General features: G+C 40.2%; 2 protein-coding genes and 1 pseudogene across 2 annotated transcripts; 2 read left to right on the forward strand and 1 right to left on the reverse strand.

Annotated features, from left to right (window-relative positions):
- The first annotated feature begins 7006 nt into the window (after positions 1–7006).
- Positions 7007–7404, forward strand: LOC131004573 (60S ribosomal protein L34-like; annotated as a pseudogene).
- Positions 7405–10113: 2709 nt separating this feature from the next.
- Positions 10114–39870, reverse strand: LOC131004571 (acyl-acyl carrier protein thioesterase ATL3, chloroplastic-like). The gene is made up of 5 exons (XM_057931279.1): positions 39631–39870; positions 39201–39301; positions 28592–28686; positions 13714–13809; positions 10114–10384 (listed from the first exon to the last, which is right to left on the reverse strand). The coding sequence occupies exons 1-5, from the start codon at positions 39843–39845 to the stop codon at positions 10286–10288; spliced, it is 606 nt and encodes a 201-aa protein (XP_057787262.1). The 5' UTR covers positions 39846–39870; the 3' UTR covers positions 10114–10285.
- A 5387-nt stretch (positions 39871–45257) lies between these two features.
- Positions 45258–46526, forward strand: LOC131004574 (uncharacterized). The gene has a single exon (XM_057931281.1). The coding sequence runs from the start codon at positions 45258–45260 to the stop codon at positions 46524–46526; it is 1269 nt and encodes a 422-aa protein (XP_057787264.1).
- Positions 46527–72089: the final 25563 nt, after the last annotated feature.

Genomic DNA, 72089 nt, shown 5'->3' on the forward strand with positions numbered 1-72089 from the left:
ACACTCCCAAACTGGAGCAGCGGTACAAAAAGACCCACAAACCTAGCGAGCAATTCTAACATGTCTATGAGACGACATATCGCGCGCAACCGCAAGCTTGATCTCATCAATGGCAAACGGCCACCATCCCTCCTGCCTATTGCCATTTGCCATAACATCCGCAGGTTGATTACCCTCCCTGTAAATATGAGTAACCATCAGCTGAAAATCATTCAAGATTTTTAGAACATTTTTCCAGGAAGCAATAAAACGCCAAGGAACGTCCGTGGACTGCGACTCCAGAAGGTGGACAACATACATCGAATCTGCTTCAATCCACAAGTAATGCCAACCACGATCATGAGCAATGTTGATAGCGGTAATGACCGCTAGAAGCTCCGCTTCAAAAGCATAGCCAGTCCCTCCCTTAATATGAAAACAACCACGAACACTAGCCCAATTGTCTCGAAAAACCCCACCCGCGGCAATGTTACCAGGCGCCCCATCAGCCGAGCCATCAGTATTTACTTTAATCCAATGATCCACAGGAGGCCACCAATGAACCTCAATCATACGAGGAGGAGGTGCGACCCGACCTCTGACCCCAAGCTCTCTAGTGATTAAGTAATCACTCCAAGTATTATCCATCGTACCAAGCTTTTGGAAATTGACATCTAATTCTTTCAAGAAGGCTTTAACAAAAGCAAGAATAGATTGGTTGCTAAACTGGAGGTCTTCGAAACTCATAGCATTTCTGGCATCCCAAATCTTCCACATGAGAGTGAGAATGGCAGCTTTCCAGATCGCAAGAACCTGCGCACTAAAGTGAGTATTCCAAGCAATAACCAAAAACGAATGAATATCCAACGAATTCAGAAAATCTTCTTTGCCGAACCAAGAGAGCAAAGCAATCCACAAAGGCCTGACTTTGGAGCAACTCCACATGATATGTGAAATGGATTCCGCCTCCAAGTAGCAAATAGGACAGCCATTAGGAGCTGTCAAACCTTGCCGAATAAGAATGTCCATGGTGGGGAGTCTCTCATGAAGAACACGCCAGCATAATATAGAACGGCGGACCGGAATGTAGCTCTCCCAAATCCACTTTCCCCATTTCACTTTGGGAAAACGGTGGCATTTGCTAGAAAAAGCAAGAGCCGCCGAGACCTCTCCCTTAAGCGAGTGTTTCCAGAATCGTGCGTCTTGTTCCTCTCCCATAGGGACAAGCAAGATGTCCGCCACAATATCAGGGAACTTGTTGACAAAAGAAGCAGAAAAGTGCCAGAGACCATCATAGTAATAATCCTGCACCGAAAACTGGAGATAATCATGCATAAAATGAGGAATAGATAGCCTGTCCACAAGTTTGTAACCGAGCCAGTCATCCAGCCAAAAATACGTGCTATCTCCACGGTTAACATAAATGTAAGAGTCCTCCACCAAATTGTTTATCTCGTGCTTGACACCAAGCCAAATAGAAGAATTAGCAATTTGTTCTTTGGCATAACCGAACAGAGTAAGATAACGAGACCTCATGATCTTGTGAGCCCAATCAACACCTTTAATCATCTTCCAAGCCAACTTCATCAAGAAGGATTGATTCATTAAGGTAAACGATTTAATTCCAAGCCCTCCCTCCTCCTTAGGCGCACACACACGCCCCCAACTAACCGAGCATTTAGGTCGCTCATCAATGTTCCCGGTCCAGACGAAGTTCCTGCACTTCTTATCCAAGGAATGCAGCAGAGATTTAGGCCACCGATAAACCATCATTGAATGCACAATCGAACTCTGGATCACCGAGCGAACAAGACAAAGACGACCAGCAATGGAGAGCTGAAGACCTTTCCACCTGGCAAATTTCTGCACAATACGATCGAAGATGGGCATAAAATAAGAGGCACGGGGACGTCCTATGAAAATAGGAACGCCCAAATAGATCACCGGCAGATTCCCAATAGCAAATCCCATGGCACGCTGAATAGCCCGTCTTCTCTCAGTGGGAACTTTGGAGCCAAAATAAATGTTCGACTTTTCCTGGCTGCAAATCTGCCCAGAGATGGAGCCATAATAGGTCAAAATATCCTGAATCTTACGTGCATTCCGAACAGTGGCAGTGCAGAAAAGAATGATATCATCCGCATAAAACAGGTGCGTAGGGAAGTGGGCATTCCTACTGAATCCCATAGGAACGAGATGTCTAGAGTCCACACAGCTGCTTATGAGACGGCTTAAAACATCTTCAGCAATTCCAAAAAGAATAGGCGAAAGATGATCTCCTTGCCTGACGCCACGAGAGCAAGCAAAATAACCACTGATCTTGCCATTGAACAAAATCGAAAGCCTGGCAGATTGAAAGATGATAGAAATCCACCTGATGAAAGTCTCATGATATCCGTTCGCCCTCAGAACTTGAACAATGAACTCCCAACGAATAGTGTCAAAGGCTTTTTTGATATCAATTTTGCAGGCCATATTGTATCCCCGATTTGTCCTTTGCATACAGTTGAACCCCTCAGAGCTGAGCATAACGCAGTTATGAATATTCCGACCGCTAATAAAGCCAAATTGGTTAGCAGCAACATGAGTGGCAGCCACCACACTAAGCCTCGAAGCCAGAATCTTCGAAATGATTTTGAATAAGAAATTCGAGAGCACAATGGGACGAAGGTCAGCCACAGAAGCAACAGCTTCCTTTTTAGGAATAAGAATCATAGTGCTCGAATTGCAACCAGCGGGAAGATAGGATCTAGAGAAGAAAGTCTGGACCGCCTTAACCACATCCGTCTTAAGAGTCTCCCAACAACTATGAAAGAACTTTCCCGAAAAGCCATCCGAACCAGGAGCACTGTTGGAATCCATACCAAAAACCGCCGCCGCGATCTCACTTTCATCAGGAATACAGACTAAAGTATGATTCTGCTCCTCAGAAACAGAATGCTCAATGAGCGCCTCCACCTCCATAGGGTCAGCGTGCGGGCTGCCATCATCAGAAAACAGAGCAAAAAAATGCTCGACAACATGCTGCTCAATGGTATGCTGATCATAAGTGTCCACACCATTAACAATAAGCCGAGTGATCGACGTTCCGTTTTTTAAACTTCGTCAATCTGTGGAAAAAAGAAGTGTTTCTGTCCCCATCATGTAACCAGGTAGCCCTGCTCTTCTGCTGTAAGAGATTATTTTTCTGCGTAAGCGCAATATTCAGCTCAGCCTGTAAACTTACCTCCTCATCAAATAAAGTATCAGTATAACCAGTATCCGAGATCTTTCCCTGAGTTATAGCTAACTGTCGCTGAAACTCCGCAATCCTCAGATCAACGTTTCCAAAGACCTCCTTATTCCAGTTCTTAATAACAGAGCGAAGCCGCTTCAGCTTCAGCATCACAAGAAGAATCGGGCAGCTAGTGCTAACGGCATTCTGCCACGAAGTACGGACCGTCTCCTGGAACGTAGGATGCAGAACCCACATGTTCAAGAAACGGAACTGACGTTTGCCAGAATAGCAAAAACGATTGCATCTTAAAACGAGAGGAGAGTGGTCAGAAGTAACCCGGGGAAGGATCGAAGTGGTGACCGAGTCCCAAAGATCAGCAAAACTTTGAGAGAACAGAGCTCTGTCAAGAATGGATTCCACATGACGAGGAAGAAAGCGACGACCCGACCAAGTAAAACGCAACCCGTCAGTAGGGGACTCGATAAAGCAAGTATCATCAATAAAGGAACAAAACTCCATACACGAGCTCCTGGCCGGAGAAGCAGTGCTGATTCTTTCATTGGCACCTTTCACGGCATTAAAATCCCCAATAAAAACGGTGTTACCAGAAGTAAAGTGAAGCAAATCTCTCCAAAGATCACGTCTAAGAGTTTGTTCATTATCCCCATGAATAATGGCAACACGAAAGCAAAGATTCTGCCAGATACAATCAACGATAACCGCCTGAGACGATGAAAAGATGACAGTGGTAACAACAGAAGGCTGAGCAAGGATCCAAATGTTCGGGCAACTAGGATCTCTACAGTTCTGGTGCACCGGGACTAAATTCACCGAAGTCCAGAAGTTTTGGCGAATTTTACGAAGAGCTTTCTTAGGTTCAATAACACCCAAGATAACAGGAGAAAACAATGCTCTTTGAGCAAACGCTTGGACTCGTCCGTCATCCCACGGGCATTCCAGGCCATAATATTCATAAAATCAATTCGGATTAGCAGGAGAAGCCCCGCTTCTCTCCACTTGATCAGCCCAGCTCTCTTTAACAACATTATCCATCGCTTGGAAACACGCTTTGCCACTATTGTCAATCACATACTCCCGAGGCTTAGTTCCATTATCTCCTGATTTTCTCAAACGACTTTTAATCGTTTCATCCGCCTGCTGTGAAAAAACTTGACCAACAGATCTTGCCGCTTGCTCCTTTTTCGTGGGACGGCCACGCCCCCTTTTAACCTCCGGAATGGGCGCCTTGGCGAGAGCGAGAATCTGCTCCAATCGCTCAGCTTTCATGGCATTTTCCATAGCTTTAACAGACTTCTCTCCAGTCGCAGCTGTCTCAACATCAGCAATAATAGTCTCAATTTCCTCCTCCGAGCTGTAATCTGTAAGATTGTTATCAACAACCGACCTCTGAACCGGTTTGGAGATGGCTTCCAAAAGGTCCGAACCTGAACAGATTTGTTCTTGATTTCCCAGCTGAACCATCTGATCTTCAATAACAATCGCTCCTCGCGAATCATCTTCTGTCCAGGGTGCCTGCTCCTGAGGTTGCACGCTCCACTTGATTGGAGCGTTCGGATTCTCCTTAACAACTTCCTTTGACTTCTTCTGAGTAGATTTTTCCTCATGTGGAACCCCCTGCTGCTCAACCAAACCCTCCTCGGTTTCTATCATAATCCCCACGTCATCATTCAAGATGTGAAATCTATTTTCATTCGTAGTCACCGAGTTCTGCTTTTTCAAAGAAGTAGGACTCCCAGCCGTTTGTCTACGTTCACCATCACGGTTCAAATCTTGCCCACCCGGACCCAACTCTCCCCGGGAATCCGAAATTTCCTGCCATTGCTTCCCCAAAACTGAGCTTTTTGGAGGCTGTTTTGATTCAGCATTAGCACCTCCCCCGGCCTTAGATTGAGCTTTGCGGCATTTATCCGGGGAGTGTCCCGTGATTTTACACCTAGAACAATAGAAAGGCAAATATTCATAAGAAAATTCTACGTGAAAAGAAAAATCATCCGCATCAAAGAGTAAGGTATTAGGGAGAGGTTGTGACATATCTAGTTCCACCAGGATTCGCGCAAACTGCCCAAAATCGCGAGTAATAGAAGCCCCGTCAATCTTGAGAGGATGCCCTATGTATCTAGCAATGCCAGAAATCACCTCAGCATGCCAATATTCAATGGGAAGATAGTGAATACGAACCCAAACATTGGCTAAAGAGGAGTGTTCCTTAAAAGGATCAAAGTTTTTGACCCATTCCCGCATTCTAATATAGCCCTCAAAAATTTCCCAAATCGGCTTAGTCTTGGCACGTAGTTTATCTTCCGCATTTTTGAAAACCATCGTATAGTATCCTTTTCCCAAAGGACTGATCTGCCAGTTCTCATTGATGTTCCAAAGTTTAGAAAGCTCCTTCTTGATAATCATCGCAGGCTTGGGTTTCTCTCCTTTACGTAGAAAAAGCCGTCCCGTCATGGCATGTTCAAACAGAGACAATTGTTTTGAAAGCAGATCCTTAGGCATCTTGAAACAGACATGATCTCCCTCTTTAGTAGGCCTAAGGGCGTGGAAGTGATGAGCAGCCATATCAGGTCGACGAGGAACCCTATTCGTAGTAATATCAGCATAAGATTTCATCGGAGGAATTTCAACAGCAGGAACTGTCGTCTCAGTCAAGCCCAACGTGTTTTCACCATGACTGGGTGAGTCTGTGGTATGCTGTCGATCCATCGAATATCCCGAGACTTTTCCGTGTGAAGCAGTCTTGGAGTTATGTGGAGGATTAGGGTTTCGCCCAGTGACCTTAAAACCAGCGGAAGGTAAGTAATTCTTGGCGCCTCCAACGTTCACCGAGTTGGCGCGGTCACCTAAGTCCATCGAAGAGCCAGAAGCTTTCCCTTGTGTAGCAGTTTGAGAGTTATGGGGTGGGCTAGGGTTTCGCCCAGTGCGATTAAAACCAGCGGAATTCAGAGAAAAGTTATTGGAAACAGTCATGGTGCCTCCAACGTTCACCATGTTAGCGCGGCCGCCGGAGTCCGACGAAGGCTGCATCAGAAATCGGCAAGGAAGGCGGCAAGGCTAGGGTTTGGACAAAGTTTCGAAGGTTTCATTGCGCTCTAAAATTTATCTCCATTTTCCTAAAAAAAAATTATGTATCGGAAAATTTAAACATGTATGACCTTTAGAAATAAATAAAAAATAAAAATATTTATTTGGTTAATATAATTCTAATTTATTTTTTTATTTCATATTCATTATAAACCAAATTAAATGGGTTTCCATATTATCCATGATGAAACCAAACAAAAACAATAAAATTATGTTTTGCAAAAGAAATAAATAAAACAGAAATAAAAATATTACACACTCCTGGTCTTTTCTAAAAATACATCATCTCATATTACATTTGTATATGTTTTTAAAAATGTTATATATTAGTAAATATTTTATCATATGATTCATATTTTAAAAAATAAATTATTCACTTTTCTATTTTTAATGTAGAGTTAGATTTATTAATCAATTATTCAGATGAGATTACTGAAAATGCGTGTATGCACACCTTTTGATATATAATTTTAAGAAAGATTTATGATAATCAATTAATCAAATGAGAGTTTGAGAAAATTATATGTGTACATATTTAAGAAATAATAAACATTAAAAAGTATATTAAAATTACATTTGCATTTTATATGAAAAAATGACTAAAAATAAAAAAACAATTTAATATTTAAAATTTTTAATTTGTCATGACTTTTGATTTCGCATCCATTTTCTATATATATTATCCATGATGTGGCGCAGCAAAAACCCGAAGCCGGAACCATGGTGCAGCGGCTGACATACAGGAAGCGACATAGCTACGCAACGAAATCCAATCAGCATGGAGTCGTCAAAACTCCCGGAGGGAAGCTAGTGTATAAGAAGCGTGCAAGTGGTCCCAAGTGCCCTGTTACTGGAAAGAGGATCCTTGTGCCTATGGTGGAGTGCTATCTGTGAGGGAGAGGATCATTAGAGCTTTCTTGGTGGAAGAGCAGAAGAAGGTGTTGAAGATACAGAAGACCAAGGAAAAGCTTGCCTCTAACATGCTGAGATACTTAGTTTTGAGCAAGTTTGGGGTTTTACTCAGATTTTTTAAACCTTGTCGTTTCTCTCGATTTTTGGAAATGGCATCTATTGTGATCTTCAGTTTGTCAAAATATCTCTAGCATTTTGATGGCGATTAACTTTTTGGAATGCCATGACTTAATTTTAATTCCAATTAATTAGTAAAAATAAAAAATATATATTATCCATGATGAAAATCACACAAAAATAGTAAAAGAAATATATATTGTGTAAATAATAAAAGGGTATAAATAAAAAAGTTTACACATTAAACGCCTTTCAAAAATCCATTTTGCCCATAAATTTCCTCTTATTATTGTTTAATGAAAATGAACAAAAATAAATAATTGAATACAATATTAGATTAGAAAAAAAGAAGAAGAAAAATTGAAATACGGATTCTAGTTTCTTTTTCTTTAAAAAACATTACTAAAAATATAAATAATTTAATATAACAAATTTAGTTCAACAAAAGATTTCAATTATTTAATGTTTATATTTATTTAGTTAATTATAATCATCCGTTGTTATTAGCAAACTCATGGTCAACGGATTTTCAGGAGTGTGGTTACAACTTTTTCCATAAATTTCAATTAATATATCCTTAAAATTGAATTAAATTACATTTACTTTGCTTTTTATATATACTAGTGTACCTCCCGCGCTATGCGCGATGAATATGATTTTAGACTCGCGCAAAATGTGCATATATATGTTTTATAATATTAATATAAATTAAACTTTGATATCAAATTTATTTTTTGCAAAGTGATCTAATATTTTAATATAACCAATGTAATTTAAATAAAAAAAAATAACATATATATATATATATATATATATATATATATATATTATCTAAGATGAAACCACACAAAAAAATAAGACATGTTTTGTGTAAAAAATAAAGAAAACAAATTAAAATTACACAATCCAGTTATTTTTCAAAAAAAAATACTCCCTCCGTCCCAATAATGAAGACACACTTTCCTTAATGGGCTGTCCCAATAATGAAGACACATTTCTATATATGGAAATAATTAGGGCTTACCAATCATTAATTAATTTATCACTAATTAGAGTATAAAAGTCTAATAAAACCCTAAATCATTTCTCCCTCTTTCAATATTCTCACTCATCCTCTCTCTCTCTGCTCTCTTGGCGCCGCCGCCGCTGCCGCCGCCGCCCTGTCGGCGGTTTTCACCCTCATCGCGCCCTCTCTCCCTCATCACCGCCGCTGCCCTAGCCCCTCCCTCTTTCTCTCCGATTCTCCCTCAAACGGCGCCCCTTCCCACGCCCTTCCTCTGCCAGATCCGCCACCACCGCCCTTCCTCTCATTCTCCCAAAAACCCAGATCCGCCAAACCACCACCCTCAATTTCTAGGTTCGATTTGAGAGAGGAAGATAGTGGTGGATCTGGTTCTGGGGAGGCGGAGGCATCGCTCGAGATACGTCGGGTCTGAAACCGCGCTCATCTCTCTCTCTTCTCCTTCTTCGGCCGCCGCCTGCTTCTCCTTCTCCGTCCGACGGCGGCTCTGGGGCCGCGCCGCGACCGCCTTCCTTCTTCCCCTCGCATCTCTCTCTGTTCGATTTTTGGGTTCGATTTTGCACGTTCGATTTTGGGTTTGATTTGGGGGTTGAATTTCTGAGGTGGTGGTGGTTGTCGTAGGCGGCGGTAGTGTCGATTTTGGGTATGAATTGGGGGTTGAATTTCTGAGGTGGCGGTGGTGTCGGAGGTGGCGGCGGTGGTTGTCGGAGGCGGCGGTTGGCGGTAATGAATTCTGGACAAATTTTTTAGTTAATTCATTTAAATTAATTAAAATTTTCGAAACTAATGAAATTACAAAAATTTAAAATTCAACTAAAACATTAAATAGAAATAAATAAATACACTAAATTAAAACTAATCAACTACACTAATAGAGGTGGTTCCCAACACTTTAATACCTAATATACCTCTCCTTAATCTCCGTGCCCAAATGAAGTGTGTCTTCATTATTGGGACGGAGGGAGTATATGAATACACAATTTAAAAAATTAAAATATTATAATTAAAAAAATGAATTTTAAGAAGCACAAAACTTAAATAACATCCAAAAAATGGATAGAAATAAATTTTTCTTTCAAAGAAATTTTAAAAATAAGTTTCTTTTTTAACATTTTCGGTAGTTGGTATTAGACAATTAGAGTAGTGGTATTTTTTCAAAATTTTCATTTATATCTTCGAAATTGAAATTTATTCAGATTGAATTAGTTCAGTAAAAATTTATTTACTATTAATTAGTTCAATTTGTTTTGAGAGGTAGTAATCGACAACACTTTAAAAGTTCAATTATTTAATATTATTGTTTAAAAGAGTCAATTATATTAATATTGGTAATATTAAATTTGTTGAGTTTGTTTAAAGATATACTAATCAATTTTGTTATTAAAAAAATGTAACAGGCGGCCCTAAAAATACAAGTTGATTAATTAACAAACTTATATTTTAATTAAATAAAAACAATAAGTTATGCTTATACTCCCTCCGTCCCATTTCAATTGGCACACTTGCCTTTTTTGTTTATCCCACTTCAATTGGTACTTTCCAAAAATAGCATGTGGTCCCTACCTTCTCTACACACATTAAACAAATGGTCCCCACTCACTTTACACACTCAACCATTTATTCTTAATCTTCGTGCCCAAAGTAAAAATGTCAATTGAAGTGGGACGGAGGGAGAATCATTTAGAAAGCAAAAGATAAATAGTGATGCGGTTTTATTGGGAAATGGAATCAGCGGTTAAAATTGGTTTTAATTTTTGTCACTCAATTTCAATTATATCCTTGCAATTGAAATTATTTACATTTACTTTGCTTTTTATATATATAAAGATAAAGATAGTATATGATTCCATTGACTGTTCAACTTTATATATAGAAAATCATAAACAAGAATCTACAACAAGTTTAGAATAATTATCTCTTTTGTTTCCCTTGAGTCAGAACTGATCGATTCTAGATGCGATTAGTGGAGGAATACGAACTGGACGCAAATTCTTATCAAGCACAACCCCAGTGGCTTTACTCTCGAGAATGGGCTACACACACAATCAGAGGGGAAAAATGTAATGTAATTTAACAGATCACTTAATATATATCACAATTTTCAAATGCTAATCATGCATGACAACCTACATATAATTTTCTTGGGATATTTTTCAAATAAAAATATGTTGAGGAAATTTTTTATAAAAACAATACTAAGGTTCGAGACATGAATTATGTACATTTGCTTTGATGTTTATATGAATATATATATACACACACATATAGTCATATATATAGGGTTAGGTTCCATTGGAAAATTAAATATTTTGTGAAATTGCGAAACGTTAAATAGATCAATGATTTTGATGAACATGTCAATAATTTTATTGAACAAGTATTTTGATTTGGGGTTTGAATCCTGGAGTGCGAGATTTCAACAAATACTTATGTTTATCAAAATTATTGATATGTTCAATGTTTCGTAATTTCGCAAACTATTTAATTTCTTAATTGAACATTTCTCTTTCTGTGTGTGTGTATATATATAGGGGAGGGCTAGAATAAAAACACTCTTAAGTGTATAAAATATAAATGATTTTCAGCCCTTAGATCATCAAGATCTACGGTTGATTTGTAACCCTGTTGGATGAATTCGTGGTCCTGAGTTCGAATCCCAAAGGTAACAAAAATTTATTTTTCGCAATTCGTAACTCTGTTGGATAAATTCATACGTGTTCTACATAAAATTCGTACATTAAGAAACGTTTATATTTTATACACTTAAGAGTATTTTTATTCTAGGCATCTGTCGAAGAAAGATCGTATATAACATGATTGGACATGAATAAGGTTAGTATGTTTATCTAGTGATATTTTATTGGGATGTCATACCAACATAAAATCAAAGGGTTAGGTTCAAATTGAGCAAAAGAATGAGGGTTCCGATTTTTTTTTTGGTCCAAATTATTTAATTAGTTCGAAAGTCTAACACCGATCGAGGAGACGAGACGTTTGATTTGGTAGATGTGATAGATATGATTAATAAGATTTATAAGATTAGAGGACTGATGAAATAATCCATCCAACTTTGGGGTGATAAATAATCACTCATTTGAATGATTAGATGTGGACCAAGTTATCAATCACAGGCTCAATCATGCAAACCTAATGCTTGATTAAGATGAATTATTTTATTAATTATGCCTTATCACCCAAACCAAAGGCATTGACCTAATTAACCAAAACTTTCCTCATTACTTAGTTGTACAAATTTCATTACTTTTGCTTTTGAATTAGAACTAGTGTACCTCCCGCGCGATGCGCGGTGATTGTGATTTTACATTACATAAATTATCCATATATTTTATGATGATTAATAATACTTCATTCGTCCCATCGAAGGTGAGACGTTTCTTTTGGCCCGAGATTTGAGGAGCTAATATTTAGTGAAGAAATGAATGAAAAAGTAAAATGAAAAATAGAGTGAATGAAAAAGTAGCTTTAATTTTTTTTAAAAAGAACGACTCAATTTCATTGGTACGGCCCGAAAATAAATACGACTCAATTAAAGATCTTCAGAATTCAAGCGATGAAAACAATTGCTATTAAGCATATTGATCCCTCACAGACCATATCTAAACACATATTTTTTAAAATATTATTAGATATATACAGATATCCAAACTTAATTTAATATACATATCAAAGATAATTGTATGGATAGAAAAAAAAATGAAAATAAATCATATTTAGAAAGCAACAATAATTTTGAAATAATTCAATCTTGTAATGATTTTGTTTATATCTTATAACTTTTGATTCCATAAAAATTGGATTATTTAACTTGAATTTAATTTTCTTTCATTTGATGATGACATAAATATTGAAAATTAAAATCAAAGTTAAAAACATGGAGTAATAATATTTGATAACACATTTTTATAATTTTTTCATGTAAATAATCTTACACATAATCTTATTTATTTCACTTTATAATTAAACTTCACTCATTTTCAACTTATTTTAACAAATTAACTACTAAATAATTGATCAATACCCTTTATTTTTTAAAATTTAATTGCTCCTAATTAATTTTATTAAATAATTAATTTATAATTATTTTAATATTTATTGATTTAAACAAATAATTAATCAATTCAACACAAATAGATCCATGAATTATTATCTTAAAAAATCGCAAACATTCTTTTATAAGGTGACAACTTTATGGTTTCCTTCTTGACATAAATTATAATATAATATTATCTTCTTATAATAGTGACATTGTGTGCCATTAACAAATTTTCAATGTAAAATAAATGGGATTACAAACTATGAAAATTGAAATGATATAAATAAAAAAGTAGGAAGAAAAAAAGAACATAAAGCGTGTAAGTAGTATCAAAAGAAAATTAATTAAAAACATAAAAAGATAAAAAAAAAAATTAGAAAAAGTATTAATATGTTTCTAGTTTCAAGGAAAATAACATTTTAATTCTTAATTTTGAAGGAAAATATTATTCTTTATAAAAATAGATTATTTTGTGTATTATAACTTTAAAATTATCATAATTACCTGCTTATTTTAAAGCCATTTTTTACATTTTACGTATCAAATTAAAGGCCATTTCATGAGCTTTCATTCAAGATGTAGATTACATATTTTATCTTGTACATAACTACTTGAAAATGAGAAAAACACATTCTATCTATAAAATAAGAAAACAAAATAAATAAAAATTTAAATAATAGTATATTATACAACTTAATTGGCGGTTTGTATTCTAGTCTGCAGTTTTCTTGTTTTCATTTTTAAGTGGAGTAAAAAATTGAATTTGAATTTTATTTTACAACTTATTTTTCCAATTTCAAAATTATCCGTCAAATTAAATTTATTGACATTTACTTTGCTTTTTATATATATAAAGATATGAACTATTACTAAGGTATATTAATGTAGAGAAATGTTATGTGTCTTCTGTGAGCATCGGTCACGATTTAATTCACATTAGTGTTATCTTTTTCTTTTATATAGTTAGTTTAATTCTAATACCCCGTAAATTGGTATTGAGATATTATTTTCAATAAGTACGTATAAATCAAAGCTTGATTTGTTATATTTATTGAAGGGGAAATAAATAAAACAAGCTTGTAATTTGTGAAATTAATGATATCAATAATAATTTATGAGGTATCAGAATCCAAATAAATATATATGACAAAAAAGTCGTTTCAACTAAATTGAAACCATAGTCTTTTTATTTATTTATTTATTTATTATTTGGATAAAGGAAGTGGTTGGATTTGACACCATAGACTATGAAAATATAAAAATTAAGTTCCACAAATATATATGAGTATAAAGGGACAAAGCTCGAACCTCATGATTTGGAAGCTTTAAGATAAAGTATTCAAAATACATCCGGGTAGCAGAGTAGTCATACATCCTCCCTTTCAACAAGAACTTATCTTTCTTCTGTAATCACAATTTAAAATTTAAAATTCAAAAAATAAATAAGAACAAAACACTTAATTATCCCCATGTTTTTTTAAGGATATCCCCCTTTTTTTGTTATAAGAAAAAGAAGAAAATAAAAATAACTAATGGAGTTTTTAAGATACAATAGTTTTTCAGTGAGTATGATTCAGATACTACTAATAGTTTTTTCACCTATAATAACCTATTTATTGTCTTAGTATTAATTATTGAATCTATACTAATGCATAAATTATTTAATTTAGAAACTATTAAAGCAATACTCAATAAATTGCAAATAAAAGATCGCAAACTCGATCATTTTGAAAAAAATAAATAAATAATTGAGGGCTAACACAGGTAATTTAAAGATCAACTAGTATTTGCATCCGTGCTATGCACGAGAAATATTTTTATATTTCTTAATATATATATATATATATATATATATATATATAATTAATACCAACACAATTACCATATTTATAAATATAATAAAAATATAAATTTAACTGAATATAGAAAATAAAGAATTTACAATAATAAAAACTGATATATGAAAATGAAAAATAAGTTGAGAAAATAAATTAAGTTAAACGAAAAAATGAAAAAAAAAATAGATTTATTAGAAAAAAGGATGAGAGGGAGAGAAAATTTTCCTTAGTTTAAAGTTTAAATAAATATATTTTTTACATTTTAAACTCAGTATCTACATAAAATAATGGATTATTAGCGCCTAAATACTTCAACTTTGGGGCTAGTTTGATTTTGCATATGAACTTTAAAAGGTGTAAAAAAATATATGAACTTTAATGTTATAGCATTTTTATCACAAATTCAAATATTAGATATTTGAACTCCATAAAAATCTTACGATTTACGAGTTTAGAGACGTCTTATATGATATCTTTTAGAGATGTGCTATACGATGTCACAAATTCATTTTTTTCTCAAATTAAAGATGATGTGGCAAGTCGAAATATCGACGTGTATTCATCGTACGTTTCAAAAAATGTCATCGTATAGGACATCTCTCAAAGATATCTTATAAGACATCTCTAAACCCGAAAATCATAAGATTTTTATAGAGTTTGAATATCTAATATTTGAATTTGTGATAAAATTGCAACAACATTAAAGTTCATGTATTTTTTTACACATTTCAAAGTTCATGTGCAAAACCAAACTACCCCCAAAGTGTTGGAATATAGGATGAGAGAATGTAAGCAAATTTATTTAGAAATTTATTTTGGAGGATGAAACTTATGAAGAGGCTATATAAGAATTAATGTGTATGTGGGTGTGTGGACGTGACAAACAAAGAAATGAACAAGGGGAACACTTGATTTTTAAAGCTATTTAACTTGATTGCTTTTTTGCTCTACACATCAATACCAAAGTGTACACACACATATATATATTATGACTATGTCGGTTAAGTAACCGACTTAATTTGCTAGACTATTCTAGGACACTTATTTGCTAGAATAATCTAGATAGTTAGCTAATTAATTCAAGTTGCCTTTTAATCTAAATATCTTAGGTTCTAGATTTTTCTACTTTCTTCCTATATTTTATTTTTATTTTTGAATCTAGATTTTTCTTTACAAAATATCTTTACTTACAAATCAAGTTTATATTTCAACACTCCCCCTTAAACTTGATTTGTCATTCCGAGCAAAACTCTGAACTTGACGAAATCCTCAAATTTGAGCGGCTTGGTAAAAATATCGGCAACTTGATCCTGTGATTTTACATACTCCACTTGAACCTCCTTCTTTGCAATGCATTCTCTGATGTAGTGGAAGCGGGTGTCAATATGCTTGCTTCGATTATGAAACACCGGATTCTTTGAGAGCGCGATTGCTGACTTATTATCCACGCAAATCGTTGTTGGCTCCTTTTGTGGCCATCCAAGCTCTTCCAGTAAACTTCGTAGCCAAATTGCATGACAAACACTGGATGTGGCAGCCACATATTCAGCTTCACATGTTGACAGCGTGACTATGGGTTGCTTCTTCGACATCCAGGTGAAGGCAGTGTCTCCCATGAAAAATACGAATCCGCTTGTACTTTTTCGATCGTCATTGTCTCCGGCCCAATCGCTATCACTATACCCAACAAGCTTATAATCATCAGTACTTGAATAGAACAGGCCATAGTTGAGCGTACCTTTGAGGTAGCGAAGAATTCTCTTTGCCGCCTTAAAATGCGTATTAGTTGGATTCTCCATATAGCGACTCACGAGTCCTGTCGCATAAAGAATGTCCGGCCTTGTGCAAGTTAAGTACCGTAAACTTCCAACCAAGCTCTTGAACAATGTCGGGTCCACTTTTTCTCCTCCATCGTTCTTGGATAATTTTATCCCGCATTCCACTGGCGTGTTGATTGCTTTGCAGTCCTCCATCTTGAACTTCTTGAGAATTTCCTTGGCATATCCTTCTTGTGTGATGAAGATCCCATCTTCGAGTTGCTTGACTTCCACGCCGAGGTAGTACGCCATCAGCCCAATGTCTGTCATCTCGAACTCCTTTGACATGGCCTTCTTGAACTCCTCAATCATCTTTGGATTATTTCCTGTGAAAATCAAATCATCTACATACAAGCACACAATTAAGACTTCTCCTCCATTGGCTTTAACGTAGAGGGCATGCTCGTGAGGGCATTTGGTGAAACCATTCTCCTCCAAGTACTTATCGATCCTGCTATTCCATGCCCTTGGTGCTTGCTTTAGTCCGTATAGGGCCTTCTTTAACTTCAAGACTTTATCTTCTTGCCCTTTCACCTCGTAGCCCATTGGCTGCTTGATATAGACTTCTTTGTCTATATACCCATTCAAGAAGGCTGACTTGACATCCATTTGATAAATCTTCCATCTATTTTGGGCTGCAAGAGAGAGTATTAGTCTGATAGTTTCTAAGCGAGCAACGGGAGCAAATACCTCGTCATAATCAATTCCAGTTCTTTGGCTATATCCTTTCGCAACCAGCCTTGCTTTATATCTCTCCACTTCACCCTTGGAATTCTTCTTAACTTTATACACCCACTTGACTCCAATAGCCTTGTGCCCTTTCGGTAGTGTCACGAGCTCCCATGTATCATTCTTCTTTATGGCCTTGATCTCTTCATCCATCGCGACTCGCCAATTTTCACTATCTGTTGCTTCTTCAAAGCTAACAGGCTCACAATCAGCAAATAGGCAAAATAGGGTAAGATCTTCTAACCTTTCAGTTTCCTCATATATCTCGCCCAAGCTCCTTGCTCGTGGTGTGGCTCTTTCATTTAAGAAAGATGGTGGCGAGTCTTCAGTGACTGGCACTGGTGAAGCTGGTGGAGTCACTGGCTCTTGTTGGACTTCTCCAACTTGCTCTTCTGCTCTTTCTTCTAACTGTGGGATGTAGGTGAAGTCACCGTTGGAGCTGAAATCCCAGACTCCTTCTTCGTCGAACTCCACGTCTCGACTTATCACTGTTTTCTTGGTCTCTGGGTTATATAACTTATAGCCTTTGGAGTTAGAGTCGTACCCGATAAAGATGAATGCTTCACTTTTGTCATCGAGCTTCTTCCTTCTCTCATCTGGTACATGCACGTAGGCTTTGCTCCCAAATACCTTTAGGTGAGAAATTCCTGGTTTTCTCCCGCTCCAGGCTTCTTGTGGAGTCATTCCCCACACGCTCCTTGTCGGCGATCGGTTGGATAGGTACACCGCGCACGCCACTGCTTCTGCCCAGAACTCCTTAGGCAAATTCTTCGTCTTTAGCATGCTCCTCGCCATCTCCATGATTGTTCTGTTCTTTCTTTCTGCCACTCCATTTTGTTGGGGGGATCTCGGAACTGTCAGGGGCCGCCGAATTCCATTTACTTTGCAAAATTCTAGAAACTCCCTTGACGTGAATTCTCCGCCTCGATCGGACCTCAGGGCCTTGATTTGTCTTCCGCTCTCCTTCTCGACGGCAGCTTTGAATTTCTTGAATGCATCAAATACTTCTGACTTCTGCTTCAAGAAATATACCCACGTTTTTCTAGAAAAATCATCAATGAATAGCAGAAAATAATTATTTTTACCCAGGGAGCTTGGATTTATTGGCCCACACACGTCAGCATGAATCAACTCCAGTGGCTTTTGAGCTCTTGAGCTTGACTCCTTTGGAAATGGCTTTCTGAACTGCTTCCCGAGTAGACAACCTTCGCAGAGTTGATCGGGATGCTTGATGGATGGTAAACCTCTCACCATCTCTTTCTTTGATAGCAACTCCAAACCGCCAAAATTTAAGTGCCCAAACCGTGGGTGCCACAACCAAGACGGATCTTGGTAACACGCTTTCAGGCATTTTGCCATGTCATTTCGAATATTCAATAAGAACATTCTATTTTTAGACATTGGCACCTTGGCAATAAGATTATTTTTGCCATCTCTTATTGAAAGATTATAATCTCTCATGTGAATATCATAACCTTTCTCTAAGAGTTGTCCCAAACTCAAGATATTATTTTTCATATTGGGCACGTAATAAACATTGGAAATAAATTCATGATTTCCATTCTTCAAGCGGATTAATATTTTTCCTTTTCCTTTAACTGGAATTTTAGATTCATCACCAAAGGAGACGTTGCCACTTACCGTCTCATCGAGCTCCACGAACATGCTTCTCTTCCCGCACATGTGGTTACTTGCACCGGTGTCGAGGTACCACGTGTCATCTCTTCCAGCTTCTCCTTTATATGCCAGAAGCACACTACCATTTGCTTCGCTCGTGTTCTCGGCATAATTGGCCATTTCTTCAATCCTTACTTTTTCACTTCTGCACTCGGAAGCATAGTGCCCAAATTTATGGCAATTATAACACTTTATTGAAGACTTATCGTACCTCGACTGCGGGTTGCTCCTCCCCCGACCACTTGTAAACTCCTTTCTTTCACTACTGTTGACGAAGCCCCCTCGTCCTCGTCCACGTCCACGACCTCTTCCTCGATCTTGACCTTGACCACGTCCTCTCCCGAATTGTCCATGGCCATTGCTCGAACCTTCTTCTTTTTCTTTCGGGCTTACTTGCAACTTTAAAAGTTGCTCTGAAATTTCTTGCTTCTTCTTTTGCTTTTCCTCATATGCTTGCAGCGACCCCAACAAGAGATCGATCGTCATCTCCTCCAAATTTTTAGTTTCTTCAATCGTCACCACAATGTGCTCAAACTTTGGGGTTAGTGAGCGCAATATTTTCTCCATAATTCTTACATCCTCCAATTTTTCACCATTTCTTTTCATTTGATTAGACACCGCCAAGACTCTTGAAAAATAATCCGAAATTGATTCGGACTCTTTCATATGTAATGACTCAAACTCTCCTCTTAAAGTTTGAAGTCGTACCTTTTTTACTTGCTCCGCTCCTTTGCACGCGTTCTGGAGCTTCTCCCACGCTTCTTTGGCGGTACTTGCATTCGAGATTTTCTCGAAATCATCGTCCCCTAGCGCCTGATAAATGAGACAGAGAGCCTTCTTGTCTCTCTTTCTCGCGTCTCGCAATCTATCCTTTTGTTGTTGGGATAGTGCGGCCTCGTCCTGCGGCTCCTCGTAGCCATTCTCCACGATCTCCCAAACGTCGTGGGCTCCCAATAGCGCCTTCATCTTGATGCTCCAATTGTCGAAGTTGCTCTTGTTGAGCATGGGGACTTGAAACGATTGTAAATTCGCCATACCACAAGTAGAATCTTGTGGCTCTGATACCACTTTGTTGGAATATAGGATGAGAGAATGTAAGCAAATTTATTTAGAAATTTATTTTGGAGGATGAAACTTATGAAGAGGCTATATAAGAATTAATGTGTATGTGGGTGTGTGGACGTGACAAACAAAGAAATGAACAAGGGGAACACTTGATTTTTAAAGCTATTTAACTTGATTGCTTTTTTGCTCTACACATCAATACCAAAGTGTACACACACATATATATATTATGACTATGTCGGTTAAGTAACCGACTTAATTTGCTAGACTATTCTAGGACACTTATTTGCTAGAATAATCTAGATAGTTAGCTAATTAATTCAAGTTGCCTTTTAATCTAAATATCTTAGGTTCTAGATTTTTCTACTTTCTTCCTATATTTTATTTTTATTTTTGAATCTAGATTTTTCTTTACAAAATATCTTTACTTACAAATCAAGTTTATATTTCAACACAAAGTTGGTGTATTTAAGAGCCAATAACCCTAAAATAATCAAATTAAAGCTTTTGTCATGATCTTTTGTTGGGAACTTAATTAAATATCCTAACCCTAGTTTTGATGATACCAAAATCCTTAGGTTTTCATTGTAATAGACTAGAACTTTTCGAACTCAAGTGTTGAGTTCATTTTCTAGATTAACTAGTGTTCTGAAGACTGAAGACCAGAGGACTGAGGACTGAAGACTGAAGACCTCAACTGAAGACTGCTGTGAAAATGCCAAGTCAAATACTGATGTTTGACTGATCGAGTTGCTTACTGGAGAATCAGTTATGGCTTAAGTAATAATGCAGGCCACATGGATTTAGCGGACTGATACTCAAGTCAAGTATCAGTTGACATTCTTCCTCGGACTGAATCTCCTGAGTAAAGAGGAAGCCACGCACTTTCAAGTACAGACGCATTAAATGCAGAGATATATATTGAATATCGTCCTTTCTCTGCAGAGTATTCTTTTTTAGTGATAACTTTTCAGAGGCACCTTACCTCCTGTACCTGAGACGCCGTCCTTCACCAAATTAAGGAACCTCGAAGATTGAAGCCTCAGTTAAATTCAAATTACTCTCACAACGGATGAATTCTTGAAGACCATCTCCACCAACGGATCTATTCAAGACTTCTCCTATAAATAGAGCTCGAGGAACACTACAATCTTCACCGATTCAAATGCACAAGCTGAAACTCTGCCAAATTCGCAACTCGGCCATTCACTACCTTCAAAGTTTTGAATCGAAGAAGAGAATATACAAAGCCAAAATCAGTCTACTGATTTCATACATTCTCTTAGTCTCTTAGGCAAATACTTTGTAATATCCAAAGCCTAAGTTCCCGATTACAGAGAGTTTGTTCTCTGTAATCTAGTGGGTACTTCAAACCTTCTTTCAACTGAGCGAAAAGAGTGTTTGAGTAGAGAGGAATTCAGATCAGTGTTCTGACTCCAAGAGATCTTAGCCACCCGCTAGTAAAGGCATTGTTGTGTCTTTGCATGCTAAGAGTGAGCGAGAAATCCAACACAGAGTGTTGGTACTGAAAATTGTATTTTCAGTCTAAGGTTTGTTGTGCACCCGTAAGCACAAGCCCAGAGTGATAGTCAGTGTGTTTAACTGACCGTGGACGTAGGAACTTGTTCCGAACCATGTAAAAATCCTTTAACATTTATCGCTTTCAGTTTTACCTTCTTATTTGTGCATAAATTTGTTTATAACTGAAACTGATTAATTGCAAAGTGAAACTATAACCTGACAACGTGTTAATCAAAGGCTATTGCAAAAGTTAAGTTTTCGGATGCTAGTGTTATTAGTCTAACTGATAAATCTTTGGATAATCAGTAAGATTGATAACACTCCTCTGTTTCAAAGTCTCACTGAAGCCCTTTGTGGATATGAGTCAAAGCTCTGTCGCTTAACTGAAATTGTTTTTATTTGTTGACCTCAGTCAAACTATTTTAGTATCAATTGATACTATTTCAGTTATCTACAAGAGTTTTCGAAAAATTGCCAACAGGTGTATTCCTCCCCCCCATACACCTGTTCTACAACCCTCCGGGACTCAACAATTGATATCAAAGCTGGTTGTTCGAAAGAACAATTTACTTTGACCCGGTACTACTGAACTAGATCCTTTTCTAAAGAGGGTTTTAAACTTTTCCATTTCCTGAGTGCTACTTGCCTTCTTTATCTGTTATATCTCTTTTCCTTGTGCCATAGAACCTAACTACAGCAATGCCTCATCACTCCCGACGTTTAGTATTGAAAAATACGACACATGGAAGTTTCGATTGGAAAGCTTCATCACTGCTCAACACTGTCGGATGTGGGAAGTCATCACCAATGGACCAATCATCATCACAGAAGTGGTCAAGAAGATACCACTGGACACCACAAAAGATCCTTATGATGAAGTCCAGATCAAATCCAAGGCCGACTTCACCACTGAAGAAAGAAAGCAAGATGAGCTGGATAATCTTGCCAGAAGTATCATCTCCAGAACAGTCCTAGACAAACACGTCACCAAGATCATCAAATGTAAGACAACAAAGGAGGTGTGGGATATTCTCGAAGGAATGTGCATCGGATCAGAGGAATTAAAAGAAAATAACCTATCTATAGCTTGTCAAAAGTTCGACACCTTCCCGATGCTAAAAAATGAATCAGTTGAAGAGATGGAGTACAAATTCAACCAAATCTTGAACGAGGTTCAATCCATCTCAAAGGACAAGTGTACCCAACGAGAAATCAACCTAAAGATTCTGCGAGCACTTTCGTGAGGCGAATGGCAAATTTATGCAGTTTCTCATCAGAACAAACCTGGATTCAACATGCTTCCAACTAATAAGCTTTTCTCAGATGTCGTGGCAAATGAATTTGATATTAAGAGAAATCAAGAAACCAAGAAGGTCGGAGGATCAGACGAAGATACTCCATCAGCATCAAAAGAAGTTGCAATGAAAGCCTCAGCGAAGAAAAGCAAGTAGCAGTCGAGGGAACCGACTGAACTGAAGCCAGAAAACTTCTTCAGTCAATATGCTTTATTGACTGAAAGGTTCAACAAAATGGAATCCAAGTTTCGCAAATACAAGAAGTTTCACAAGAAGCACTTCAAGGGAAAAGAAAGAGAGCACAAGTCCAGACACTCCACAGACAGGAGCGGAAAAAAAATCATCCGAGACAGATCTCAAGGATGTGGAATGCTTTGGATGCAAAAAGAAAGGGCACTACAGATCAGATTGCCCTGAATTATCGCACGAAGAATGGAAAGAGCTAAAGGCTAAGAAGGATCGCAAGTACGTGAAGAAGAAAGCTATGCTAGCTGAAGATGCTGGATCTTCTAAATATGCATCTGATTCATCAATCTGCAACTCCACCAGCTCAGACGACGAGAGCCAAGCCATCATGGCCAAGGATGCTAAAAGCGTAGCTGACAATACAGACAACAGCTACGACAACGGAATGAATGGGCCTGAGGTAAACTCGTACTCCAGAACTCTCAATACTGATAACTCCTTGTTGTTTATAGAAGATAACTCAGAATCTGGAGGCAACTCAAACAATGAAGTTGATGAGTATGATTAGCTCATGACTAATCATCGAAAGCTAAGAGCAATGTTCGAGAACCTCATGCAACAGAATCAGAAAATGGAAGAGGAGATTAATAAAGATTAATTCAAGTAAGAAATAGTCATCTACTATCCAGATGAAAATTGTCTTGACGAACTGATAATGGAGAATCACCAACTGAAAGCCGAACTCAAGAAATCAACCACAAAATGTGAGAAGGCCTCTCATGAAATTAAGAGACTTACCTAAAAATTGGAGCAAACAGTCAAGAACTATATGAAGAAATCTCCATTAATGGACTACTTTCCATCAAAAGCCCTAGTGAAAAGTATTGGAGGAAAGGTGATCTCTGCGGATAAGGGAAAATAAATCATGATTCAGGATATAACTGAAGTATTTGACAACAATACGCCAGAAGATTCCAGAAATTATGAGAAAGAAGAAGTAGAGAAGATAAACCTGATGGTGAACAAGAATATTCCTCCTCTACAAAGCTACAGAAGAGAAAAGGAGGCACCCAATCACTACATCCTCCTGAAAAAATTGGAAAGCTGTTTTCAGTCAAAGTATGGGGAAGGAATATTCGGACTGAAACGACATCAAGCCAATGGAGTAATGAAACAAAGTCTTCCTCATCAGTCCAGGGGGGAGAACAACAAGAACACGATCAATCAGAAACCGAAGTCTATTCAGTTCAGGAGAGAGCAACAACCATGGAGACAAGACACCAACAAGTCCAGGCGAGTCCAATATCTCTCACAACATCATGTGACTGGACCCTATCAGTCTCAGCTCAGACAAAAAATCAGTTCTATGCTCTACATTATCAGTCAAGACCCCATCAGTCAAGATCAACTCCTGTATCTCAAGGGAGATATACAATGAAGCAAAGAAGACCTCCAGTCCACAACACACATAACTACTACAAGGAGGTTTCAACAAAGAAAGCTCAACCGATAAAAGCTCATGTGCCAACTGAAGTACCAACAACTTCAGTCAGAAGATCAGTCAACCGCAAAATGATCAGTGCCACGACCAGTACTGAAGCAGATTTGGATTTCAAAAGAAACACTAACTAACGCTAAAGGACCCAAACATTGATTGGGTACCTAAAATGACTCTTCCTTGCAGGGCAAAACTAGAAAACATAAGAAGAAGAAAGAAGTTAAAGTTTCAATCAAAACATGGTATCTGGACAGTGGCTGCTCGAAGCACATGACAGGCTACAAAGAATATCTAACGCAATATGTTGAGAAAGCAGACCAAGGAAGGGATACTGATCAATCAGTCAAAGTATGCTAATGAACTGATCAAAAAATTTGGCATTCAACATATGAAGTCTGTAAAGATTCCTATGAACACCAACTAGAAAGTGGATCCAGGAACTGAAGGAAAATCTGTATCATTAACTAAGTATAGAGAAATCATTGGATCACTACTTTATCTAACAGCAAGCAGATCAGATATAACATTTGTAGTTGGAGTTTGTGCAAGATATCAGTCAGACCCCAAAGAAGCTCATATGGACGCTGCAAAGCGCATTCTAAGATATCTCAAAGGCACACCCAATATAGGTCTTTGGTATCCAGCTGACGACAACTTCAAGCTTTCAGGATACTCAGACTCAGATTTTGCAGGATGCAAGATTGATCAGAAATCAACTTCCGGCACTTGTCAATACTTAGGCAACAAACATATCTCTTGGTTTTCAAAGAACCAGACTTCAGTTGCCACCTCTACAACTGAAGCTGAATATGTTCCTGCGGGAAGTTGCTGTTCACAAATTCTATGGCTAGTCCAACAACTGAAGGACTACGGGATTGAAGAAAGAGAAGTTCTTATCTACTGCGACAGCTCCAGTGCTATTACAATCTCACAAAATCCAGTACATCACACCAGATGTAAGCATGTCGAGATACGTCATCACTTCATCCGTGATCATGTGGAAAAGAAGGATGTTTCAGTTGTGAAGATCCACACAAGCATTCAACGAGCCGATTTGCTGACCAAAGCACTTTCGGAAGATAGATTCAATGATCTATGTAGAAGCATCAGATTACTAAATCCTGAAGATTGAGGCTGATCAAAGAAAGCGATGCACTGAAAAGAAGATCTCTACTGAAGTCTCAACAACTGATGATCGGTCAACTATAGTTTCTCAATTGATGACGTGGCAACCTAGGAAGATGTATCTTCTTTTAAGGGGGAACTATCTTTCAACGGTTCAACTGAAAACTTGGTATCGACTGACTACAATGATCAGTCAACTAGTAAGTAATCTTAATTTATGCATTAACCTTCATCTGTTTCAGCATAATCAGTTATTAGCCCTCACCTTGATAAAAATCACTTTTCAAACTGATAAGTTACTTTAACTGTTTTAAACTGATTGATGGAAACTGAAACTGAAAATATCCTTGCTGGACAAGTATTTTAAGTTACATAAAAAAAAACATTTAAATAGTCCCACATTTTTTCATTGCCTCTGCAATAAAATCTTACAAATTTCACTGATTTGACACTATAAAATGATTAGATTCTTTCTACTTTTGAGGCACACGTCTCCTGCAGAGACGGCGAACATGAAGTTTTTCTTTAAAATTGGTTTAAGGCACAAGAATCGAACAACCCTTCGTTTTCTAACTTCTTTAGTACTTAAATGCCTTAAACCTTGAAATTTTTCTTCATCACAACCTAACATCTTCTACAAACTTCTCTGTGAGAATACTTTCTTTTTACAGAAAAAAAGAATCTTGTTCCGACCATAGAGAGACCAATGACAAAGAAGTCATGGAGTGGAAAAATGATGCTCGCCTACCTGGTCTACACAGGACCATTCAACTGGATTGGTACCCTTCTCCGAAATCAAGCTTCTTTCTTCTCTCACTTGTATCTGGAGATTCGAGTGTCTTCTATCATAATGCATGGCGCAAAGAAGCTTCTAAGCTTCGGGAGGATAAAAGTTGAGGTAACAAATACCAATAGTTACTTCAACTGGTTATCAAGCTTATCTCATGTATCTTGCACACCTCCCATAATGGCAACAATAACGAGCCCTCACTCGTTGTCCGCCGGCATCTCTTGCCGCATACAGTTTTCTCAACATAGACCTTATGCAGACAAAGCGACAGTGTTAGTCCTCACGACTATCACTGATTTGATATTCCCTTCTCACACCCATCTCACATACTCTCCCACTTCCTCTCTCTTAAACCCTCTTCTCACCCTAAGGTCCGTATGCATAGCCACTCTTTCATAGTTCTTTTCTCAAGAGCTCTGCATAAGCACCGATATCCCCCACCTTCACCTCCACAAATACTCATCTTCCCATTCTCCCTCACCCACTGGCGCCTTTCTCTTCTGAGTCATATCTACTCCAACTCTTCTCGAATCTTCTCACGAGCTTCTGAGAAACAGAGTTGGGTATCGTCTGATCACTACTTCCAACATCAGTCGTCCTTCCTTTTTGATGTTTCCAAAAAGGGGGAAAGAAGGCAAAGAAAAACCTTCAAAGATTGAAGCTGGTAAAGCAAAAAAATCACCAGAAGATCAGGAAGTAGACAAACCAAAAAGACCTTGAGTCAATGGAGAACAAGTGTGGAAGAAACAAGTATAGGAACATGAAGATGAAGATCAACAAGAAGATGAAGATCAACGTCAAACAAGCAGACTGATGGAGTGCAACACAAATCCAAATTTTGTGTTTGTGTGTATTTTCTTTGACTTTATTTTGATTTGTACCAAAAACTGATTTCTCATCAGTTATTTTGAAATGAAAATATTACTCCTTTTGATCTCAACCTGAAGACAATGTCTTTTTGTCCAGGCTCTAATTACTTATTTCAGTTATGTCTTCGTTCTGTTCTTGTTTCTGTTATATTTTTCCTCTGTGTGCAAGTTTTTAGGTTATCTTGTTAAGGGGAAATAGTATTCACCCTGTTTAGTAACTTGCCTTTTTGTTTTTTGTCGGTTCTTGTCTTAGAACTGTTTGTATGGTTTTGGCATCATCAAAAAGGGGAAAATTGTTGAGAACTTAAAGAAATATCCTAGGCCTAGTTTTGATGATACCAAAATCTTTAGGTTTTCTTTGTAATAGACTAGAACTTTTCGAACTCAAGTGTTGGAGTTCATTTTCTAGTTTAACTAGTGTTCTAGGACTGAAGACCGAAGACCGGAGGACTGAGGACTGAAGACTGAAGACTTAAGACCTCAACTGAAGACTGCTGTGAAAAGGCCAAGTCAAATACTGATGTTTGACTAATCGAGTTGCTTACTGCAGAATCAATTATGGCTTAAGTAATAATGCAGGCCACATGGATTTAGCAGACTGATACTCAAGTCAAGTATCAGTTGACATTCTTCCTCGGACTAAATCTCCTGATAAAAGAGGAAGCCACGCACTTTCAAGTACAGCCGCATTAAATGCAGAGATATTGAAGATCGTCCATTCTCTTAGTCTCTTAGGCAAATACTTTGTAATATCCAAAGTCTAAGTTTCCGATTACAGAAAGTCTACTCTCTGTAATCTAGTGGGTACTTTGAATCTCCTTTCAACTGAGCGAAAAGAGTGTTTGAGTAGAGAGGAGTTCAGACCAGTGTTCTGACTCCAAGAGATCTTAGCCCCCCGCTGGTAAAGGCATTGTTGTGTCTTAGCGTGCTAAGAGTGAGCGAGAAATCCAACCCAGAGTATTGGTACTGGAAATTATATTTTCAGTCTAAGGTTGGCTGTGCACCCGTAAGCACAAGCCCAGAGTGATAGTCAGTGTGTTTAACTGACCGTGGGCGTAGGAACTTGTTCCGAACCACATAAAAATCATTTGTCATTTATCGCTTTCAGTTTTACCTTCTTACCTGTGCACAAATTTGTTTATAACTGAAACTGATTAATTGCAAAGTGAAACTATAACCTGACAACGTGTTAATCAAAGGCTATTGCAAAAGTTAAATTTTCCTCTGCTAGTGTTATTAGTCTAACTGATAGATCTTCGGATAATCAGTAAGATTGATAACACTCCTCTGTTTCAAAGTCTGACTGAAGCCCTTTGTAGATATCAGTCAAAGCTCCGTCGCTTAACTGAAATTGTTTTTATTTGTTGACCTCAGTCAAACTCTTTCAGTATCAGTTGATACTATTTCAGTTATCTACAAGAGTTTTCATAAAATATCCAACAGGTGTATCCCCCCATACACCTGTTCTACAACCCTCCGGGACCCAACATCTTTAATTTGATACGTATATCAAATATATTATAATTAGCTGAATTTCATAATTTTAGAAAAGAAATAAAATAGAAAAATAAGAAGATAAAGAAAAAAATATACAAAAAATTAATTTATAAATAAACCATCAATTTCAATTGTCATATAATTTTAAAATTGATTTTAAAATTAAAATTACCTTTGTAATATATTATAGATTATAAATATTACGCAACATAAACCCAAATAGTCGAAAAAAATTCAACAATTTCAACTGCCCCCAAAAAGAATGTCTATCTTTCATACCCTTAAAGGTGCGATGTACTTGTACGACGCTTCAGAGAGTGCTAATACTATGTGATCATCGTTTAAACCAACCATGTAGGAGATCTGATACATACCTGTTCGATCACCAAATAACAATAGAATTAGGATGTGTTGTTTTTAATTGATAAATTTATAATGACAAAATAAGTGATAATATTTTTTTGTTTTAAATGCCTTATTTCTTTTCTCATTTTCTACAGAAGTGAATTTTATAATTTCTTATTCCTTTTTTTCACTTCAAGAAAGGGATACTATTATCCCTCTATTTTTGGTGCGATAATGTTATCTCTCCTTGAAGTGTAAAAGAGGAATGGAGTAATAAATACAATTATTTATGAAAGGAAGATTGTCATGTCGATCATATTCTTTGTTGCCACGTAGTTTGCTAGTAGGCACCCATCTTTGGGGATATTCTTCCATTAAGTCATCATCTCGATGATGCACTGCTCGACATTCATCGTCACCCTTCGCTCAAAGTTCTGGTATCTCTCTACTCGCTCTGCTAGGATATACCTCCTAGCGGCACTCTTCCCATGGGTCCTATGTGGTTGTGTTATCTATAACATAAGGCTCTAATCTGTAACTGATAGGGATAACTTAAAGCAAGTACTAAATGCAATCATAAATTTCAAACTAAGTTTAAACTACGGGAACTATCCTCCTAGATCGTGTATCTTAGTTTGGTTGTCTAGAGTTTCGACCATAAGCAACTTAGGGTTGTTTCTCTCTTGGACCTCAATTAACCTTGAGCATCATACTATACCTTACTCGTGATTGGTTAACCATAAATAACTTTGAGGATGCTACACTCCTTATAAAAGATAACTCATAATTTAACTTTGAATTTAAAAAAGCATTTATCACATACTTTGCATTCTCATAACTATGAGGGGATGCTTACCTACTTACAAAAAAAAAAAAAAAAAACAAACAAACTTATAACTGTAAGGGGATGCTTCACTCCTTATGCAAGAATACTCATAATTTATCTAAAATTATAATCATCCATTGCATACTGCTCATACTTGGCATTAACAACACAATTTCTTGACAAGTTACTTGAAAAAGTTGTACATGTTACTCTAGAATCGGGGCAGAGGAAGGCTAGTGTGGTCCTTTAGAGTTTCTGAAGAATCACTTGGGCTCAAGGGTATCCTTTTGAGCAACCCTTCTCTGATACCATCTTGTGACGACCCGACTTATCTAGGGGCCAACACGTGCACTATGGGTGCTTTAACTGAATTAGGTTAATCAGCGAAAATAATTAATCCTTCTAACTTTTCTAAAAACTTAGTTAATTAGTGGAAAATATTAACCGATACTCAGATCGATTGCTCAAACGAACCCTATCTGACGCGGAGTATGAAGACTGCGGTCAAATCTGGTTAACTCATAAAAAGGAAAATTGAGTGCTCGAGAGCAACTTAATTGGTCAATTTGTTTAACAAAATGACATTAGTTCTTAAATGCCATGCAGTGCATACTCAAAACCCTAGTTTAATAGGAGAATACTGGAGGTGAACTCATTTTAAGGACACGAGTTCAACCCGAGGGAAAACTAGTCAAGGATAACCTTGACCTTCTTGTACTGCTCGTGCTTTTAACCAACACCACCCTTGCCCTCCACTGCACACGGCTCCTCATCAATCCGTGAAAGATTTTTAGTGTAACAGCCCTGATTTTTTGGGAGGATAAGAAATGGGCTATGTGACGGGACTACTAAGTTTTACTTGAATAAAATGGGTAATGTGCCCTGAGGGTTGGGCATCATCTCATTAATAGAAAGATACGCCGTATTTAAATGATAACAAGTACGACATTATAACATAACTATTCTACCTATCAGGATCGGAAGTTCGAAGGTCTGAGACCAAGTCAACGTCTCATACTAAGCATATAATAGATGCGGAAAAGAATCGCTAGAAAAATGATGGAGAGTGAAATTCATATTAAAAAATACGAATAAAAGTATTAACATAGTTAAGCATCAGATAATATTCACTAAGTGAATTTCTTTCGGCGGAAGTAAACATAGTATTTCTTCAAAATCCACAACAACAACCCTTCCTCAGCGTCGCACGTCACCACCAGCTGCTCAATCTGCAAAAGGTTTTGAAAATATTTGCAGGGCTGAGTACTAGTGTACTCTGTGGGTTGAGCCATTTAAAATCATTTGAAAGCCATTTACTGAAAATATAGTTCATGCTTTAAATAGTATAACATAGAATGTTTTTAAAACGAGTCATTCCATGCATACTAAAATAATCTGAGTTCATCTTTTCCTGGCTCATCTATTAAGCGTGCTCTCTACAACTGGTTATCATCGAATCTCTCAAGACAACAGGTTCTGGGGTTCGTACACAATTCTGGTTAGCAGAGCTAACAAAGTTCTAGTTGGCGAAGCCAACAATGTTCTAGTAGAAGCAACCAATAGAGAGCAAAAGTATTTTAAGCATGAACCATCCACTTTAACATTTCATAAAAGTGAGCTTATTAGCTCGAACATACATTTCGTAAATAAAGCCTCACCTGTATAGACCAAGTCTGTCGTTTAAACTTAACTCTGAATCGAAATAGCAATCTCAATCCTCCTAATCCCCGATGCCTACAAGAAATCTATAATCTTAATAGGTCTCCTGAATCTAATCTTAACCTCATAGTGAAACGCTTAACATTCTATGATTCGCTTAGCCAGGTTTTCAAAATTTAATGAATAAATATTTAAAAATTAAATTTCTTGAGTTAAGGACACCAACAATATCCTTACTCATTTTTCTTCAATAATTGATTTTATAAATCGAACCAATTAAATCATAAATAATTTTATTTGCAAAATATATAATGCAAATAATTTCATGTTCAACTCATATAATAAGTAATTGTACTTAATATATGCACATAATATTATGCAATCATTCATTAAAACGATTAATTAATCAAACCTATATATAAGGTCTAATTAATAAATTAATTAGACTTAAGTAAATAATTAAATAAAATAAGTCCAATACTTTAAATTAAAAAGTAAGTCCAACAATTACATAAGGGCACCCATACTCTTTTATTTAAAAGAATTCGCAGCCCACATTATAAATAAACAATGGCCCTTTGTTAAAAGCCCAACACACACACACACATACAACACACAAACACACACACGCACACAGCTGCTACTGTGCAGCAGCCTCCCTTCTCCATCTTCTCTCTTCCGGCGGACGGCAGCAGCGCCGTCTTTCGGCCGCCGCCGTCGCCGCCACCCCTGAATTCCCTCTCCCTTACCCTTGCTCTCTCTTTCTTCCTCACCTCCCGACATGCACACTCACATACTGAAAAAGCTTCCGCCTCTCTCTAAATTTCCGGCGACAGCCACCACCACCATGGCCACCGCCGCGTGCTCGGCTCTGTCGACGGCAAGAGAGCCGTCGCCGCCACCGAGCCCACCGAAATCCCTCTTTGCTCGAGCTCCGGCGACTGCACCAGTGACAAGCCGCCGCTCCGTCTTCCTTCTTGGCGAGGGTGAGGCGCCGCCGCCTCCCCTTCATCTCGCTCTCTCTCGGGAATAAAAACACGCTATTAATTAAATAATCCTTTCCATCTCCCCCATGCTAAATTCAACACAAACAGTGAAGCATCGCCGAAGCCACCGACTTTCTTTCGTCTCTGGTGCTGCCGACTTCCCGAAATCCAGCACCCCCATCTCGAATCCACATATCCATAAACCAAAATCCCCAAAATTCCCAAATCCACAAAAGCAAAAAAACTAAGAATAATTCTATCTAAAGATCCTCCTCAAAAATAATGACGCTTGAGATCTCAGAGACTGCCCCGGATGCCATCGTGATGAAGGTCTTTTATCCTCGCGGTTGGAGATGAAAGTCCACCTCGTGAGCCATCTCCTTCGTGCTACTGTCGTCTGTGAGGAGAGGCAACATCTCCAAGACGTGGGTGGAGGAGGCGACGACATTGCGTAATAGAGAAGGCGGCGGCGGGGATAGTGCAGGGGCGGTGGAGGTCAGCAGCGGACAGATCTGGCTGTGGACGGCGGTGGACAAATCTGGCGGCGGAGAAATCTGGCTGGCCGACGGACGGCGGTGCCACTACTAGGGTTCAGACGGCGGTGGACGGCGGTGGCTGCGAGAGGGAAATGTGGGAGAGATGGGGAGAAAGAGAGACCGATGGGTGTGGAAAAGGAGAAGAGAGAGAGAGTAAAAGTGTATTGATTAAGAATTTTAATTAAGCCCTAATTATGGCCCAAAAAGGAAACAGACCATGTTACTTGGGACAGCTCAAAAATGAATACAAACTATAAATAATGGGCCGGAGGGAGTATATTTTATACATTTAAGAGTGTTTTTATTCTAGCCTTCCCTTATATATATATATATACTGAAAAGATGAAATGGATGCATATGCTGTATTTCTTGTTTTTATCTCTAAGAGAGTTGAGATGCTAACTGAGTTAAAGGTATAACCTTTCAGAATGAATCTGTTGAAACTTTGAAGTTGATTGATTGTTGGATTTGTGGTGAGGAAGAACTTGATGAATGCTCGTGTATAAACTTGGCCTTATGAAAATAACTTGGGTGGAATATGTGTGAAGGAGAGCTTGGCTGCATTCCATCTTGAATTGGCAGAGGACTTGCCTTAAGCGAAGGTGTGTTGGGAATTGAAAGTCTCTTTTAGGGTGGGCGGCTAGTATGTAGGGTTAGGGTATATAGGTAGGGCGGTTAGTTGATTGGACAATTAAAACTTCAGGGTTAAATTATAAATTTGTTAAAACCCGTGTCACTCTCAAATGGATACTAAAAGTTAGGATGGAGGGAGTAGTTCACATTGGTTTTTCACTGCATTAATTACCATTATTTTAATCTAATCACTAGGGTTTGTGTCCGGTTAATTGCAGGTCTATGCGAACTCTCTGTGTTTTGAAAACGCTAATTGTTGATGCAAAGGTAAAGGAAAATTGTAATTTAGGGTTTCGTTTAGTCCGTCTTTTCAATTTTCAGTCGCTTACAGTTAAATTTTCGTTTGATATTTTGTGATTCAAAATTTTGGAAGAATATTTTGGATTTCTTAGATGTTCTACACCACATGAGCTTTCAGCAACAAAGGGTAATCTATGGCATCTTTAGGAAGTTCCTATATTCTTTTAGCTTTACTTCGGATATTGCTGACTGAGAAATTGAGCCTATCATATAGCACCTTCTTTGGTGCAGTTGTCGTCTCTTTTCATTATGGTATTTGGTTTGTTGCATGAGATTGAGGCTTCTTTGGTGCATACTTTTAGGTAGTGGCTGCTTATCCCATTGCAACTATTTTTTTTATTAAAGTGAGGTTTATTATAAAAGAAAAAGAAATCCATTGAGAGCACAAAAACGCAGACTAAGGGTACGAATCTCGAAAGGAGATATGAAAACTAAAGAAATCTAAACCAAAATATGTAGACAAATCTTTTAAACTAGATGCTCTGTAGATCTGTTTTAATCTGGTCTCCATCTTGGATGATGAATCTTACGAAATATATTCAATATGTGACAAAAATAGATGAGTTAAAGGGGACTTCACTTAACATCTAATCAGGGCTCTTAACATGAACAAACTTTTAGGTAAATATTTGCAGTCAATTTACCGTGAAGCATATTGTAAATTGTTTGACGTAATAAGCACTTGTTGTATATCATAAGCCACAAATTTTTCAATTTCTCAGTCATTAATAATATATTTTTAAATGTAAATTTTCCCCAATTACTGTCATAGTAAATATATTTATGCAAATGTTGATTGGTTCCTGGTGTATCTTAGTCCTCTTCTTTAGGTATACATAGTAACTTTAATTTTAGTGATAGTAAATAAAGCAGCAGAGTCATATGATATCCCACATGTGCAGTTATTCAAGTGCCTAACTTTTATCATACATGTGGTTTTCTTGCAAATTTAATTTATTTTATAAGTACTATCAACATATATCAGAGCACCCGATGCGGGGTACTCGAGGAGAGGAGAGGGAGGGCGTCGAGGAGGGCGATGCAGCGTGGAGCTCCTCGAGGACTCCTCGAGTTATCGAGTATCCTCGAATGGGCGGAGGAGATGGCGCGTGCAATGCACGTGCCCAATTTAAAAAAAAAAGGAAAAATTCAAAAATTCGAATTATATTCGAATTTTGACTGCAGCTCCTCGGTTTCCGCACCTTTGACCGACCGTTTTCATTATTTTTTTTTCTCCTTCTTCTCTTCTTTAAAACACCCCACCTTCTTCCTTCTTCTCTTCACACCTCTTCTCCTTCTTCCTTCTTCTCTTCACACCTCTTCTTCTCCTACAATTTTCTCCGTCATGGATCCACACAACCCTTTCTATGATCCAAATTGATGCCCCGATCTCTCCTCCGATTATCATCCTGATATGGGAGGAATCAACTTGGAGGAGAGCCCGCCCGAGGAGGAACCGGTCAGTGCTCAGCAGAGTGTCTCCCCACCAAAGAAAGGCGGCCGGAGGAAGGAAATGGCCACCAAAATCAAGCACGACAAGGCCGCTAGGTACCGTCATACGTATGCTCCCGAGCATACGGATCTCATCGTCCAAATTTGGGCGGAGGAGACCAACGACTCGATCAGTGGGACGGATCAGAAGGGAGAGGCATATTGGGGCCGGATCCGCGAACGTGTGAACCCCATCCTCGGCGTCGACCTTCAGATCAAGCAACTTCAAGGCCACTGGTCCCGGGTGAGCGCGGATGTGCGTCTCTGGGAAGCTGTTTGGGTGGAGACGCACAACAATTGGACGTCCGGTCATTCGGATGATATGATTCGTGAAAAGGCCCAATCCATCTTCAAGGCTCGAAGCCCACACAGGGCCTCCTTCAATTTCTGGAACGCGTGGAGAGTTCTCCGGAACAATCCCAAGTTCAAGTCGATGTACCTCCTTGGAGACGTGCATGCCTCCAAGAGGACAAAGACTACGGAGGAGGGCGGCTTCACCACCTCGGCGTCGGGCGAGGAGATCTCTTCTGCCCGGCCCATTGGCAACAAGGCGGCGAAGGCGGCGGCCAAAGGGAAAGGGAAGGCAGCAGCGTCGCATACGAGCTCGGATCCTCCACCAGAAATTGTGGAGAGGTTGGATAGGAACGACGCGCAGATGAGGGCATTCACCGCCCAGTACCAGCGGATGAACGATATCCGGGAGAGGGAGCTCGATATGCAGCTCCTGAACACGGATACGACTCACATGACGGACGCACAACGTGCATTGCACGCGTCCATGGTCGCCGACGTGCTCAGGCGTCGTGGTCTATCCTAGGCTTTTAATTATGTGATTTTAATGATGTTTTAGGTTTTTTAAATTTTTATGTTTTTTTTTTTGGTGTTTTTAAATTTTTATGTATTTTTTTTATGTTTTAAGTAATTTTAAATTTTATGTTTAATCCAGTATTTAAATATGCAATTTAAATTATGCAATAAAATTTAAATGAAAAACATAAAATCAAAACTAATATTATCAAGTAGGCTATCAAGGAACCTCAATGCAGCACTACATACTCAATAACACAAACACTATCAAGTAGGCTATCAAGGAGACTATCAAGGAGGTCCCAATGCGGATGCTCTTATTACGCAAAGTAAAATAATCAGGCTGTCTGTTTGTTATTGTGAACATGGTTCATATTACATGGCACTAAAAAAAGAGATTTGTAGTGATATTGCCAACATACTTTTCAATCAGTATAATGATTCTTAGGTATTGCCCCAATAAGTCCAAGAAAATGCTACATTAGTTTTTATTGAAGTTTGATGATTTCACTTGAAATAATATAAAGCAGTGTTGGCCTAACGATAACTTGGATTTTAATATTTTCAGACTCTTCTTAATCCACGTGTAACCCCCTCCCCCCCCCCTCTCGACAATGTTGTGCTTTTTTTTTTTGATCTGGAATAAATATTTCATTAGGTCCTGTTAAGGTGAGCACAAGTTGATGACTTGCTACCTAGGAACTATAGGTCTCATCTCAAGATATCATGATCTCAGTCTACAATATCCATCGCTCTGCAGAGGTATGTTTTCCCCAAATTTCAAAAGGTAAATTCTATGCTGAGCGTTGCGCAATTGAGGAAGGTGCGCATCGACCTTAAAATTTTAACACGTGTCTACCCCTGTATTTTTATATATCGGTTGAGCATCGGTATCGTTTTAACTTCGGTTCGAGTGATATACACGCGATTTAGAGAGGTGTTTCATTTCTTTTGTCTTTCCATTAATTACACACCCAAAATATAATTACACACCCAAAATATCATACTTTTTCATTTTCATAGTACCATCATCGACGAGATTCAGACTCACGACCAGTGATTACTACTGTAGGAGGGAGAAGCATATCTACATCTTCCCCATCTTTTGTCGCTCTAAAATCTTATTTTATTTTCTTTTTCTTCTTAATTCTACTGTAAGAGGGAGAAGCATGGCGTCGATAAGAATCCTTCATCTTCATCCCTTCAGTTATTTCTATTTTCATGGCAATAATGATCCGGTGGAGTAATGTGTACTTCTAAAGTCTTAACCTTCGCACACAATACACAACTTGTCGTTGATTTATTACTGTGATTTTGAGAGAAGGAGAAACTGGTGAGCTTTTTGCGAAGATAAAACATTTGCTGTGAGTTGGATTCTAGAAAGAGAAGTTAGGAGAGAGAGAGAGATACGGCTTCATTGATTTTTTGCAGAGAAGTCAAGAGATAGAAAATAGATGCAGATGATGATGCGTTGAAGAAGATAAGCAAAAGAGGAGAGAGGATATGATAAGTGGATGACAACTTGATTCACAAAAAAAATATATTAAAAAATAAACACAATACCTCCATGGGCCAACCATTACCCCAGCCGCCCCAACCCAAAACCCACCCCCACCGCCCCAAACCAAAACCAAAAGACAAACTTCTCCATAGCAGCCATTTTCGTCTTCTCCAAAGCTTTAAAAATATGATAATTATTTTTTTTGTATTTTATGCGCGCATCAAACGCACGCAATACCCAAATTCCGCCTTTCGACCCGAGGTGATGAATCGTACCGGGGTCGCATCGCCGCGGCTCTCCAGCGCGCGGTGCGCCGTGTTGCTGTCGCCTCTCCATTGGAGATGCTCTCACCCACCTCTCAAAAAAAATTATAAAAAATTAAGCTATCATCCAGTTTTCATTTTCTCTTGGTCTCTCCTCTTTAACTTACCTTCTACGCACCATTTGTATCCATTTTATCTCTCCAGAAAATTAATGGATCTTTTTTTGGTGGAAGTCCCCTAAGAAAAAAAGAAATTGGTGGAAGAAGTTTGAATCATGTCGACAAGATGAAGATGGGGAAGTCTGATACTAGTATTTTATTTGTGAAATTGGTGGAAGTCCCCTAAAAAGAAGAAATTGGTGGAAGAAAAAGAAACGACACTCTCTTTTAAATCGCGTGTGCATCAGTCGAACCGGCTTCAAAATCAACCGATATGTATAAATATAAGGGTAGACAAGTGTTACAATACTAAGGGCCTGCGCAGCGTTCTTAATTGCGGACGGCGCATCATAGACACACCCATTTCAAAAGGAACATATAGAAGCTGATTTGAAGCTGACTGAATGATCTAATCAATTCTTTCAAATCTAGTGATCTTTTGCATCCCTAGTAAGCTAGGCTATTTTAGATTGAGAGGTGCAGGTGTTTCTAACTGTTGAAAATTGTGTTCTTTTGATTCCCCCATTGTAATACATATATGATCCCTTCATCTTATATTCTGGTGCATTAAGCAATTATTTGTATTTGTTGTTGGATTTATTGATAAATAGATTGTCGTGTATTTGTTGTTGGATTTATTGATAAATAGATTATCATGACAAGGTGCGTAAAAAATATAAATAGAAATTTATAAAAATTCAAGGATTGCCAAGAGAATAAATATCTCGATTTTTTTTTAATAGAAATGTTTGCAAATTACCGAGACAGAATAACTGAGGGATTTTTCCCTCGGTAAAATTGATACATTAGCTGACACCTACACCTGACGTACAGTTAGCGAGGTCGTTTCTCCTCGGTAAATCCCTCGATAAATTTTACCGACATTGAAATTAATGACGGTATTGTTTAATCGGTGATCTCTCGGTAATCTATTTTACCGAGGGGAATTATATATTTACGAATAAAAATTTTTGTTGGTAAAAAATTACTCTCTCCGTCCACCAATTCATGTCCAAGGGAGAGGGGCACCGATTTTAAGAAGAAAATGTATTGTTTATTTGTTGAGTGGAGAAAGATGCACGACTTTTAATAAAAAGTTATTTATATGTTTAGGAAATAGTTATTAAAAATGGGTAGGACACGAATTGGTGAACATACCAAAACGGAAATTAGGACACAAATTGATGGACGAAGGAAGTATTTTTTTGTTGGGTTATATCCCCTACACCAGTACGCACTCGCTCGGGGTCAACATGTTAAAATATTATTTCCCTTTTATTTTTACACATTATAATTTGATCTAAAATTATACTCTCTATATTCAAGAAAACTTCGCCACATTATAAAATACACAAATTTTAATAAAATAGTCGATAGTCTTACCAAGCTCACAGTAATTAGCGTAAACGGCATTATTCACAACTCCAAACCGATTCAACTCGTGCTCTCGAACTTGTAGTTCCATTTCGTGAAACCCAATCATCCTGCCAACCACCAAAAACCACACGTACAAACTTAAACCATGCAGATATATCAACTATTGCATATTTTTAACATGAAACCTCGGTGTAATTAATGATCGAGTGTTAGTATATCGGTTAAATTTTTTAATAACAGAACATTAAAATAGAAAAAATAAAAAAAAATAATACGAAAAATTATAAAATAAAATATAATATTAACTACGGAATATTCCATCGTTAACTTTATCAACGAATAGATCTTGACGATGGGTTCGATGATTTAACGACGAAAATGTTCATTTTTAATGACAATTTTTTTTGTAGTGTTATAGTATGTGTCAGTTCCGTACCCTTTGGCACCCCTACTGTTATCAGAAGCAAGACGACGACATCTCCTCCACAGTGCTGGCGGCTGATAGGCAGTAACGACGGCGGGGAAGCTAAGTGGAGTGTGTGTGGTGGTGATGTGAGTAAAAGGGTGGTGCAACATCATCTTGTTTAGTTGATCAAGATATATATATGTACAGTCTAAAACTATATATATATATACATGCAACATTTTCATATGTTGCGTCGAGTATTTAACTATAATTTAGGCACATTAATTATTTGGATGAGATATGATTTTCCCATATATATTTATGTCGCTAGTGTAATTAATGAGGTTTGGTTTTTCCTATTATATATTTATGCTGCTATAGCCTACTCTTAGTGCTAAATGCATCTTGTGCTACTCTATCTAAATTAGCATGCATCACGCCATCACAATCTATTAAAATTAATTAAATACTTGTATTTGCATAGCAATCCACGCAAAAAAAAATATACTCCTTTTTATAAATAAAATAGAAATTAACTCATATAAAAAATTAAAAATATAATAAAAATATAATTTTAATATATTTTAGCTGATTAAAGAAAGAAAGAAAAAAAAGAAATCGCAATAAAAACATTTGATGTAATAAAAAAGCAGAAAGAATTAAAAAAAAAAGAAGCTAAAATAAGGAAAAGTGAAAATGAAAATAGAAAAGATTTGAAAAATCGACTTATATATTCTAAAAAAGAGGAGAGAAGAAAGATTTTTTAAGTTTTAACCTGTAAACCAAATATAACTTTTGACGTTTTAAATCCAATACTCACGCGAACTATGTCAAATTAAAACTCTTAACATAATCTTTAATTTTATATACATATCAAATATTTTATAATATTTTTTTTCATAATATTAGGAAGGAAATAAAAATTAAAAAATAAGGAGATAAAGAAAAAATGAAATAAAAAGAAAATTATAAGTTGCACTCTTTAATTCACGGATGAATAAAATAAAAAAAAATAAAATATAGGATACAAATCAACCTTCAAAATGTCTAATTACAATATTATCACTCAATTTTGAAATTGATTTGAAATTAAAAGTTGTCTTTTTAATAGATTATAGATGTGCAAACCATTAGAGCATCCGCAGTCGTGAGCCTCGGGCTCTTAAGTGGTGTCCACCATTTAAAAGCCTCTTCTCTGGCTTTTAAATTTTATTTTTTATTTTTACTATATTTCTAAATTAAATTAAACATTGAATTTAACAACATAAAATTTTCATTAATTAAAAATAAAATTCAGCATTAAATTAATTAAAAACTAAAATTACATTAAAATAAAAATAAAATCCAACATTAATTAAAAATTAAAACAACATTAAAATAAAATTTAGAATACTAAAAATTCACCATCCTCAGCGACGGCGAATTTCTACAACCATGTTTTGGTGAAACTTCAAATTTGTGTGAAAATAAGGTTCAAGAATATTGTAGTATTTATAGAAGAGGAATAAGGAATAAAAAAAAAAGGAAAATGAAAAATGTCGTTCGATGCAATGACTCTTTCACAAAATCAAAAAATAAAAATTAAAGCACTTCGGCTCGACTCTCAGAGTTTTCAATATATATATCAATATATATATATATATATATATATATATATATATATATATATATTTAATTTATGCTGTTTTTCTATTGGACTGTGAGTGAAGCTCACGCGTCCCTCTCTCTCTCTCTCTCTTCTTCGTGCTCGGTGGGCTCTGAAGAGCCGCGCCTCGCACCACTTCGGCTCGCCAGCGGCATGGCAGGGGGCTCACGCGAGATGGGCGCGAGCCACGCAGATACTCTTACCTTCCTTCATTTATAACTCTATCTAAGTGCAAATAAATAAATAAATTATTAATTAACTCCCTTAAATTAACAATTTCAGTCTTCTTGCATTCCTTGATTCCTTGAAGATTTAATTAGTTTTTTAATTTATTTTTCTACATTTGTTTTTAAATTTTCAGAGTTGTTTATCAATTTCTAATTCATGGGGGTTCGTTTAAATTTTTGGTTTTTCCGTTTTACTTCTTTGATTTATCTTTTTTTGTTTTCATGTTCTATTTCTAATTTTTTGGTTTTGTTGTGTATATCACTTTGTGGATTATTTTTAAAATTAGATCAATATCTGGTTTGTTTTCATGTTCTATTTCTAATTCCCACTATTTCTTTAAGGGTGCATTCATTTTCTTTAAATCCTTTAAATCCTTCATTTCTTTTTTCATATTTCCTACTTGACCCTTAATCATTCCTCATTTACACTACAAAGGAGGGATAATATTTTAGGTGCAACTGAAGCATAAAGGTAAAGGTGCTATTTCAGTACTATTAATATTTTTTTGGAGTACTAATAGGTGCTACTGAAATCCTAATAAGTGCTACTTTTATTTTTTATTTTTTTTTTATTTTAGAAAACTTTTCAATCTTTTTTGGAGTACTATTTTAGTTATCCTGCTGGTAGCCTGAGGCCCTAAAGTATGTCATATCATATTAGGGTGGATAATCTCATGTGTAGCATTAATGCATTATAACCATATAATATTACAAATTTTGTCCTAATTCCATTTTTTCGTTGGAAATTTAGATGATTCAAGGACTAAAAATGCAATTAATACCGCAGTCGTATTCCCAATTAGATTAAAGCAAAAATCTATAATATATTCAAAAGATAATTTTTAATTTAAAATTAATTTCAAAATTAAATGATAATTTTGTAATTATAATAAAATTAAATATTTATCTATAAATATTTCCTCCGTCCCATAAATAATGGCATGTTTTCCTTTTTGGGTTGTCCTACAAATAATGGCTTATTTCCTTTTTAGGTTATAATTAACACTTAATTAAAAATTTTAATTATGCCAACAAAATCTTAATTATTTCACCCCCTCCATTCCAATTCCACCGCCTCCCATCTCCCATCTCACGCTACCGCCTCCATCTTTTCAATTCCACCATCTCTCATCTCGCCGGTTCCACCCACCGCCGTCGCCCTTCATCGGTTCGCTCGCCTCAACCCTCCGGCGAAGGCGCAACTCGCCGGACTTGTAGCAGTAGCAGCAGCGAAGGCTAAGGCGGCAGCGCCTCTTTTCTCTCTACCCGCCTCCACCCTCACCTTCTCCACCTGAACCGCCTTCTCCTCCGCCAGCTTCTCCTCCATTAGCCTTCCCTCCGCTGGTCGCCGGAGTTCTCTCCTCCGCCGCCTTCTTCCACCAACAATCACTGAACCTCTCCTTCAACCGCAAAACCCTAGATCCCTCAAACCTAGAAACTCTAGCGCTGCCGCCTTCACCGTTCAGAAACTCTAGCGCCGCTCCAACGCCTCCGCCATCCTCAACACTCGCTCGTCTCCATTGTCTTCTGTTGCGCCGCCTTCACTGAAAATCCCCTCCGTCGGCCAAGCAAACGCTGCACTCTGCGTCGAGATCCACGCTCGCCTCCACTCTCCCCTTTAATCTTCAGAAATTAGGTTGCTTGACAGAGCAGGGGGAGGGAGAGAAACCAGGATAAAAATTAGGGCTACTCCAGATCGCTCGCCTCCGGATCTGCGACATCTCCTCCACTTCCGTTGGATCTTCGCCGCCTCTTCCGGCTCTGTGAAAAATCGAAGAACAGAGGCTCTACCTCCTTCACCTTCTTTTGTTGAATTTTTGATTTTTTATTGTGTGAAAGATGGATTTCTTGAATCAATTGAAGAACAGAGGCTCTACCGCCTCTGGCTCTGTTGATTTTTTTTTTTGATTTGTCTTCTGTGAATCGATTAATTTTTGTTCGGATATGTGGATGGATCCATTGTTATTTGAAATATTTGTAGATGGATTTGGGGGTGGGGAGAGACGACGAGGTGAAGGAAAGTCGGTGGCGCCGCCGGCCTCGCCGGTGATGAGAGCGCCGACGGCAGCAGCATAATTTTAGATGAAAAGATTTTCTTTTATTAACAATATTTAAAATTAATTAACCATAGCATTAAAGATGTGAGCCATACAACTTATCTATTAATATAAGTCTCCTTAATTCCCGTGCCGAAAAGAAACGGACCATTAATTGTGGGACAGAGGGAGTATATTTTGCTTTTATTTTCCTTTTTTAAATTCTTATTTTTTTTTTATTTTATGTTTTTCTAAAATTGTGAAATTTTCGACTAACTATAAAATATTTAATATGTATATCAAATTAAATATCATGATAAATCTTTAATTTGATATATTTAATGTAAATATTTGATTTTGAATGCAAAAAATATTTTTAAAACTTACATTAAAAAAAAATCTCTCTCCTCTCTCATCATTGTTTTGAAAATAAATCTATTTTTTATTTCTTTTTCATTTATATTTTTTTAGATTTTCATAATATCAATTTTATTATTATGAATTGTTCTTTTTTTTTTTTTGCAATATTCAGTTAAAATAAATTCATTTAAAATAAAATATAATTATATTTATTATATTTATATATATAATAAGTGAGTTTTATCAATTTAATATAAATAGGAAAAATATAAAAACGTTTCTTCTCTCTTTCCTATAATTTTAGTATTTATTTTCTTAAAAATATGTGCAGTAATTTTTTTTATGAAACTAAAGTCACTGAAATAAAATTAAACATATATGAAAATGATGAAAATAGATATAAGATATGAAAAAATATGTAAATGCATTATAATGTTGCGTATATCAATATCTATATCTATATATAAAAACAACTTTGATTTTTCGAGGCTCGGCCCTTAGTCTGCTTTTTTGTGCTTTCAAGGCTTTTTAGGTTTTCTTTTCCTTTTTCAATAAAATCGTTATTTAATTTATTTTTAAAAATTATTTTTATGAAATACTCCCTCCATCCCGCTATTGTTGGCCACATTCTTTTCGGCACGGAGATTAAGAAATTAAGTGTTATGTTTTAATTGAGTGTGGCCCACCAAAATTAGTGAGTAATTTTGGCCTTTTTAGAAAGTGGCCAACAATTGTTGACTTAATTAGTGAGTAGTTGTTGACTTAATTAAAGTAAACTTGGCTATTTTTAGAAAGTGGCCAATAATAGTGGGACAAACCAAAAAGGAAATGTGGCCAACAATATTGGGACGGAGGGAGTAATAATTTTGTATTTCACTACTGTATTACTCTATTCTTTTTGTAGTACAACCATGAATGTTGCATAAAGACAAGTGGGGACACTTCAGGGGATTGAAAAAGCTCTCTCGATGGATGCTCTAGGGTTTCCGACTTAACTAGCCTGGCCGCCGCTGCCCTTCCCCGGTGACATGGCTGCTACCTCTCACAGCCTTCTCTCCGACACCCCCTTTACGCACCCCTGCCAAGCCTCTCTACCCCCGACAACTAGCAGCATCCCCACCTCGAATAGGTTTCCCAAAATTTCCACGAACTATGACTCTGGTTGTACGAGAACTCATGCCACGCTTCCGCATCAACAGCCCGCTGTGGGTACTGATCCCCGCAATTTGCCAATTGATCGGGATTTGGTGATTTCGGCTCCATCCGACACTGTGCCGCTGCCGGACGCTAACCCTAAAAACTTTAAGGCTGCCGTCCAAGGCAAGCACATTCCTAAATCTCCTGAGGTTTTCATACATGGCCTCAAAACAGTCCATCCCACCATGATCAATGGCCAACGGTGTGTGGAGATGCCAGAATCTCTCTATCAGGAACGAATGCAATCTTACACTTTTGCGCTCCACGCTAGGCTGGTACTTCGCAAAGGTGACCCCTCCCCGTTTTGCGGCTGATATTCACGACGAGCTTGTTGGTTTTAGGCAGCTCTCACTCCCCCTGCGTGTAATCCCCTTGGGTCGTGGTTTCTTCACTCTCATCCTATCGTCTATGGATGACTACGCTAAAGCTAAGTTAAACTCTTCCTTGAAACTTCGTCATGGCTTACTTTCGATTAAAGATTGGTCTCCGAAGTTTGATCCCTACAAGCAAAATTCCTCCCTGGTGCAGGTTTGGACCCGCATATACTATCTTCCTCACGATTTTTGGCACCCAAAATTTCTCACTGGAATTGCCCATGCCATCGGTACACCCATTAAGATGGATGGTCCGACTTTTAATAGAGACGTGCGACATTTTGCCCGAATCTTAATCGAGATAGACATTTCTCAAGAACTCATATACACTATTCCGATAAGTCGTGGCGCGGATTGCTTCGATATTAAATTTAGTGAAGAAAACTTGCCGTATTTTTGTGGTATATGCCATATGGTTGGTCATTCGGTTACACACTGTCGTCGTCGCCCAAAGGTTGATAATGCTGCTGAATCTCCTCCTGAATCGGCTGACAAGAGCAATGATAAGGGAGATGACTCCACTTTGGTCAATAGAAGCAAGAAAAATAATTCACAGGCATGGGAAAGTACAGGCCAATCTCGGGATCACGCCCATGGGACTGATCATTTGGCTAAGGGAGACCATCAACAAACTTCTGGGGGTCATATTGCTGGGGGCCTTGGCGAAGAGGGGAATTCCATGTCGAGGCCGGACATCTTGGAATCGATACTTCGTAAGGCTCCGGTGGGATGGGAACAACCTACAGGGAATAATGCTAGCTCTTCTGCTTCGGTTATTAGTGATGCCATTGCCTCTAGAAACTCTTTTGGAGTTTTAGAGGATATCACGGAGGGGGATGTAGCTGATAATGCTACGGAGGCTAATCAAGCCCAGAAAGTTGTCATAGATTCTCATGATTCTTCTTTTAATAGTGGAACTCTGATTCAGGAATTTTCCCAAACACTTGGGGTGCTTCCTGCTAGTGATTTGGCTATAGCTCCTCTAACGACCACTTCATGCTCGGAGTCTAAATTTGGGACCCCCAATGGGGTGGCTAAGGGGTCCAGTTCGAATGCCACTGTCGTTGATGCTCAGTGTGAGTCATAGGATGGGACGCTACCTTCTTCGGCGATTGCTCGCGACCGAGGGCGTCCGAAGGGTGTTACCAGGAAGGGAAGGATTTCTGATTCCTCTATAAAGCACTGGCTCCGGCATATAATCAAGAATGGTATGTCTTCGAATATCCAAAAGGCAGCGGGCAATGCTGATGGGGCCGTACAGGGCGCAGCTCTTGACACTTCGTTGCCGGTGGAGTTTTTGAATAAAGAGAAACAGGCTCAGGTTGGAGGGGCATTTCTGCAAAATTTCGTGATTCATTCTTCTTCCTACGCAGCTCGATCCATGTCGGCTGTGGTCTCTAAAAGATGGGGAGATATGGTGGACGATGAAGATTCTTTGGACGAGGACGACACTTTACATTTTTCCTCATAGTCTTGGTTTGTTTGTTACCCGTTGTCTCTTGCGGGTGTTTCTAATTTGATTTTGTTTTGCTTTTAGACGGATCCTTGGTGACCCGGCCCTTATTTTGCGTCTGTGCTCTCATGGCTTTTTAGGTCCTGTTTTTTCTTTTTCTTTTTTAATAAAATTTCTATTTCAGCATGAATGTTGCATAAAATTAAATATTTTAAAATTTATTATATTTAGATTTTTTAAATTTAATTATATATATATATATATATATATATATATATATATATATATGTTATTTTAATGATAATATTACCGTACAAGGGCCACTCTAATTTTAGTTAAACTGTCGGTACATATGAAATTGTTTAACAAATTTCTGAATATGAACAGTTATAAGTAATACAACCATTTTCATATGTAAAAGTATTCTTGAGATGTCAGTGCAATCAAATAAAAATGCTCCATTAGTGTCATGATTTTTGAAGAATTATACTATCATCCAAATAAGTTTCATTCAATAAAATTGTGTTAAATATGATAATTGATGAGGAGTAAGGATCTCATCAGCCACCTTACTCCAGAAATATCAACCTAGCGGCGCAGACCCAAGTCTGCGCGGACTAAGAAAGGGATTGACCCAGACTCCAGGCACACTTGGCCTGGAGGAACGAAGTCGCGTCATACAATCATCAAAGCAATATAACGACGCAGACAGAAGTCGGCGCAGACTAGAAGAGACAACACACATGAAGGGCCCAAGTATACTCTATATAAAGAGCAGCGCAGGCGAAGTTCCATCCCGATCAAAGTCAGCACGGACAAAAGCTCGCCAAAATAAAGTCAGCGCAGACAAGAGAATGGAAGCAATTAGCGTCAAAAGCTCGGAAGGTCCGCAGGTTTAACGTAAAGCTACAAAGTAGTTAGGAAAGTTTGTTAGAAGATAGAGAATCATTCACGTACACCGCATGTGGAGCACGTGAATGACCTGTAAAGACCCTTTTACCCTTCGCCCTAATATAATTCTATAAATACTCCTTATAACTCATCATAATAGACACGCAAATTTACTCTAAGGTTTTTATCTGCAAGTTTCAAGCAAGTTTACTCTGACATTGCGACTCAGGCTAATCCGATCTCCTTTTTCGGCTTGTTTAGATTTAGGTTTGAATGTTGAGCTTCGCCAACTGGCGCCGTTTGTGGGAAATCTGGGCTAAGGCGTGAGTTTTGGGAGGATATACGGGTGTTTTGATGCATACTCTGTTTGAATCTGGTTGTTTAAGTTTGAATCTGGATTGTTCAGATCTGCGTTTATGTTCATAACTGACCATATTTGACTATTACGTGTGAGTGATTAACATGATTCAATTCACGTTTTCAATTGATGAAATGTGCGTCCGCTTGTGCGTGTTTACGATCTGTGTGGTTTTTGGGATCTGAATGACCCCTGCCACCTTGCATGAACAAGGGGGACATAACAGAGGAATATAAAATTTCGAGATGATTCTGCGGAATTGTGCCATTTTCTGAGTACTTAAAACTTTCATGTTTATGTCGCTCGTTAATTTTTGTTGTTTGATTTTGACGAATACCCGTTGCGAGCTGGTCGAGGTAACTTTCTTTCCTTGCGCTTGGTATTTTACTATTGATTTTGGCTAACCTTTGTGTTTTTCCCGGGAACATATCCTGCCGGAGTCCCCTATTATGGGAACATCTCTTATTTAAACATGAGCGACGAGAATTCCGTTTACCTTTTCCTGGGTTTATTTCCCAGAAAAAGGGGAAATAGCTACGACCTTCAAAGAGGACTTCTATGAATTTCTTTCTATCTAAGGATTTCCGTACATTTGATCGAGAATCATTCTATGGGCCGGAGTTCGTGGGTTTTTCTTTTTCTGGGGCTTATCTCTATTATTGGAACGCTTATGGGCCCATCTATCGTGAAAAAGGAATTACATAAAGCGATATCAGCGCAGCCCGCCTGCGCCGACATATTTCTTCCAATCTTAGGTCATTATTTCTCATTTTATTGTTACACAGTGAACATGTACTTTGCAATGGCAACTCATGAGCACTGCAAGGATCTAAGCAAGGATTTCGAAGCTGTCGGGGGGAACACAAGCACCAAGCCCACTGACGACGTATCGACTAAGGGAATTGATTTGACTGGACTAACTCCGCCGGGCTTCACTACGATCAACAACATGATTCCAGGTTCTGTACAGTCTAATATGGGAACAGTCATGCCCGCCACCGCCACTATTGCTCCGGCACCAGGACCAGTCAATGTCCCTATTACTGAACAAGTGCTAGCCATGCTCAACTACGCAACTATGCGCTCTTTGATGGGCATTACTCAGCCAGCTGCCACGCCAGATGGAATCATAACTGCTCAAAAAGCAGCAACTGCGCCTGCGCAGGCTGGGGGAGGAGAGACAACGATGGCCGCGCAGACAGGAGTGAACAGGGAAGAAGAAGGGGGCAAGAATAAGCGAAAGTTCATTATGAATAGTGTTCAGATCGAAGATGTGACTTATTCAACCAGTGGGACTACTCCGCAGCGCAGCTTGGGAATGCATAAAGACAATGATAAGCTGAAGGAAAAAGTATCTTTCCTCCGAGACCAGTTGAAGAGTTTGGAGACAGAACTTAGAGAGCATGATCATAACACGGAGGTGAACAAATCCCCTGATCGGTACGAGCCGAGATCTGAAGAACCCCGAAAGGAGCTCCTCAAAAGAAATCGGCGAAGACCGACTGAGACCATACTCACGAGAGATAGGGAAGGACACAACTCCGACACCCCTATAGCGATATCTGCCCACAAGAGCCCATTCTCAGAAGAAATACTGCTAGAGCCCCTACCGGCAAACTACCTTCCTATCTCACTGGACTATGATGGCACCACCGATCCGGAGGTGCACATAGCTCGCTTTGAGGGTCTGGCCGCGCTGCATCAATATGGGGAGGGAAACAAATGCAGGATCTTCGCCACAACTCTGTCAGGTATGGCTCAGCGATGGTTCCACAACCTGAGAAGCAACTCTATACAATCCTACAGTGATCTTCACCTCATGTTCATGATACAGTTCACTAGTGCAAAGAGGGTAGGGAAAACACCCATTTCTTTGATGGACATCAGACAGGAATCCCAGGAAACGCTTCGCGAATATGTGGCACGGTTCAACACAATCGCGTTAGATATACCAGAAGTAGAATCTCAAATTAAGTGGTACACCTTCGCTAGAGGGTTAAAGTAAGGCCCACTCTTCGAGGCACTTCAGATCAAACCGCCTTCCAGTTTCGAGGACATCATGACAATAATACCAGGGTACCTTCAGCTGGAAGATGCGAAAATGGCAAGAAAGGCAGAGGCCGATAAACTCAAACCTAAAAAGCAAGACAGCGCAGACACTGGGGAAAAATACATCACGAGAAATCCTTACCAAGGATTACCTCCAAGAATTCCAACAATGGCCGTTGAGGCCGGAACCGGTCCATTGATCACAGCGCAGGCAGAGAGGAGAGAGGAGCGCAGTGGTTACCGAGATGATCTGCAAAATCCGACTCAATGGAATCGTCACATAGATGAGATTTTCCACCAAATTAAGGGAGAGAACTATTTCAGAGCCCCAAAAGATTACCAACCAGGAGCACCAACCCCAGGCAGGAATAATCTATTATGTGAATATCACAACCGTTATGGCCATCTCACCCGCGAATGCGGACACTTGAAACATCAGCTAGAAATTTTAGCAAGGAAAGGGTTCCTGGACCAGTACATAGAAAGGCCACGAGGCACATACAGAGAGCGTCGCTATGATGAACATAGGCGAGACAGAGACGATGAACGGCGCAGACGTGACGACGACCGCCGTGGTCACGACGACAGGGATAGGAGGGACAGACGTGAGGAAAGAAGGGAAATAAGAGATCATAGGCGAGACAGTCAGGACAGACATAACCCCGCAAATCATGTCCAGTATGACAGAGAAGTGCATATGATCACAGGAGAAAACAATATAACAACATCTAACCGGGCCAAAAAGCAATTAGCTCGTACAGTCAGATCAGGATACTACGACCAATCTGTCATGACAGTCAACACCGTGCCCGATGAACCGATAATATCTTTTGGACCAAAGGATGCTAGGCCTCTATTCTATCCTCATGACGACGCCTTGATATTTTCCGCCAACGTGGCTAACGTGCTGGTACATCGCATCTTTGTCGATTCAGGCAGCGCTGTCAACATCTTATACCTGGAATGCTGGCGGGCAATGGGTTTAGAGGCTAAGTTAGAGCCCGCGGTGGCTCATCTCTATGGATTTTCAGGGGAATCAGTCCTACCGGTGGGAACAATTGAATTGCCAATGACGATAGGGCAATCAGGGGGAAAAAAAGACTCGAATGGTCAAATTCTTAGTCATCGATGCACAAAGCCCTCTTACAACATGATCTTTGGGAGACCAGCGCTGAACTCTTTCAAAGTAATAATTTCTACTCTCTACCTGAAGATGAAGTTCCCCTTGAAAGGAGGCAAAATTGGAGAGGTTTGGGGAGATCAAGCCGTGTCGAAGAAATATCACGTACCAGTATTAACTCAATACTCGGGACAAAAAAGGGAAAGGTCAGTACACCAAACAGAGACAAGCAAGAAGGGGAAAACTGGAATGGTTACGGCTTCAGAGCCCGAGCGGAAAGAAATCGCAGAGCTGCAGGGGAGAAATGACAAGATCCCCCTCGTCACCACCAATGATACGTGTATGGTTATTGAGCTTTTCACGGATAAGGAGGGATTCACTACCAAAATTGGGGCACACATGGAACCAGAGCTGCAAAGAAAGGTAATAGCTTACCTGCGCAGAAACGCTGATGTATTTGCGTTCAAAATGGCGGACCTAAAGGGAATTGACAGAGAGCTAGCCGAGCATCGATTGAACGTAGACCCCACAATTAAGCCAGTGAAACAAAAGACGAGGCACTTCGGTGCTGAAAAGGACGCCGCTATTCGGGAGCAGGTACAAGCGTTGCTAGAGGCTGGACATATTGTGGAAGTCCAATATCTGGAATGGGTGTCCAATGCGGTTATGGTGGAAGCTCAATGCGGCCTGTCCGAAGGATTATTACCCATTGCCACAGATCGATCAGCTAGTGGATGCTACATCAGGATGTGAACTTTTTTCAATGATGGATGCTTACCAAGGGTACCATCAAGTCAAGATGTATAGGAACGATGTTATCAAAATGGCATTCGCAGTCTGCGCAGGGATCTTCGCATATGTGAGTATGCCCTTTGGACTAAAAAACGCGGGGGCTACGTACCAGAGGATGATGGACAAAATTTTCAAGGATCAATTAAAAGAGAATGTGTCAGTCTATGTAGACGACATGTTAGTGCGCAGCGCTGAAGCACGTACACATGCGGATGACTTGGAGGAAATCTTCTCGGTTGTGCTAAGACACAAGCTCATGCTCAATCCAGCCAAATGCACTTTCGGGATGCAGTCAGGAAAATTTCTGGGATACAAGGTCACACCTGAGGGGATAGAGGTGAATGCAGACAAAGTTCGAGCTATTCTTGACATGACAGCGCCGCGAAACATCAAAGAAATACAAACACTGAACGGAAGGATAACCGCACTAAGCCGGTTCATATCAAGGTCAGCAGAAAGAAGTCTGCCTTTTTTCAAAATTCTAAGAAAAGGAAGTCGGTTCGAGTGGAGTAATGAGTGCCAGCAAGCTTTTGAGGACCTCAAGGACTATCTCAAAGATCTACCCATCTTGACCAAGCCGGTACCGGGAGAACCATTATATCTATACACTTCGGTGGGGGTAGAGTCGCTGAGCGCTGTGCTAGTCCGAGAAGAAAGGGGTTTGCAGAGGCCAGTTTACTTTGTGAGCAAAATCATCCAGGGGGCAGAGATTAGATACACCGCAGCGGAAAAAACAGCTTATGCTATTATGATCACGGCAAGGAAATTGCGCCCCTACTTCTTATCACATAAAATTATTGTCAGAACAATGCTGCCCTTTCAGCAAATTTTGGGAAGGCCAGACCTTGCAGGAAGGATGGTAAAGTGGGCCATTGAATTGGGCGAATATGATGTGACGTTCGAACCTCATACAACCATTAAAGCGCAAGCATTGGCTGATTTCATCCAAGAAACCACAAGATGGCCGTTGCGGGGACCATGGACGGCGCAGGTAGACGGCTCCAATACCAAGGAAGGGTGTGGAGTCGGAATATATATCGAATCACCGGAAGATAGGGCTTACCAGTTCACGATCAAGTTCGAGGACAAGCTGTCGAATAATGAGATAGAATATGAGGCAGTAATAAGGGCCGCCCACATCTTGAGGGAGCTTAGAGCAGACACAGCTATAATCAAGACCGATTCACAACTAGTAGCCCAGTAGTTGAGGGGTGAATGCGAGGTCCGCGATGACAGGATGAGAGCTTATTATGATCAGATGCAGCAAATCAAGAAAAAATTTGAAGAATTGGAGATAGTACAAGTACCCCGAGAGGAAAATCGAAAAGCTGATCTTCTGGCGAGGATGGCCAGTGCCGTCGAGCAATCATGGAACAATGAAGTCACACTACTGCTTGAGCCAAAGAAGAGTTCAGAAGCCCAGGTCTGTGCAGTCGAAGTTGGGAACGATTGGCGAACTCCAATTATTCATTTTTTACGAACAGGGGAAAGAATGGAAGGAGACACTGCAAAGTACGCTAAATATGAGAATTTTTGCTTGATCAACGACTAGCTTTATAAAAGATCTTTCACACATCCGTTTCTCAAATGTTTATCATCGGAAGAGGCAGAGTTTGCTCTAAGAGAAATTCATCAGGGTTGTTGCGGGAACCACGTGGGATATAAAGACGTGACCAGAAAAATAATCAGAGCAGGATTCTATTGGCCCGGCATCGACAAAGACACCAAGGCATATGTAAAAAAATGTGGATCTTGCCAGAGACACGCGCCAAGAATCAACATCCCAGGGGAGGAAATGGGGATAATGTACTCGGCACATCCCTTTGACAAATGGGGAATTGATATCATGGGCAAACTGCCAACGGCACCGGGAGGAAAGTGTTTCTTGATAGTGGCAGTAGACTATTTTTCGAAATGGGTGGAAGCAGAGGCTGTAACAAGGGTGGACGAGGCCACCATCGAAAAGTTCATCTGGAAAAACATCTGTTGTAGATATGGGGTGCCCAGAGTTCTAATATCAGATAACGGAGCCCAGTTCACTAGCCAAAAAATCGAAGATTTTTGTTCAAGAATGGACATCGAGCAAAGATTCGTCTCAGTGGCTCATCCCCAAGCCAATGGTCAAGTAGAACTGGCTAATCGCACTATCTGCGAAGGCATCAAGAAAAGATTGGAAAGAAGCAGAGGACGATGGGCAAAAGAATTGGACACGGTTCTGTGGGCACTGCGCACCAGCCCAAAAACAGCTACAGGAGAAGCCCCGTTCACCTTAGTTTATGGTTCAAACGCGGTCATACCAGCAGAAGTAAGGTTAGAGTCACATCGAATTTGTACATATGATCCAGTGCAGAATGAAGAACTGCGCAGACTCGAGCTGGACCTCATAGACTTAAATAGAGAAGAAGCCCAGGTCAAGGCAGCCAAGTACAAGAGTATTATTAAAGCGGGATACGACAGGAAGGTAAAGCAGCGCCGACTCCAGAAAGGCGACCTAGTACTCAAGCGCGCGGATGCTCTAAAGGCCACCGGGAAATTCGAAGCTAATTGGAAGGGACCTTATATTATCACTGAAGTCTTAAGAGGCGGAGCCTATCACTTATCCGATCAGGAAGGGAGATCTCTTACGAGGCCGTGGAATATCAATCATCTCAAGAAATTCTATGTATAAACCTCAGATATGTGCGGTCGTTGTGTAGACCAGATACTCTTTTTCCCCACAGGGGTTTTAATGAGGTCTGGGGCCATGGTCATCATCAATAAAGATCTATGGTTTTAGGGAAAACTTGCTTCTTATATTTTTCTTCTTCTTCAGCATAATTTGCAACACAGGTCATGAGGACGGCGCAGACAAGTTCAAGGCATAAATTGCACGACGAGGGCATTAATTGCACAATTCAAGGCATAAATTGCACGACGAGGGCATTAATTGCACAATTCAAGGCATAAATTGCACGACGAGGGCATTAATTGCACAAGTTCAAGGCATCAATTGCATAAGTTCAAGACATCAATTGCACAAGTTCAAGGCATAAACTGCATAAGTTCAAGGCATAAATTGCACAAGCTCAAGGCATAAATTGCACAAGTTTAAGGTATTAACTACACGATACAAGGCGTGAATTGCAGAGTCTAAGGCATTAACTGCATTATAAAGGTACCAATAGTAGCGACTGAGGCACTAATTGCAAAGCCTAAAAGACGATGATCTGGGTCCCCAGGCTGCGCAGACCGAGGTACCAAGTCTGCACAGATGAACACCTTGCCCAAGTAGTCAGCCAAAATTTCCATGGTTAAACCACGGGTCCAAATACTCTAACGAACATAGGGGTGCAGGGCATCAATCAAGACTACGGCCCTAGTTATCATTTGAAGAGTAATCCGATTCGAGAAATATCATTTCACAATGGCAACAGAGAGCTTATAAGTAACACACGACATTTGCGAAAACACAATACGAAATAATGAATAGCTACCAAAAAGGGGAAGATATCAAAAGGGAAAGATTCATACGAGAGTCAAACAAGTTACACCAATTGTTGTTAACAAAAATCTCAGTACGAATATACAAAGTTTTCAAATAAAAAATAGAAACGTTTCAGAATCTAAGGATTGGGGGTCGGAGTCGGGGGATTCTCCATCTGCATCTCCTCATCCGTATCACCGCTGCCATCCCTACCGGAGGGTTCACGCTGCGCTGACTCATGCGCTGGAGATGTCGGCGCCGCTATGACTACGAGAGCTGGCTCATAGAACACCCCACCACCCGGGTAGTTACCCCGAACTGATCGGATACGAGAACGAATCTCGTCTAGATAAGGCGTTCTAATAAAAGGCTCAACAGGAAGGTCAGCGCCGTGGCCCGTCACGAACAAGCTAATAGCCTTGTCTATGACAGGGAACCACCATTCGGGAGTTGGTCGTGAGTCAACATTGATACCCAAAATTCCTCCAAGAGCACCCGAGTCGATGGCGTTCAACACCGCCTCGTTCTCATACAGGGCCCTTTGCTCAGGGGAAGCTTGGATCAAGTTAAGGGTGATCTGGGTTGACTCTTTGACAAGCCATTGCAGCGCCGGAGCTGCAACATTCAGCAACTCGGGGGTACGAACGAATGCAGTAATGGTCTCTAGTAGAATGATGCGCAGGAATGCGTGACCCTCTGAAGAAAGAAAGTAGCGTAGCCGATATTGCTGGGTGCCACGCTGGAAAGCCAGGTTCTCCTTGGCCACGATCTCGTTCTTGAGAGCAGCCAACTTCTCTGAGCAATCTTGAGTAACTGCCGCGAGCTCTTTCCCTTTCTCCTGGTTTACACGTGCCAACTCTCCCCGAACTCGGCCCAGCTCCGTGTCGACGAACAATCTCTCAGCCTTCAACCTCTCATTCTCCTCTCGCAAACGGCGAGATTCTTCTTCGGCGTGAGTACACCGAGCCAGCGCCGCTAAGAACTCCTTATCTTTGGCCTGAACTTCGCCCTCTGCACGGAGGAGACTTCGAGCAAGAGCCAAACACTCAACCCTGGCCTGCGCAAACAATATAGAAAAGGAACTGAGGGAACATCCATCTAAAAAAAAATAATCGCAAATAAAACAAATAACAACAGTTCACCGTCTCAATCGTCAGCACAAGGTCATCTGCCATTTGCTGGCGGCTCAAGGACTCCCGAACTTGGAGGTCAGCCGGAGCGATTTGGGCGATCATTTGAGACCGACACTCTTTGCCGGTCAGATCTCCAAGGGCACAAGGGGCGATGCCCACCCCAGAGGTCGTCTCGCCACCGAAAGGACGAGGAGGAGAAGCAAGCAACCTAGCATCAGAGTCAACATCCTCTGAGATCAGTTGCGTGGTTTCCGGCTGTGCCGTCGGCCTCGTGACCCTCTTTTTCTTCTTTTGCTGGGGTTGTTGCTTCGTCGGAGCACCCCTTCGTTTCCTCTGAATCAGGGGATTGCTTTCTTCTGTACCTTCATCGTCCAGTTCCTCATCACGAAGCTGAAAAGGACTAGGCTGGGGACGACGAGAGGCCGAAGACCCCTCTGCGATGGCCTGAGCGGCGCTGCCAACGGTCTGCGCAGCTGGGACCGATTGGCCAGCTCCTGTTTAAGTAAAGTTAAAGCTGGCGATGACACCGTGCGCTGGTGTTTTCCATGAATCCATACCTGGCATAGATTAACCAACATGAAAAACACGTCAGAAACATATCTTAAGAAACAACGCGAACATCAAATAAGTTAAGAGAAGCGGATACGAATGCAGAACAGAGTAAATACTAATATCAAACAGCAACAACACAATCAATACCCGCACGGGACAAAGGATAGCGGGAGAATAAGCCTGCGCTGGCCAAGACAGAAGGCCTAGTCACTAGTTCTTTCACCATCAAAACATTTTTATCTCGAGCTTCAGCCAAATGTTTTAGAAGGATGTCTTCAATATCAGTAACACGTACAGAACTTGAGGGAGAGAGAAGTTTATTACGATGCCACTGAACCTGAGCGTCAGCGGCGATGATGTCCGGCCAAGTGCCGCGTCGGGTTTGGACAAAAAAGTATTTGTCATGAAAATCCTTATCTAAAGAGGTCAGTTTATTCATAAAGGCCATGTAGCCCCCAGCCTTGGAAGTGAAATTGTAATGGGACCGGTTCGTTTTAAAACGTGGGTCTTATGGAATATGGCGGCGCTGTAAGGATAATTATTAGCGGCGCAAACTATGTGCAATAAATGGGCTCGACGGATAGAGGAATGAGAAAGTTGGAAAAAGGGAATCTCATACAGATTACATAACTCGATCAAAAAGGGGAGGGAGGGATTCGCAACCCTGCATCGATTTGATGCAGCCAGACGGAATGACATCGGGACTAATGCCTCTGCGAGCATCAGGCATATCGGAAGTGGGGTCAGCCGGATTTTAAATCCAGATTTTGTAGTCCGGATCGCCGATATCGATACGAAGAGTATCCCTTATCGCCTTCAGGGACCGAGCAGACAAAGTGGATTGGGAAAGTTCAGACCCTATGGCAGCCATGGATGATATGAAATTTCGAAAGACGAAGGTAGTACGAAACGGAAAGGGGAAATAATAAAAGATCGCTGGGAAAAAGAGCACACTACGAAAAAACAGAGGAGGGAAAGAGCGGGTACCTGGTCAGACCTAGCGGCAGGGAGGGCAGGAAGAAGAAGGGGATGGCTAGAAAGAGGAGAAGATTGAAGAAAAGATGAAGCACCAGAGAACGTAAGGAAAAAAGAAGAAGAAAGGAAGAGGAGGACGACAAGTATTTATAAGAGACGAGAATTTAAAAGGTCGGAAGAGGGGGAAATCATTAGGGCTAACATAGGCCCAGAAAAAGAAGGGCCCATATTACATCACAAAACGGCGGTTGGGAATGGAGGGCTCAGATTGAATCAGGGGCTATGAAAGGACACATACGGGAAACAGTGAAGGTGTTAGGCATTAAATGAGGAAACGTCATAGACAAGGAAAACCCTGTGCTGATGAGAACGTGCCAGAAGCCTAGTGCAGCTACGAAAATTCAAAATTCTCTTATCGTAGAATTGGGGGGGAGTAGCTGATGAGGAGTACGGATCTCATCAGCCACCCTACTCCAGAAATATCAACCTAGCGGCGCAGACCCAAGTCTGCGCGGACTAAGAAAGGGATTGACCCAGACTCCAGGCACACTTGGCCTGGAGGAATGGAGTCGCGTCATACAATCGTCAAAGCAATATAACGGCGCAGACAGAAGTCGGCGCAGACTAGAAGAGACAACACACATGAAGGACCCAAGTATACTCTATATAAAGAGCAGCGCAGACAAAGTTCCATCCCGATCAAAGTCAGCACGGACAAAAGCTCGCCACAATAAAGTCAGGGCAGACAAGAGAATGGAAGCAATTAGCGTCAAAAGCTCGGAAGGACCGCAGGTTTAACGTAAAGCTGCAAAGTAGTTAGGAAAGTTTGTTAGAAGATAGAGAATCATTCACGTACACCGCATGTGGAGCACGTGATGACCTGTAAAGACCCTTTTACCCTTCGCCCTAATGTAATTCTATAAATACTCCTTGTAACTCATCATAATAGACACGCAAATTTACTCTAAGGTTTTTATCTGCAAGTTTCAAGCAAGTTTACTCTGACATTGCGACTCAGGTTAATCCGATCTCCTTTTCTGGCTTGTTTAGACTTAGGTTTGAATGTTGAGCTTCGCCAATAATAATAATAATAATAATAATAATAATAATAATAATAATAATAATGGTTAATGCCGTTAAAAACCATGAACTTTGGTGCGATTTCCAAACTTTCCATGAACTATTTTTTTTATCAAATTTTCCATGAACTTAAGGGGTTGAACAATTTTTCCATGATTTTCAAAAATTCCCAAATTGAGTGCTGACATGGCATTTTTAAGAGACCTAAAAAGTGACATGGCGTCTCCTGCGGTGAATCAAAATGACGTCGTTTAGGTGTGGTAAAACGACGTCGTTTTGAGCCCAAAACTTTCTCTCTCTCCCTGTGTGTGTGTTAGTGGTCGAGCTCGCCGGAAAGAAGGTTTTCGGTCTCCGTGGGCAGAGCTCTTCTAACCACCTGGTACTGCGGAGGGGGGCGGCAGATCTGCGAGGTGGGGGGGGGAGGACGGTGGAGAGAGAGGTGTGGTGTGGGGGAAGGCAACAAGGGGGCGCAAACCCTAGTGAGGTGTGAGGTCGGCGGTGCGAGATCTGGAGGTCTGCGTGTCTGAGATCGAGGGACGGAGGTGACTGGCGCGGCGGCGGCAGGGGTGCCGGATGTGGTGTGGGTGCCGGAGGCATTGGTGAGGGCGCCGAATCAGCAGATGTTTGGTGCCGGAGGCGGTGGTGAGGGATGCAGCGGATCTGCAGCGTGGTGGTGGTAAAGGCAGCGTAGGGGCGGCAGATCTGGTGTGGTGGTGGTAAAGGCCGCGAATCGGAGCAGCGGAGAGGGCGGCGACTGGCGCGGCGGCGGATCTGCAAGGTTGGTTAGGGAGGCGGCGGGTGGAAAGAGGTGAAATTAGGGTTTGGCGGGTGGGGAAAGACAGTGTAGGGGCGGCGGATCTGGTGTGGTGGTGGTAAAAGCCGCGAAACGGAGCAGCGGAGAGGGCGGCGAATGGCGCGGCGGCAGGGGCGCCGGATCTGGTGCGGCGGCGGGTGGAAGGAGGTGAAATTAGGGTTTGGCCAATGGGGTAAATGGGGAAGACGATGAGGTGGGGGGGGTTCTTTTTCTTTTTGCTTTTTTTGTTTTTTGTATTTTCCATGTGTCAATTTTTAGTTATAGTTGGCGCCATGTCAGCGCTATATCAGCTTGTAATTGTCATGTTAGCCCGGAGCATCACCGGAGGTAAAAATCCTGGAAAAATTGTTCGAGTGTTTAAGTTCATGGAAAATGTGATAAAAAAAATAGTTCATGGAAAGTTTGGAAATTGCACCAAAGTTCATGGTTTTTCACGGCATTAACCCTAATAATAATGATGATAATAATAATAATAATAATAATAATAATAATAATAATAATAATAATAATAATAATAATAATAATAATTATTATTATTATTATTATTATTATTATTATTATTATTATTATTATAGAACTAGATAGTAGATGCATCAGAAAATATTCATTTTACCGGTATTCTCTATAGCTAGCTCCTTCAATTTCTAGTTTATTTCCTCCTTTTATTTTTATAATTTTATCCGTCTAACAGGACAAAGCATATCAAAATTTGCTTTTTTATGTTTGATTAAATTAGTACTATTTTTTCGCTTTTGCGAGTGACAAAATTTGCAATAATTATGCGGATGATGTGCTGTTTTTCTGTTAGGCTAAGCATAGTACATGTGTCATGATTGGCTCTATTTTACATATTCAAGCTTCTATGTCTGGCTAGGTTTGCAATAAGGACAAGTCCACTCTGTATTTTGGCCGAGGTGTTTCTGTTTCCTGAAGATGGCGTCACCAACGTCTTCTTGGTATTGCTATTGGCTCTACTCCCATCATTTATCTTGGGATGCTGGTCTTCTCCGATCGGGTTTCGGCTGCCATGCTTCTCCCTATTCGGGACAAGTTTCTTGCCCACTTCCCTAAGTGGCAGGGCTCTCCGCTTTCTATGGCGGGTAGAATTTACCTGGCCTCTTATGTGATTCACAGCGCGGCTATCCATAACATGCTCATCTATAAATAGCCGGGCAAGTTGCTTCATGATCTTAACAAGGCTTGCCGAGCTTTTATTTGGACCGACAATATCCTTCGCAAGCCTTCCATCTTGGTGCACTGGAACCGTGCGTGTGTCCTGAAATCCCAGGGTGGTGCTAGGCTCCAATCTATCTCTGATAATAATGATAGTTTCATGTTTCACCTGGGGTTGCTTATTATGAATAATTCTTCTGTTGGTTATTCGGTTTTCCGCGACAGATACCTCATTCCCTCCAAGGATTTCAAGTCTAAATGGGCTTCCTCATCTATTTGGACTGGCATTCGTGGTACTATTGCTACTCTTTCCGTGAATTCTTGATGCACGATGGGCTCGGGAGATAGTATTTAGTTTTAGCGCGACAATTGGTTGGGCTTTCGCCTGTCCGATAAACTCTACATTCCTGACTACCTTTTCCCCTTCTTCTCTCAAAAGATCTCGGACTGCTTCTTCGACAATGCTTGGCATCTCACTGAAGATTTTATTCAAGCTCACCCTCATATTGGTTTCCAAATTGTCGCCACTCCCATCTCTGATAGCCCGAACGATCGCTCTTTGGTGTTCTCTAGCTTTGGTCATGTCTTGACGGCTCTTGCTTTGGACCATATTCGTCCCTCATTCCCAAAGGTAGACTAGGGTAAATAGCTATGGGCTCCCTTCATTCCAAACCGTCGTTCACTTTTTGCCTGGTGTACCATCTGGGGTCGATTGCCTTCCTTCAATCATCCCCGCCGTCGCGGTATTCTCGGCTCGAGCCGCTGCCCTCTCTGCGGCGCACATGAAGACTCTATCGAGCATGTCTACTAGAATTGCACATTTTCTGCGGATATTTGGCACATCTTCATGCATTGGTTTGATATGGAGCTGTCTTTTTTTCATGATGTTGGCAGCCTTGTTATTTATGCCATGCACGCCTCCTTTAGCAAATAGCTCTCTAACCTTTGGCTGGTGGGCGTTATTTTTCTTATTTGAGGGCTTTGGGCTCACCGCAATTCTACCATTTATGACGAGCAGGGGCCTTCCAAACACGCCATTCTGATTCAGCTGAGAGTCTTCCTCTCTGAGGCCGATAGTCACTTCGACTTTGGCCTTATGAATAACTCGGTTTCAGATTTTCTCATTCTTTTGAATCTTGTTGTCACTGGTAATCCTCAAAAGCCTCCCACCTACATCAATGTTTCTTGGCAGCCACCCCCTCCCCCTGGCATGGATTAAGATCAACATAGACGGCCCCGTTCGCGGCTCGTCGAGTATCATTCACGCCGGAGGCGTAGCTCGTAATGCTCTGAACGAGGTGGTTGGTTGCTACCATTTTTCTGGGGGTTGTGGCATGACTTTTGAAGCTGAACTTCTTGCTATTATCATTACTATTGAGCGTGCCTTCTTTAATGGTTGGTCCCATGTCTGGTTTGAGCCGAACTCGAGCTATGTTGTCAATCTTTTGGGATCTCGTTCTCTCGCGGTTTCTTGGCGCTTCAAAGCGCGGCGACAGAAGGCGCTTGCTTATGCCTCTTCTTGCATGTTGGTGATCACTCACATTTTTCGTGAAGGTAATCGGGTTACTGACTATCTTGCTTCGGATATGATTATGGATGATTATTGGTCTAATCCTATTGATGAGATCACTACACTTCTCCATGCATGAAGATCTGTTCATGCCTTTTTTCATTCGCATGGTTCCTTAAGGAGTTTGTGTTTGGCTGGTTGCCGTTTTCGGTGTTTTGGTTTTGGAATGTCAGGTCGCGGCTTTTTCAGGGTGCTGGTGCGCTAGCCCCTGGACCCGCCCCTGATTGGACCACGTTGGTTTTCTTTTCTCTCTTCGCGTAGCTTGTTTCACCAAGCACGTGTGCATGTTGTTCGTCTGCCTTTTGCCGGTTCCTTCGCCAGCGGCTCTCCTTCCCGACGCTTTGCGTTGGCTGCCTGTTCTCATGCCTTTTGTCGAGTAGATGGAGCGCTGGTTCATTTGCCGAGGTTTTTGTGCCTTTGCTCTAGGCGTTTGCTTGTTTGTTGGTTCTTGTTCATTTGTTTCTATTGGTATGTGAGAGCCGAGGTTTCTTGAGGGTGATGGTCAGGCCAGAACTCCCAAAGTAGCCTCAACTTAGCTCTCCTACCATTGTGTTGCATCCAAAAATAATAGTTATAACAGAAAGCTATAAAGTACCTAAGATTTACGTGGTTCGATCATAAGGATCTACGTCCACGGGGTTGCAGAGTACTTTTACTATGTATGCGAGGAAAATAATGACTTACAAAGAGTATTGAAAGCTAGATGATCTAATAATGAGAAGATATGCCTTTATTTATATGCACACTACTAAGAATCCTAATAGGAAAAAGACTTTGTAATCGAATTCTAATCGAACTAGGTTTCTTCATACTTATCCGCGGATAATCGTCATGATCATAAGCTTGAATCCTTCTTGGATTGGAATATTCTTCTTATCCGGATAAGGATAAAATAATCTCAATGCTTCAGGGCTGATTACAGGCTAAACAGATCTTTTCCGAGCTGATTTCCATATTTCGGGTTAAGTCAACCCTATATTGACCAAATTAGCCCTGTTTTGACTGAAATCAAGCCTGTTTCAGTTACTATCATCCGGTGAATAAGGAATGCATATTTTTATCCTCATAAGCTTCTCCCCCTAGTCTGGTCAAGACGTGGGTTTTAATGTCTTGGCTGGACTAAAAAATTAGTGATACAGGGCAACATTTTCTAATTTGAGTTTCATTTTTAGTTAACAATGAAAATTAAAGTTGAGTAAATGCTTCATCTTTTGTTCTTACATGGCAATTTCAAGACAGCAAGGCTGATCTCAACTTTACAAGGTTGATTTTATTGACACCAGGATGATTGTCAGGGTATTCGAACAGGCTTCTTTCAATACTCTGATGATGCGACACGTGTCTGGACACGTTTCCGTGCATGGAAGGCTATTCGTCTTCTCACGCGCCCATCCCAGTACTTGTCCCCTCATTTTGCCGCGATTTTGTTAAAAAACCCTAATTTACTTTCGTTCAAATTTTTACCTTGCATTTCCATCTGTTACCGTTTTTTTTTCTTTAACCTTCCTCCGGTCATCCTTCCTTACTTCTTACCATCTTCTGGCGTGCCTATAGTTCATCAGGTACCTTCATTCTCTTTTCTTCATCTCGTCTATCCATGGTTCCTAACGTTAGGATGGACTGTGCGAAACTCGGACCCTCCACAGTCCATGTCATAGAACTTCGCAAGATAGGCGAAGTTTTGTATCTTCCCCATCTTAATTTTACCCTTCGCACTCAAAGTGCAAACTTTGAGAAACCCGATGATGATGACCTTCCTTCTACGGTCATCCCCTTATGGGAGACCCATGTTGCTTCAAGCCTACGATTGCCCCCTCCGAAGTTCATAATTGAATTGGCCAATTTCTATGATATCCCTTATTTTCCAAATTTCTCCATCTGTTATCCGACGTGCTCTAGCTTTCCATATCGTATTAACCTATTTCGGTGTAGAAAACACCGCTAGGGTGTTTTATGAGACCCAGGTGATGAAAAAATCTAATATTTTTTTTTATCACTTTTCTTCCATTTCTTCATATAATATTCATTTCGTGGACTGCTATGATTTCTACGATCGAGGCTGGAATAATAGATATTTCTTTGTCACTCTGAATAGAGGGGACTGGGCTAGGACGTATAACCTTTACCAAACCTGATGGCACTCGGAAAAAGGGACCATGTTCCTCCTAATACAGCCCATTTGCAGTGGGTAGCGTACCTCCTTCCTCAAATTAAAGGCTTAGATATTAGGCGTATTTATCAGAATAATTCAGCCCTTGCTGACTCAAGGCTGTTTGAGCTTTTCCCTGCTGACCAAATTGGTAATTTGCTTGCTATAAACTCGTATACTATATGATTTATGCTTAATTGTTTAAATTTTAGGGGCTTGCATGAGCTTTATTTTAAGATAATCTTCTGGAAATTGGTGCGTTTTATGGTGTATTTTATGCTTTGCAGGAGATTTAGGTTTTCGAGATGAAGAGTGCAAATTTTGGAGAGTTTGGGCTAAGAATCGTGTTTATGTGTATACTCTGGCGTGCTAGAGCAGAGAAGGCCGTGCCAGAGCGGAAGCCCCGCGCTGCAGAGCAGAGCAGATGCACTCGCCAGAGAAATCAAAGCCCAGAGCAGCGGAACCAAGCTCTCCAGAGCAGAGAAGCGCTCCAGATCCAGAGAAGTCATTCGCCAGAGCAGCGAAATCACAAGTCAGAGGGGAGAAAAGTCATCGCAGCGAAGTCAGAGCAGAGGAATCACTAGTCAGAGCAGACAAGTGCGCCAGAGCGGATGCCGTTTCTCTGACGGAAGCCGTTTCTCTGGCGAGGTCCATTTCTATGACAACATCCGTTCCTCTAGCGAGAGCTGCGAATTCGGCCAGAATGGAGATGACTTGCAGCGCGCGTCACAGCTGGAGAGTTGCCTTATCTTGCACGATTTTGTTGCCTTTAGAGTTATACTTTGCATGGCAACTTCCATGGTGATCTAGAGAAAGTTGAGGTCTATAAATAGGGTTTAGTTTTCATTGTAAAATTAATATACTTTGCCCTAGTTTTAGATGCCATCTTTGAGATCTGTTGGCATCCGAAGCTTAGGATTTACTTGCTTTCATAGTTGTCGATTTTAATTGTTAGGTTTCAATTTAGTTTTGTTTAGTTTTAATTCTTGGATTGTGATTGAGTGACAGCAATTGCACGTTCAAGGATTTTACGGTATTTCGTAATTCAATTCAATTAATTTTGTTTAATCATGTTTACGTTTTTCATTCATGTTCATGCTTCCTTTTTAATTATGCAATTTAAATTATGCACTTTAGTTTCACGCCTAGATTAGTTAGTTTTTAATTTACAAGTCTTTAAATTATTAAGTTGCTTTACTTTAATCGTTCAAATCATGCCTAGGGTTTATAGTTTCTTTATGCTTACGTTTTCAGCCTTGTTCTTTGCATGCCTAGTTAATTTTCTAGTTTAAATTCAAGTTAAGTTTAATTTCGAGTTCAAGTTTACTTTGCACGTTTAAGTTTAAGTTACGTTTTTAAATCAAACTCTTTACTACTTTCTTTTATTGCTTTTTCCTACGATACTACTAAAAGCCCTTAAAGACTTTCCTTGAGAGATGACACTGGGTCAACTTACCATCACTAGGATGTCCTTGTTCTATTGCAAGTCAACTTAGAGGTGTTTCTAGTTGAGTCAAATTTTGGCGCCGTTGCCGGGGAGAGTTTTAGGCGTTTTAGTTGTGTCGTTTTTACTTGCTTTATTTAATTTCTAGTTTTTCTCGTTTTTGTTTTTACGTTTCTTCCACTCGGTGCGTTTAATCCGTTTATTTAGTGTTGTGCATGCACGGACGCCGTAGTCTTAAAGGCAAACTTGTGTCCCCGTTGCATAGTACAAGCGAAGGGATTTTCAGGAAGAATAGCTGCAAAGGAGTGTTCGCTAAAGACAACGCTGCCAGCCCTGCCAACTCCAGCTCTGACTCTGATACTGACGTTCCAGAGCAGACCGAAGTAGAGGAGGCAGCCAGCTCTGACCATACAGAGCAGACCACAGACACGGCAGAACACACTAAGGAGGAAGAGGCCAGCCCTGTCAATTTCCGCACTGAGCAGAATTCAAACGAGGAAAAGAAGGAGATGGCACAAAACATGGAGTACATGGGAGACTTCACCAGGCTGGTGATCGGAGATACCAACACGTCGGCAATCGTGCTCCCCACTGCTGTGAGAAACTACAATCTCAAACCCAATGACTCGAATTTGCTGCCGGTGTTCCACGGGATGCCAAGTGAGGATGCCCTACAATTCATTCGAGATTTTTGCACCCAAGTGCAAACCATACCACTGCTTAGCCTCACAGAGGACCAACTCAAGCTCAAGTGCTTTCCCTATGCACTTAAAGACCGGGCGAGGACGTGGATGCTATCTCTGCCGCCCAACTCTATCACTACATGGGGAGATGCTTGTGAAAAATTAATGCTGAAATACTACCCAAGCCACAAAACGCAGGAGCTGAGAACGAGGATAATGGAGTTCACCCAAGGAGTGGATGAGGCTTTGCATGAAGCTTGGGAGAGATATGAAGAACTCCTCCGTCAATGCCCTCAACATCAATTCACTAATGTTATGTTGATGCAGTTCTTCTACGATGGGTTAGTGCAAACTGCCCAATTTATGGTGGACAGCACGGCAGGAGGTAACATAGCTCGGAATACCGCGACAGATCTGAAAGAGATTTTCATGACCTTGGCCGAGAGCTCCCAACAAAAGTCAGTCCGAGGACGGAGAGTAGAGGCTAGTGTCGTGACAAACCAATTTGAGATGCAGCAGCAACTGGCCTCGATCATGCGAGAAGTTCAACAGTTGAAGATGGACACGATGGAAAAGTCAGTTCCAGGGCAGAATCCAGCTCTGCCGATGTCTGCGCCGCCGATGTCAGCTTAGCCAAATCCAGCGCCGCCGATGTCAGCGCTGCCGATGTCAGCCCCGCCGAATCCAGCCTTGCAGTACGTAGAGCCGTGTGGTATATGTGGAGATTTCAGCCATGGAGCCAATGAGTGCCATAGAATGGGAGAATTTACTCCGGAAGGACAAGCTGTCTATGCGTCACAAGGATTTCAAAGCTACAATCAAGGGCCAAGCAGACCATATGGGCAGAACATGAATCAAAGCCAACAAAATGTCATTGGAGGATGGAGAAATCAGCCGAATGCTGGATGGGGAAATCAAAACTTTGGGGGAAATCAATATCGTCGACCACCCCAAGTGAGCCACCAACAACAACCACCATACTTCCCACCGCAGCAAGGCTCCTCTCAACCATACAGACCGCCATACCAACACCAACAATCAGCCCCGCAGCAGAGTGCACAGCCCATGCCACCACAGAAAACATTGCTAGAGGATACCTTGCAAGCTTTCATGGAGATTAGTAAGCAAAATATGGAGATGACTAAGCAGAATATGGAGTCTCAAGCATCTACCATAAAAAGGCTAGAAATAACCGTTGGCCAACTCTCCGGAACTTTGAACCAAATTCAACAACAATAGCAGCCCGGAAAGTTTCATAGCCAACCTGCCCAGACTCATCAAGCTCTGGCGATCACTGTTCTTCGCAACGGCAAGATGGTGGACAACAACGTGAAGGACCCAGAGCTGCCGAAGTCAGCTCTGGCGAAGCCAGCTCTGCCGATTCCAGAGTTGCCGAAGTCAGCTCTGGCGAAGCCAGCTCTGCCGATTCCAGAATTGCCGAAGTCAGCTCTGCAGAATTTCGCCGCACAAGGGTCAGCTCTGCCAAGTTCCACTCTGACAAGCCCTTATGAAGAAGAAAGACCAGAGCAGAAGCAAAAGGAAGGAGAGAAGGAGAAGGAGGTCAAGCTCCATAAAGCTACTACACCCTATCGACCACCGGTTCCTTTTTCGAGCAGATTGAGAAACGAGAAACAGGACCGACAATTCGAGGAATTCTACAACATGTTGGCCAAGGTAAATGTGAATTTGCCTCTTCTTGATGTGATCCGAAATGTGCCTGCATATGTGAAATTCTTCAAGGAATTGGCATCCAACAAAAGAAGGTTCGGTGACAATGAGAAGGTGTTGGTCTCCGAAGTTGCAAACGCAATCATGCAGCAATCTTTGCCACCCAAGCAGCGCGATCCAGGTAGTTTTGTGATTAATATTGCTTTGGGAAATGGTAAGGAAGCCACGGGTATGTTAGATTTGGGGGCTGGGATTAACCTGATGCCTTACTCTATTTTTCAACAATTAGAGTTAGGTAATTTGAAATCTACTCGCATGTGCCTCCAACTTGCTGATAGGTCCGTCAGGTATCCCCGTGGTATAGTAGAGGACATCTTAGTTAGAGTCGGGGGTTTGATAGTGCCCGTTGATTTTGTTGTACTTGAGATTGTGGATGTGCATGAGAATGGTAGAGATCACACTCTACTATTAGGAAGACCCTTTATGGCGACCACTAACACATTGATTGATGTCAAAAATGGAACTATTAAAATGACCGTGTTAGGGGAATCAGTGTCTTTCTCGGTGCATGAAACTCGGGCTATGACTTCTGCCAACTTTATGAATGAATGCTCATATATAGATGCTATTAATGGCTTGGTTGAGAAGGTATTTTTACAGGAGCAGGAATGCGTGGAAGTTTGCGCTAGATCTGCCGACATGGAGGAATTAGCTAGGGAAGCTGAAGAGTTCAGCGCTGCCCAGCCAGCTCTGCCCTTCAGCTCTGCCCAGCCAGCCCTGCCGAGCTTAGTGCTGCCAGGCCATACCGAGCTGCCCCTTGATGAACAGATGGGAACCAAGAGACCAGCGTTGGAACTGAAGGAACTCCCTGCTAATCTCAAGTACATCTTTTTAGAAGAAGGAAAGGAGAAGCCAGTCATCATCTCGTTTACTCTAACTATAGAGCAAGAAGCAGCACTACTCGAGGTGTTGAAGAGAAACAAAGCAGCACTGGGATGGACCCTAGGAGATATTTGTGGCATTAGTCCTGCTACATGCATGCACAGGATCAACCTCGAGGAGGGAGCTGCACCCAAGCGAGACGCCCAACGACGATTGAACCCTGTTCTGATGGAGGTCATGCGGAAGGAGATCCTTAAACTACTTTCCGAATGGATTATTTACTCTGTTGCCGATAGTGAGTGGGTGAGCCCAGTGCATATCGTGCCAAAGAAAGGAGGAATGACGGTTGTGCGCAATGATAAGATGGAGTTGGTACCGACGCGTCCTACCACGGGATGGCGGATGTGCATTGACTACAGGAAACTCAATGCCGTCACCAAAAAGGATCACTTTTCTCTTCCTTTTGTTGATCAAATATTAGATCGCTTAGCAGGGCATGATTTTTATTGTTTTCTTGATGGCTTGTCAGGTTACTACCAAATCGCAATCGCGCCGGAAGATCAAGTCAAAACTGCCTTCACCACACCTTTTGGGACGTTTTCATGGAAGAGGATGCCGTTCGGGCTGTACAATGCACCCGGGACATTTCAACGATGCATGATGTCCATATTTTCTGACATGATTGGTAAATTCGTGGAGGTTTTTATGGATGATTTTTTAGTTTTTGGGCAGTCCTTTTATGATTGTTTGACTAAGATTGATGTAGTGTTGCAAAGATGTATTGAAAGTGGCCTAACCTTGAGTTGGGAAAAGAGTCATTTTATGGTTACACGTGGTATTGTCTTGGGTCATGTGGTGTCTAAGCATGGATTAGAGGTCGACAGAGCTAAGGTAGAGGTAATCTACAAGTTGCCGCCCCCTATTGATGTCAAGGGAATTAGGAGTTTCTTAGGTCAAGCCGGTTTTTACCAGCGTTTCATTAAAGATTTTTCTAAAATTAGCCAACCTCTATGCAAACTGCTAGCTCAGGACGTTCCTTTTAATTTTGATGACTCTTGCATGCATGCCTTTGAAACATTAAAACTTAAGTTGAGCTCTGCCCCGGTTGTGATTGCGCCTGATTGGTCATTGCCCTTTGAGATCATATGTGATGCGTCTAACTCTGCTGTAGGAGCAGTGCTAGGTCAGCGTGTGGATAGGATGTTACGTGTAATTTACTGTGCTAGTTTAACTCTGAACAGTGCACAAGTAAATTACACCACTACTGAAAAAGAGATGCTTGCTGTGGTCTTCGCATTAGATAAATTTCGTGCTTACATTATATAGTGACCATGCTGCGCTTCGATATTTGATGACTAAACCTCAAGCTAAAGCGCGTCTAATCCGTTGGGTCTTACTGTTGCAAGAGTTCGATGTAGAGATAAGGGATAGAAAAGGGAGTGAGAATTATGTGGCTGACCACCTTTCACGTTTGGATAATCATCTGATAGAGTCGAGTCCCAATTGCATCCCTGAATCTTTTCCTTTCGAGCATACATATGCATTAACCTTTGACAAGTGCAGCACTACCGAGTCCAGCTCTGCCGTGCTCAGCTCTGCCGAGCTCTGCTCTGCCAAAGCCAGATCTGCCGAGCTCTTCTCTGCCGACTTCAGAGCTGCCGAAGCCAGCTCTACCGAGATCACCTCTGCCAGCCTTGCCGAACTCAGCACTGCTCAGTCCAGCCCTGTGAGCGCCGAGCCCTGGTATGCAGATATTGTCAATTACTTAGTTTGTGGTATTCTACGACCTGAGCTGACATCGCAGGAGAGAAAGAGATTTTTAGCTCAGTGCATGCACTACTATTGGGAGATTCCTCACCTCTTCAAGCTTGGAAAGGATGATGTCATTCGACGGTGTGTGCCGGCAGAAGAGCAACAACAAGTGTTGAAAATGTGCCATGAGGATCATTGTGGTGGACACTTTGGGGGGCAGAAAACAGCACATAAAATTCTTCAATCAGGTTTGTTTTGGCCTTCCATTTTTAAAGATGCACACATTTTCACTCTTGCATGCGATAGGTGTCAGAGAGTAGGGAATCTTAGCCGCAGGAATGAGATGCCTCTCCAAAGCATTTTAATTGTCGAAATTTTTGATGTGTGGGGCATTGATTTCATGGGGCCATTTCCTACTTCGCATGGGTTTCAATATATTTTACTTGCTGTAGATTACGTGTCCAAATGGGTTGAGGCTATCCCCACGCGGACATGTGATGCTAATGTGGTGCTCAAGTTTGTGCAAGAGAATATTCTTTCTAGATTCAGATTTCCTAGAGCTATCATTAGCGATGGAGGCAAGCACTTCTGCAACAAGTTGTTTGCAAAACTCATGAAGAAGAATGGGATCACGCACAAGATTGCAACA

The sequence above is a fragment of the Salvia miltiorrhiza genome, unplaced genomic scaffold, assembly GCF_028751815.1.
Source record: "Salvia miltiorrhiza cultivar Shanhuang (shh) unplaced genomic scaffold, IMPLAD_Smil_shh original_scaffold_428, whole genome shotgun sequence".
In the NCBI taxonomy this organism is placed as follows: Eukaryota; Viridiplantae; Streptophyta; class Magnoliopsida; order Lamiales; family Lamiaceae; genus Salvia; species Salvia miltiorrhiza.

Coding starts and splice junctions, on each gene's coding strand:
- LOC131004571 (XM_057931279.1), bottom strand. CDS start 39,845: ATGAAAATGTTGCATGTATATATATATATAGTTTTAGACTGTACATAT. Junction 39,302..39,630: donor AACAGTAGGGGTGCCAAAGG/GTACGGAACTGA, acceptor GGTGGTTGGCAG/GATGATTGGGTTTCACGAAA. Junction 28,687..39,200: donor CGCTAATTACTGTGAGCTTG/GTAAGACTATCG, acceptor GTGATCGAACAG/GTATGTATCAGATCTCCTAC.
- LOC131004574 (XM_057931281.1), top strand. CDS start 45,258: ATGGCCAACGGTGTGTGGAGATGCCAGAATCTCTCTATCAGGAACGAA.